This window comes from Sarcophilus harrisii, chromosome 6 (assembly GCF_902635505.1).
Source record: "Sarcophilus harrisii chromosome 6, mSarHar1.11, whole genome shotgun sequence".
In the NCBI taxonomy this organism is placed as follows: domain Eukaryota; kingdom Metazoa; phylum Chordata; class Mammalia; order Dasyuromorphia; family Dasyuridae; genus Sarcophilus; species Sarcophilus harrisii.
Window position 1 is genome coordinate 78,171,439 of NC_045431.1, and position 72,089 is coordinate 78,243,527.

At 37.8% G+C, this 72,089-nt stretch overlaps 1 protein-coding gene across 2 annotated transcripts; it reads left to right on the top strand.

The window, feature by feature from the left end:
• Positions 1–1,574: 1,574 nt before the first annotated feature.
• Positions 1,575–53,812, top strand: FHDC1 (FH2 domain containing 1). Of its 2 annotated transcripts, none has more exons than XM_031943805.1 (12): positions 1,575–1,964; positions 11,250–11,877; positions 22,459–22,520; positions 23,305–23,407; positions 31,844–31,929; positions 32,036–32,136; positions 36,613–36,683; positions 36,780–36,887; positions 38,371–38,441; positions 40,278–40,395; positions 46,983–47,147; positions 49,643–53,812. In XM_031943805.1, the coding sequence occupies exons 2-12, from the start codon at positions 11,401–11,403 to the stop codon at positions 51,731–51,733; spliced, it is 3,453 nt and encodes a 1,150-aa protein (XP_031799665.1). In that variant the 5' UTR covers positions 1,575–1,964; positions 11,250–11,400; the 3' UTR covers positions 51,734–53,812. The 2 variants fall into 2 exon arrangements, with proteins under 2 accessions (XP_031799665.1, XP_012407620.1); XM_012552166.3 differs by lacking the exon at positions 1,575–1,964 and adding an exon at positions 2,905–4,822 and having other exon boundaries at positions 49,643–51,733.
• The last annotated feature ends 18,277 nt before the right edge of the window (positions 53,813–72,089 follow it).

A 72,089-nucleotide genomic window follows, 5' to 3' on the forward strand; every position in this document is an offset into this window, starting at 1 on the left:
CTGGACATGCTGATGAGCTTCTACTCAGATTGGACTTTCTTTTTATGTTATCTTATAGAAAGAACATTGAACTGGAATTTAAGGAACCTTTGTTCAATTCTTGGCCCTTCTACTCACAAGAGTAGACATCCTCAGACAAATGGAGAAACTAAGTCTTAGTGTCTGGTTGGATTTGATCAAATGATAAACATTTATTAAGCCTGTACTCTGTATCAGACAAAGGTAGCTAAATGGTTCAGTGGACAAAAGAATGAGACTTGGAGTTAGTAAAACTCATCTTCATGTTCAAATCCAGCCTCAGACTACTAGCTGGGGGACTCTATGCCTCAGGTTCCTCAATGAATGAATGAATTATAAAATAAACTAGATGGTTTAGTGAATAGAGCACTGAGTGAATAGAGTTAGGAGGATCTCGATTCAAATATAGTCCTTGCTACTTAATGCTTACTTAGCTGTGGGATCACTTAACCCCAACTGCCTCAAGAAAGGAAGAAAGAAAAAAAAAGAAATGAAAGGTTAGTGAAGATAAAGGTGGGATTTTGTGTATGTGTGTGTGCAATTTCATGAACTCAGTTTAAGAAGTCTTGGACAGAATTCCCTCGTCCTCTATGCCCTACTGTGCTTCGTATAAAGCTAGACCTCCTCATGGTTTTGGTGCATTAGCATGAAATAAAGATTAAGGAGATGAGAAAAGGGGGACACATTTTTTCTTTTTTAAGTGGCTTTGATTGACTTTTGTTGATGTCTGGAGGAGGGGGAGGATTGAAGGGCTGCAGTATCTCTAGTTGTATACTTTGTGTGATGTGACAGGGTGGAACTCACCTTTGTTCCTTCCATGGAGACACCTTTCCTTGTCTCTGTTAATAACTAGTCTTTGTTTCTAGGTCTCTCTCACCCAGTGTCTTTTTTAAGCCTGTATGTAACTGGCACATTGTGCACACAAAAAGCCAGATCCAATCCTCTTATTGGAAACGGATTCAGAGGAGTTTAGGGATTTGCCCAAGTCTTCGACCAGCGCTCTTTGCTACTGTACTCTGGTCAACTTTTGCCTGTAATTGCTTCTTTCCAGGTGACTTTTCTGCTGCCCACCTTTGTCTTTGTGCCCATACAGTGTGGCTTTCTGTGCCTGCACACAAAGACACACACACACAGTGGCAATGGCAAGGACTTGGCTGCCTGTCTTCCTCACACATACACACAGGTGGTAGGGGATTGCTACTTGTCCCTAATACACACACACACACAAACACACACACACACACACACACACACACACACACACACGAGTGGCAGTGGCGGGGACTTTGCTGCCTGTGTCCCTAATACACACACACAGGGGCAGAGATTTTGCTTCTTGTGTCCCTAACACACACACACACACACACACGCACACACGCAGAGTGGCAGTGGCGGGGACTTTGCTGCCTGTGTCCCTAACACACACACACACACACAGACACACACACAAGCGTGCGCGCGCAGAGTGGCAGTGGCGGGGACTTTGCTCCAGCCTTTGTGTCCCTGAGCTTCTCTTCCGAGTCTTCCAGATCCCCAAGGCAGACCCTCCCAGGTAAAGATGCGGGCGGCGCACAGCAGGATGGAAGCGAGGAGGTGCGGGAGGAAAAAACCCTTGGGGAAAAAAAGGGCGTGTTGCCCTTCGACTGTTCACTTGGGAAAAGGGGGAGGCGTATTGCTACCTGGAGTAGGGAAGGAGGCAAGCTGGCAGCCCCGCCTCTCGCCTGCGCCCTCCCCCACCCCTTTCTCTCCTCCCCTAGGCTGCCGGGTCCCGTTCTGCTGAGAAGCTGCAGTGACATGGGAAGAGCCGGCCTCGGCGGTGGGAGGTAGCGAGGCGCTAAGCCCTACGATCGGCGCCGGGGAAGGGGAAGGAGGAGGGAGGCCGATCGGCTGGCTGGCTGGCTGGCTGCGGAGGGGGTAGCCGCAGTGGAGAAGGGAGCATCGGCGAGGTAAGGACGGCCGGTGGCGGGTCGGGGACGGTGCTGGCTGGAGGCGGGGAGGGGGCCAATCCGGCCTGGGAATGGAACGACCCTGGGAATTCACACCCCACTGCCTCCCTGGAGGGGCCAAACTCAGGTCAGGTCAGCGCAGTGCAGCGCGGCTCCGGGCGGGGATTGGGGCTGGTTTGCGGCCAAGACAGAAGGGAAACGGCCCTGAAAAGCGGTGGCGGGGTCCCGGCCGTCCTTCCGTCCCCGCCCGAGTGGGCAGTGGGAGGGAGAAGAGTCTTTGGCTCTAACTTGACCTGCCCCCACCCCGCCAGCTCTGCGACTTCGGCGTTTACCACGGCGCTTCCCGCTGTTCCCGAGTCTGAGACCGGGAGTTGGATCTCGGATCTCCCCCGGGGGTTCTTAGTCCCTGTGGCTGCGAGGAAGCATTTAGCTTTTCTTCACACTTTAGTTCTCTCCCAAAGCCGTGATAGTTACGCGGCAGGGGAAAAAGCAACCGTTCATCTGCAGGATTGGGATCTAGTCCCATCTCCTTTCTCCTTCCCTTTTCTGGAAGGAAAGAGCAAACGAGCGCGAATTCTTCCCGAGTCCGAACACCCTTTAATTCTGCTGACAGACCAGGTTTAGATTAGTTGCGTCGCGTTTGGCTTTAGACCCTGGGGTCCCCGTTCTCTTCCGCACCCCGGCTACTCCCCACCCCCGTCCTCTCTTGCTTCCCTGGCCGGTTCAGGAGACTTGGGTTGGAAGGGGCCGAGGGGGAGGTGGGAGCTGTTCCGAGCGCACGGTGCAACTTTCTGCGCGGAAATCGGCACTTCCACTTGACTCTGCCTTCTCCCTGGAGCTGCAAGCCCCACGCTCCCAGCGCCGCAGAGCCCCGACGACTTCCATTCTGTAAATGGGTGCGGGAGGCGGAGGCGGGGCGCGGGAACTCTGTCCTTGGGATATCGATCAGGCAGCGCACGCTTTTCTGGATTGATTGGGCGGCGCGGAGTTAGGATCCGGAGTAGTAGCTTACGTTGGCAGAAGTTTGGGTTTGGAGAAGGGGGGGGGGGGGTAGGGAAGAGGGTGTGTGTGTACGCGCACTAAATCGCCACCCACTCCTACCCACCCAGCAGCGCTGGAGAACAAGCTTTTTATTGATTCCTCCTCCTGATTCATCCGTGGCAAGCTTCCCGCGGGTTTTGGTCCCCTGGCTTCCTTCCTCTCCCCACCCCACCGCGAGCCCCTTAGTGAGGGATGCTAGAAGGGGTGTCTGCTCCTCTCGGAAGGAAGAGCCATTCTCAATGCTCCCGGACTAATCCGAAGGGAGGCGGGGGATGCTGGAAATGGTGTCGGCTCCTCTCTATGGAACGAGCCTTTCTCTGTGCTCCCGGAGTAATCCGAGGGGAGGCGGGGGAGGGGGGCTCAGGAGGGAGGGGCGGGGTAGCCGCGGCGCTTAGCTCTCTGCGGGGTCTGCGCAGCCTAAGAGCTGCAAAGCCCGAGTGTGCATTGTTAGGGAAGGTGGTGAGGGACCCTTCAGCCCTCCCCCCACGCACACACACCAAAGAGAAAAAGAGACAAACACTGAGACTTTTTCCACCGTCACCTTCACGCCCCCACTGCACCTCACGTGGCGCTCGCTGCAGAGGTGTGGGGGGGGGGAGGGGAGGAGCTGTTGCTCTCACCTGGCGCTAAGGTTGCCCCCTTCTCCGTATCTCCTCTCCCCATTCTCCGCTAGCTGGAGAGCTAGATGGTGGGCTCCCTTGGGGATGGGAGAAATTAACCTGCAAACCTGGCTTAGTTGCACTGGGAGGTGAGGTGGAAACGAGGAAGCCTATCCCCTTCCCCACGCCACTCCCCCCTCCCTCCATAGTGCGCAGTTTCCCTGCGGCCTTGGTGGGAGGTTATGATGGGGAGGAGCGAGACCATCCTTCACCTTACCCTGCTCTCCTTCCTGCCCTGCCCCCCTCTCCACGAGCGCGCCGGGACCCAGGAGACACAGGGGAGAGCCTTGGGGAGGCTCTTGCCACTAGTAAGAGAAGAGAGCTGAATGTAAAAAGGCAGGAGACCTGGAGGGAAGAGAGAAAGCGCTTTCGCCGGAGGGGCGCCCGGCTTTTATTCGGACTTCCCGCCTGCTCGTACGCCCACTTGTGCTTCGGGGTTAGAGGCGTGGAGAGAGGTGTCTTTTCTGGTTTTGCTCTCCCATCCTTACTAGGGGTGTTGGGGGAAAAAAAAGCACTTCCCAAGCATAAAAGCGCGACAGAAATCGTGCTTCCCCCTCCCCTCCCCAATTTTTGAAACATCTGCTCACTGGAAGGCGATCCCAGGAAACCGGAGTTGCTGGTGGCTTCTGGCTTGATAGCCGCCCCACATTGGCCCTGCGCCTTCCTCTAAGCGTGAGTGTGTGTGTGTTTCTATCTCTCTGGAACAAGGACTCCCCCACCCTCTGCCACCCCTCCCACGTGAGACCTTAACGCCTCGGAGAAGCGATCCGGCTCTGCCAAGATAACATCCTCGGAGGGAAGTGGAGAAAGTTGACATCATAGGGCAAGCAGCCGCCGTGGCCCGCGTCCTCCCAGCCCCCCAGCTCTTGGAGGCAGGGTCTGTCCAGTTTGGGTCACCGATTCCCTCCTAAGCATCTCGTTCCTCCCTCTTCCCCGGATTCAGAGCGCCCAACTCTTTCCCGTGGTTATGTGGCGCCCCACTAGTTCCGTATGGGTCCGGGCTTGTGCCCACCCACCAGTTGTGTGGGGGTTTTTATCTGAATGAGCCGCCGGTGTTTGTCGCTGCTGCCTCTGGGATTGGCCACGAGACGCTTCATTGATTCCTTTGTGTCGCTTTTATTGAGTTCCAGACTTAGGAAAAGCTGCCGTGCCGGGGTGGTGAGTGAGTTTGGGAGGGCAGGTAGCATGTTAAAAGAACCACTCTTGGGTGCAGGAGTTGATGTGCACTTGAATCGGAGGCGGGGAAGAGACTTTGCTATTTGAGAGAGACCAGATAGCTAGTAAACATGGATTACCTTAGGAAGCTACTGTCTCTACAGAGTGGCCTCCAAGAAATACTCTTGGTTGCCCCTTTGATTTAGATTTCCTCTCTTGCAAAACATCTGTTTTGCTCAGCAAGTACCTCTCTAGTGTCTTTCCTTTGGGGACCATTTTTTATTGTCATATAGTCGGTTTGGGATTCCCTCTCTGGGAAATCCTCGAGAGTTTCACTCGGTGTGCTTTATGACAGCTCTGTAAACTTGAAAGAGAAATTGGAACTGTGATATTCAAAATAAAGGCGTTTCTCTTTTACTTCTGTCTTGCTCTCAAAGCATTAGGCATCTGTAAAATGTTTACGTTGTACACACAGACTTAATGCGATGACCAGGAACAGACATTGACTTTCCTTGCTGAGTGGAGCAGTCCAGGTTGTTGTAAATAAGCCAAGAAGCTTTGGACATTGGCAGCCCTCTTGAAACTGTTGCTATCCTAGTGAATGGCATTCCTTTTCTAAAAAGTTGGAGAGGAGAGGGTGGAGTCTTTTTCTGTATAAATTGGGATGGAATGGAAGCAAAAAGTTTTTTTTGTGTGTTTTTTTTCTTTCACTTTCTCCCTTTTCTATAAAAATCAAAAACTATTTTCATGCACATGAATTTTATTGAATCTTTCCTTTCTTTCCTCTTCTGGCCAGATTTTGTTCTTTTTTTCATTTATCTTGGAAAGGGTGTGTGAGCTGACCCTTTTTGACACCCTCCAAGTCTGTGACTCATTTCTTGAAATGATGGTACAAGGCTTTTTTGAGAGATTTTGCCTTTGCTCTTGATCTGTCATCTTTATTGTCAGAAGATACATGATAGGCTGAGCCTATCAGACACAAACAAAACCGACCCTCTTGGAGAAAAGCCTTTGAACTAAACTGAGCAGCATTATATGATGTCTAACTTCTCTCCTAGCCTATATATTAATAGCAGAACTTCAGAAAGCAATATTGGCCCAAAGGATAGTATTGTGTGATATTGGCTTAATAAGTATGGGAGAACATTTTTTCTTTGGAAAGTAAAGTTTAATATTCCCTAAACTCTTCTGGTTGTCTTTATTCTGAAGCTCTTTGTTTTCCCCCCAATCTAACCAGAATCTATGTAAAAAGTATTTTTAATAGTCCCTAAATAAAATTTGGCACAGCTGAGAGCTATTAACTTGAACTCTGCTTGAAGAGCACCATTGTAGAGGGGAAGTCATGGGCTTGGAGTCATGATTGCTGTTGAATCCCTCCCTGTTCAGACACTTATTAGCTGTGGGCAAGTCAGAGCTTCTCAGGGCCTCAGTTTCTTTATCTATAAAATGGAGATAATGATACTTACATTACCTTTCTCACAGGGTTGTGGTGAGGAAAGTGCTGTGCAAACTTTCCCATTTAGATGTGAATTATTTTTTATCACAGTATGAAGGGCCACTCCTAGAAGCTGCTTCTGTTTGAATGGTATAATATTCAGGGTATTAGTAGAAAAATGACCATCTTGCCTTAGAAGACAACCGGTGATAGGCTGAAACTTCACCCTATTCTGGGAGTTGCTCTGTAAATATAATGGACAACCTTGTTGAAAGTCTTCTATGCTGTAAGTCCCTAAACTATAGAGGTGATGTTATAAACAAGTATCTCAGTGTGTCTTCAAGACATGCCTCATGCTTTCTAAACTATATAATTGTCAGTGTATTCCATTTTCATGGTGAGCATTTCTTAGCATAGAAAAATAGGTGATATACACTGTCTACATAGAATCTATTCTTTAGCTATTGAACTACAGATGTGTGGCTCGTCCATAGAGATATGTGTATGTACCTGAAGTATTCAAAGATATTATAATCTTTGAAAAGTGAGTTTAGTTAGAGGCTTTCCGGGAATTAGAAAAGTGTTTACATGTCTTTACGTATCTTCAGATGTTCTTTTGACTTCAGACTGAGATTTTTGAAGGTTATTTCTCCTAGTGTCAAGAGTGCTTTAGTCTGTTTTGTATAATCAAAATCCAGTTCTCCAGTTAATGACTCTCCGGCAAATTAGTACCACCATAAAGTAGCCTTCATATTTTAGTTAATCATTACTGGGGAACTAGATTCATGAGAAGTTACTGAGATTCATGTGTGTGACTCAGGGAGAAAAAGAATATATGCAAGGTATAATGCTATAAAAATTATTTCTTTTATGCTTTTGGGAGAAAAATCATGCATTGCCAAGTATGGAATCAAGGAATGTTGCCAACCACCTGATACCTTTTATTTATTCTTTTGGGTCTTTGAGGGTAGGAACTGTTTTAATCTTTGTGACAGACTCATAGGATTTGCACTGGATAAATCCTTACTGAACAATTGGTTGGCCATGGGTATTAGAAGTTGTGCATGTGTGTATACTTGTATTTCTTTGTGTATTCCTTCTTGTTCTTTTCCAGACTTCTTTCACGGTATGTGCATGTGTATTTTGATGTCAGAGTTGTGCAAGTAGTCAAAAGTAAAGGAACTTTTGATTTAGGGGTGTTAAATTTCATTATCTATCGTTAAGGGCAATAAACTTTACAAATGAATACACCTGGAATATATCGAATAGATGAGATAACTACAATGAATGGAATAATTTCTTTACCAAACAATTTTAAATACATTACAAAGATGATGCCAAAATTGCCTGTGCTTTCTTGAAAAAAAGAGTTCAAATATAACCATAAACTGTAATTGACAATGAGTCATTTGCTTTAGGGGTGCCAACCATGAAAATAACATAGCTATCATCTTAATGATAATTTAGAACACTTTATTAAAGAGTCAGATACATCTCAAGCGACCTATAAGTAAGCTTGGTAGAAATATTAACAGTTTTGTCCATGTAAAGAAATTAGCTTTGAATATTTGTAAGATGCTTGGGGATAGAGGTAGGGGATGTTGGACTATAGGCTGTCTATATATACACTAAGAAAAATAGTGTATATATATATATATATAATATATGTATGTGTATACACACACACACATAGACATAGACATATTCATAGACACTTAGTAGTACACTATTTGTGATATAAGTGACTGTCCTGATTGACGAGGACTCCTTGAAGATGAGGAAATTGAGAACTTCCTAACTAGACAAGTTAGAGATTAGCTAGTCCTTTGCTAATTGTAGCCATGATTATATCATACCATTAATCTCAAACCTTTTCCCTTTTAATGCTTCTGAGATCCTCCACAATATAGTGTCCTACCAGTTCAGCCTCGCTGTCCCCTTATCTTCAGATGGTCTTGTGAAAAAGAAGGCACTCGGGTTTTGTGCTATAGAAAATCTAATATGAAGAAATAAATCTAAGATCTGACAAGTTTAAATATCAGATGCACACATCTAGTATGCATCTAGAGGCAGGGGGTGGGGGTGGGTGGGTGACAAATCCTGTTTTGTAGTTGTAAACATGAAGGCACTTGGGGTAGAGGATGGGGAGCAGGTCTCAGGATTCGGGAAGAACTGAATTTAGTTTCTTCCTAGATATTCAGTGGCTGTGTGACACCAGCAAGTCACTTAAAAAGTCTTAAAGGCTTGAAGTGACAGAATATCTGATCTGTCTTGGTAGAAGAAAGTACTTTCTCACTTATAGTGACATCAGGGAGGTGATGCTGATTAAAGGGGAAACCGTCCTGCCTCCTCCAAACCATAAAGTACATTTTAAAAGCTAGTGAAATTCTTATAAAAAGTAGAGAAATGCCACATGGAACACAGCTTAAAGACAGTATTTTATAAACATTTCTTGCTGTTTGATTAAGTGATGTGATTTATCATTCTGAAAAATCGAAATTTAGTTTATGCTACTCATGCTTAACTAAATCATATCTGACATCCTAGATTTTGATAATTGATGCTTTAGCAGTACTTTTTCTTATTTATCTATTTTTAACATTCATTTTAAAAAATTCTGAGTTCCAAATTCTCTCCCTGCCACCCACTCCTCCCCAGCCAACCCATTGAGATGATAAACAGTATGGTAACAATTCTACATGTGAAGACATCAAAAACCTTTTCATATTAGCTAGAAGCCTAACTCTTTCATGACAATTCATATGTACAGTGTGCTTTAACTGTTGGAAAGCCCTTTTCTCACTGGGGGACCTGAGACCTGAGATTTAGAGAGGTAAAGGGTCTTGTCTAAGTAAGCTAGGAAGCTGGGTGGAATTTGCACTTACCTCACCAAAATTGTAAATCCAGTACTCTGTCCAACATAACAGATTGCCTTTCTCTGTCACATTATAGGGATGAGATTAAAAAGAAAAATTACATATAGTTCTTGGGCATGATTTACTTTGGTATCTTTCCTTAAATAGTAATATTGACTCCTCCAACTACACTTGACTTGAGAGCTTTCCACTTATACAGTTTTTTCTTGACTAGAATTTCATTTGCTTGTATATTTAGTTGGCCAGGAAAATACTAGTTTTTATTACAGAGTTAATAATAATGAAAATAGAAAGCAACACTTTAAAAAAGATAATGCCAAATGGAAATAAAGGTTAATAAGATAATTTAGGAAAGTGTTTGCTGTGAGTTAATATGTAGTACATTTTTTTTTTAAAATTAAAACTTAAAAGAAAAAACATTTTCTTATGCACAGCAGAACAACAAATTTCCATTTCAAGAAAGTGAATATAATAGAACACATTGTTTTCAGAACTGTCCATCTTTTTTTCCCCTTCTAAGTTTTCTTTTGTTCTCTGCTGTGCACTTTTTATTTTTTTCCTTCTTTCCTCTCCCCCTCCACCTTCTCTAAACAGGCTACAGTTAAGCACAGATATATATGTATATATATATATATATATATATATATATACATATATATGTGTGTGTGTATACACACACACACACAGACATATTCATAGACACCTAGCAGTACACTATTTGTGATATAAGTGACTATGTCCTGGTTGCATGTAAACTCCTTGAAGATGAGGAAATTGAGAACTTCCTAACTAGAAAAGTTAGAGATTACCTAGTCCTTTGCTAGTTATATCCATGATTATAATATCATACCATTAAATGACAACTCTTCTATGAAGCCTTTCCTGATTCCCCCTAATTGAAAGTATTTTGTACCTCATCAAATGGTCCTATGGAACTTTGCCTAGATATGTACTTTCTTGCCCCAACAGTCATTTCCTACCTCCTCCTCTCTCCTTGCAAGTAGAACATAAACTCCTTGAGATCAGAGTCCTGATCACTTAAATATTTTTGGGTCATTGTTCCTTAACAATGATAGTTGCTTAAAAATCTTTTTTAAAATAGATGAGTATCTAATGTATTTCTGAACCTTTAAATATTGACTATTGGAAACATCCTGGTGGATATTAAAAGTTTATAGTGGAAGCATGCCCTTAAATCATAAGAATCTCAAAATGGGAAGGGACCTTAGACCTAGAATGTTCTAAGTTCATTATTTTAAAGATGAGGGGGGAAAAAGAGATAACTTAAGGTTATCGGGGGGCTACTTGGTGAAAAAACTATGACTAGATCTGGGTCTCTTTATTCTTACAGACCTGGATGGGTGAAGGGAAGGCATGGGCTCTTGGAATAAGTAAAATAAAATGGTTTTTGGAAGTTAAGCCAGGTTGTTGTTGTTTTTGTAGCTTTCCAACCCAGTCTTTTTGCATGCCAGTTAAAAGTGCCATGTTTCCCAAGAATTATTCTGGGGAAATTGTGATCTAGATGAGTTGAAAAGCAAATGTTTACTTTAGGTCCAGGCCTACATACTTTGTCTAAGATTCTGGAGCAAATGGTGAGCATAAGTAAATTATAAGTCATATGGTGAATAATAGGGGCCTCCACACAGTAGGCACTCAGTAACTATTTGTTGATTGATTAAGATCAGGAGTAATGGATGAGTAAATGGAATTCATTACAACACCCTTGGCTGCATTCCTAGGGACTTAAGTTCAGTTCACATATAGGGAATTACTGTTCCTCTTTTATATATATTTATATATTTGCACTTTGGGACATGTTATTCATCAGGGGTTTTGATATAAATTAAATGACAAACAAACAGTTTAGGGAGAGCACACATTTTCCTCTAGTGTGTGTGTGTGTGTGTGTGTGTGTGTGTGTGTGTGTGTGTGTGTGTGTGAGAGAGAGAGAGAGAGAGAGAGAGAGAGAGAGAGAGAGAGAGAGAGAGAGAGAGAGAGATGGAGAGATGGAGATGGAGACAGAGGGAGACAGAGACAGAGGGGTGGGGGGTGGAGGCTGTCTTAAAACCTTTTCTTGCACTGACTGTGTTTTTTTTTTTTTTTTTTTTAATTGCTGCAGGTTTGGAAGATGATGGGCAGCACCTGTGCTTTTCTCATGGTTAGTTGATTAGAGTTTGGAAGAGTATGACGGGAGTGGCTATTCCATTGTTGGATGTTTCGAGCTGCTCCTTGAGAGCCAAGAAATTACTTCCCTCAGAGGCTACAGTACAATGCATGTTATGAATTGTGTCTTCTTGGCCAGTGAAAAAGAAAATGGGGATCTCTCTGCTGCAGCTGGATTAATGATTGGGCAAACATCTCCACCCTCACCTCCACCACCCCCACCACCACCCCCTCCACCCTTGCCATGTCCAGACAATGGGTGTCCTCTTGTTCCTCCCCCTCCACCTTTGCCAGGGGGTCCTCCTATACCTCCACCCCCTCCAGGACTACCTCCTTCTTATATGAATGGACATGGCCACCTTAGTAAGACAAAGAAAATGAGGAGTTTTTTTTGGAAAACAATTCCAGAAGAGCAAGTTCGAGGCAAGAACAACATCTGGACAATTGCTGCCAGACAGCCGCAGAAATATCAGATTGATACAAAGACCATTGAAGAGCTTTTTGGGCAGCAAGAAGAGACCAAATCATTGGTTTCTAGGAGAGGTGGACCATTAAATGCTTCCTTCAAAGATACAAAAGAAGAGGTAAGGATTGAGTCTGGAAGAATAGACCCTTTGTGAATGTATAAGAATATCCCCCTTTGTGGATGTACAAGCATGCTCTCTTCCAACAATTGCCATAATTGTAAGATTCTACTCGGGAAAGTCTAACATTTGGCCAGGTGATTGCTCTTCCTTGAGGTCCCACTGGTGATCTGGACCCTAGGTATTTATAGGAAAGTTCATTCTGTAGGGGGTGATGTTTTTGTCTTCCTACTCTGTAGCATCATCATTTAATGGAAAGAGTGTAGATTTAGAAGTTAGGAGTTCTGGTTTATTCGTTTGTGGGATCCGTGAGATCTTGTGGGGTCACAATAAGTAGTAAATTTGTAAAATTGAGAAACTTTGACTAGACGGTTTCCGAGGTCCCTTCCACAAAGAACATTTTATGTTCCAGTGGCTTGTAGCCAACATATGGTTTCCTTTCCTACAGAGTGCTTTTCTTCTTGGCAATGGGTTCCACAGCAAATAAGAGTCTGAATCTAGATCTGAACTCTGGTTCTCCTAACTCCAGAACCATTGCTCTATTCACTGAACCACCTACCTGCCCTGAAATAGTGCTTTTCTATTGAGAATCATAATTTAGAACTTAAATGCACTACTTCTAAGCCTTGTATGAAATCAAAACGACTTCGATTCAGTTTCAGAATTGGTTAACCCAGCTACTCCTACAGTCATGTCCTCTGTGAAGCCTTCTCTGGTTTTGTCAGTAATATCCCAAATCTCAGAGCAGTAAAGCACTTGGTTTACTTCTTTTTATGTATCTGTCATGTATCCCTTTGTAATTCGACTTTCTGTATATGTCATATTCTTCTATATTATGAATTTCACAAGGACAGGGACTATATCTTATTTCAGTTTTTTATCATTCCCAGCCCCTGACTCGGTAATCTCAAGTAGCAGCTTCTTAAATTTTGTGCCAGTCAACATTGGAGCAATTCAAACAATCTTTTCCATTCATTTCAACATACTTTAGGATTTCCTCCCTTACACTTCTGTTGCTGTCTTGAAGGCAGTTTTAGTAAGGAATTGTGAAGCTATTTGAAAATAGCATGTCACAAAGGGTGAATTGCCTAAGAAAGAAACATGATAAAGGATAAGAATTTAAGTAAGAAGTTATTACGGCAGGCTTTAGCTATCTGTTGCAGATGCAGAATTTGGAATTGTAGACATAAATCCACAGCTAATCACAAAAAGGAATGAAGAATTCTTATTAAATGGAATGGTGAGTAAAAATGGATGATGTCAAATCATTTACCTTTTATCTGTTGTAAACAAGGAAAATGGGTCAGAGATGGGGTTAGCAAGATAAGGTTTGGGTAGGGCCCTGAGAATGCAACAGGAGTGATGTAGTGTGCATTATTGGATTTTTGGGCAGTTAACCTTTTTTTCTTTCTGGCTCAGGAACTCATTAATTTACTATAGCCAAGTCCGTACTAGGCCAATAATTCACTTGGGAACTCTTGTGTGATTCTGCTGCTTGAGTAAAGTTTTTAAAAAATGATTTATTACAAACAACTCATTACACTTGCTTCATAGCTATTGACATTTAAATTAATTTCAAAACATCAAATAACTTTTCATGCTCTCTCTTGAGGATTCTCTCAGGATTCTTTGTCTATTCATTCTGATTTATTTTTCTCTTCTACTCTCTTCTGTTTCTGGTTTTCTTTTGCATCATTTCATTAAGGTCTTTTCAGGTTTCATTCGAAATTTCATACTTGTTCTTAATTATAAAATAGTATTCCATTGCATTAATGTACTACAAGTTATTTGAGCTTTCCTTTATTTTTCAACATGTAGTTTACTTTCATGGCAAATAATTCTCCTGTGAAAACCTTTGAATGAATAGTTAGTTCTTTTTAATAACACTTTATTGATATATTCTTAGGGATGGAACCATTGTACCAATGATTATTTTTAAAGGTTTTTCTGTGGTCAAGAATTTTTTCTTAAATTAGAAATTATAAACTCTATCAGAAGTGTGACTGTTTATACTTAAGTAGACCATTATTGTTGTAAGAAGCATCCATATAGTAAAAATCTAGAGACTTTGGTTGAGGTAATACAGATTAACAGACCAAATTAGACATTAGGAAATTTTGGTTTCTTTCCTAAAGTTCTTATCCTTTTTCATTTCTTTTTCTTTTTCACTGAATTGTAAGCTCCTTGAGGGCAGGGACCATTATTTGCCCTTTTTTGGATATCCTCAGCTATGACATAGTGTCTGGCACATAGTAGCACTTAACAAATGTTGATTGACTGCTTTATTATCTTTAGTTTTGCAAGAACTAGTAAGTTATTTCTTCTTAACTCCCTCACCTGTGCTTCGTCAGGGAAACAAAAATACTTTAGCATATAGGACCTCCATACCTCTAGATCCCTTCAGCATTTATCATATCATTCCCTAGCTCCTCTCATCAACCAGAGCAATAGGAAAACTTAGAATATTGAATCTGTGCCATGTTAAAATTAGAGTACGCATACCAGAGAAGCGCATGATTGGCAGAAAACGCTGGAGAAGACACAGGGGCTACTACTATCACAAGAATGTGTTTCATTGTTTCTGAAGGGTGACTGCCAGTTGAGTCAGATTGGGTGGTGGCCATTGTGAATGGGAATCTTGTCAACATTGTTACCACAAGGACCTGATTGATTCTAGCCTATGATGACTCAGGAAAAAAAAGGAAGTCAAGCATTTAAGCAAATAAAATCTAAGTTTTCAATGGATCACCTTAAATTCACTCTCAGTATCAAAGATCTAGGAATCAGGGCTACCATCAAAGATTATATCCACAAATGATCTTCCAAGGGTCTATGGTCTAGTTTCTTTTAAAGTTGATGCTTGTGACACGACAGTGCCTGTGTTTTTTGTTACTGGTGTAAATTAAAATTCATTTGATAGGATGATGATTTTAGAGCTGAATATATAGTATTAGTAGCTACATTGGCATCTTAAGAACAGCAAATTTTTTCTTATTAATTTTGGGTATGAGAATCATTAAAAGCAGCAAACAAGTGAGGAAGCCCATGACCCTTTTGTCTCCTTGTGTTCTGAGAATAGAAAAATTAGAGAACCACAATATTGGAAGAAAGGAAAGGAGATTTATTATAGATGGAAGAGTGGTATGATATCACAGTAATAGTCAGTGTAGAAGCATCCATTTGTAAGATAGGTTGAGGGAGAATCTCCCTTCATTTAATTTCTTCTTGATAATTGTGTCAAAATTTGAGTGAAAGGTGAAATTGAGCAGGGTGGTAGATTAAAAAATAGCTCTTGGAGTCGGGAAGCCATTGCCTGATGTCTTCTGACACATACTAGCAAAAGCAAGTCATTTAACTTCATGTTGCCCATAGCCACGTCAAAGAAATCTCAGGTCAGAATCTCTTTCACCACAAGGTTTTAAGTGAAAGCAGTACTCGAAAAGGGATAATGGTGCTCTGATTGTATAGTCAAAGAACACTATAAGAAGTGACTCATCATTTGGGCTAAACTTAATTATGTTATTTAGTCAGATACAAATATTCCATTTATAGTAACTCTTTGAAGAAGTGACAAGTAGGGGCTGCTGCCAAATTATAGATCCTTTCTAAAACTAGTTTCCCCATAAATATGGCCAGTGACACATACATCATAGTTTTATGCGCTTTTTTTTTTGAATAACAGAATTATAGATTTTGACCTATAAAGGACTTTAGAGATCATCAGAGTCAACACCTTTTTAAAGAAATTTATATGTGCATTCCCACTTCTTTTTTTGTTATTTTAGCCAATCTGAGAGGTGTGAGGTGGTGCCTTGGAGCTGTTTTAATTTGCATTTTTCTAATCAAAAGTGATTTAGAGCATCTTTTTATAGGACTATAAATGGCCTTAATTTCTTCATCTGAAAATTGTCTGTTCATATCTTTTGACCATTTATCAATTGGGGAGTGACTTGTATTTTTATAAATTTGACACAATTCTTCATATATTTTAGAAGTGAAGTCTTTATCATAAACAACTGGTTGTAACTAATATTTCCCAGCTTTGTACTTCCCTTCTAACTTTGGCTGTGTTGGTTTTGTTTGTGCAAAACCTTTTTGGTTTAATGTAAACAAAGTTGTCCATTTTGTATTTCATATTGTTCTCTAGTTCTTCTTTAGCTATAAATCTCTCATTTTTCCAGAGATCTGATAGGAAAGATCCCTTGCTTTCCTAATTAGCATAATTTTCCTTTTACAAATGAAACTAAGACCTAGGGCAAAGTGACTTGCCCAAGTCACACAGCTAGTAAGTGGTAAGATCACTTTTTGTAGCTTCAAATCCAGTGCTTTAATAGCCATGCAGTTAGCAATTTTGGTGAAGCATTTCCTGTGTTACTCTTCATGAGAGATGTTCCATTTTAACAGCTGTGGAAGTTGTAATCTTGCAAGATAGGGAACTAACTGACCAGATAAACAAAAATCACCATCAGCAATAAATCTTCCTTCTCATGTGCTAGGTTATTAAGTAGAGGCCAGGTGAAAAGTAGTAGTTCTTAACCACTGTACCAAGCGACATGCTGAGAAAAATGACATTCTGAAACTGGAAATACCATTTCAGCATATTATAACACGACTCATCTTTACCCAGATTTGGATAGATCATCCTTCCTGAAACATAATTACTATCTACAGAAAATATGTAGCATTAGATGATTAGCTTGCACTTTTAGAAGGTTTTGAATTATAACAAATAGGTTCAACTCCAAAGAGAGAAAGGGAGATTTTTTTTTTCAGTCTATCAAAACTCTGGATTTGAAGAAGCTTGATTGCTTACTGAAAGGACAGTATATCTGAAATTCAAAATTAGAAAATGTTTTGGTAGGAAAAAATGAGTATTGAGATACTGTTTGTTGTGTGTTTGAAAATTCATCAGCAAAGATGATAGATAGCCAGATGTGGTAGTCATATACCGTAATCCTACCTACAAGGGAGGCTGAGGCTGATGGACAACATGTACTCGGGAGCTCTAAGAGAGCTCAGGCTGATCGGGGGTGTGCACTGTCAGGAAGCAGTGTGGACTGTGTGAAGAGTATGGAACCAAATGGCTGTTTGTGGAGAGGTGACCTGGACTAGGTTGGAAATGGAGCAGATCAAAATTTCCATGCAGAATAAGGAGTGGCCAATATATGGCCAGACATGGAAGAAATAGGGAGATGCATTTTCCAAGAATAGGAGGGAGGGAAGAGGAGAGGAAAGGAAGATGAGAGAGAGATTAAAAAAGGAAGTAAAGAGAAAAGATTGTAGTTGTAAATAATGGTAACAGTGAATATAGAGCATAAAAATACCAGAACATCCCTGCTAGAACAATAAGCATTTATGAAAGAATAAAAACCTATTAAGATATTTCAGATTACTTTTTATGAAGAATGAAGTATTTTGAAACTGATCATGTAAGTAATAGCTGCAATTGTACTATTAAAAATAGAGTACTGCACAAGGACTGGTTCTTGATCTGTGTGAGAATGCATTTAATTTTCCCATGTTGAATAGTGGTTAGCAATGTTGCTTGGAATCCTACATGATCAAATTTCATTTTATACCACTCTTGGGTATAGATTCAGTCTAGAATTTTTGAACTAAGGAAAGGGAAAATTGAAACTATACTTGATCTGGATTTTCCAGTTTTTATTTACCTTTTGGAGAAATTGTACAGCTGCACTTATGAAGTACTACATCATTTCAGAATCTAAGAGAATACAGAAGAGGGTAACCACATCCAACCATTACTAGGAAGTTCATTTAGCAAATGGAAATCAGTCCATCAGTAAATATTATTTTGCTCCTACTGCATGCCAGGTATCGTGCTAAGTGCTGGAATGGAGTAAAAATGAAGTCCTCCTTTGGTTATGGTATAGTTAAAAATATTCTTCCATATTTCTTCTAAAGGTTTTTTATCCATTTATAGAAGTAGGGTCTGAACCTGCAATTTTATTTATATGTGAAACTTCCGGGTGAGGAAAATCTCTCTACTAATATAGGTTGTTACCTTCTCTGCAATTTCTAGTCTTAGTTGATAGAAGCACTGAAAGGTGAAGTGATTTGCCTGTTGATAGCTAGTATGAGTCAGAGATGGGACTTGATCCTATCATGGAGCTTCTCTCCAAGCTGAATGAGGTGAAATACATCACTGTCAGTTGAAATGCTTTAAGAAGGCATAATGAGCCCGCCACTTTTCTATCTGTATGTAGTATTTCTGTTAATCCAGAAGAGTTTATCTTTTGCCATTGGTAGAATTCAGGCTAAATGAAGAATTTATACAGATAGTACTAATGTAATTAATTAGTAATTAATAAAATTAATAGTAATAATAGTAAATATTTGGCTTATTCACACTTGGCAATGAATAACTCTCTTAGGTTTTGATATAGCTAAATTAAATTAAATAGGAGACTTCAGGCACCTCCTACTGTGCTACCCATTTTCTGGGTTGATCAGATATCAGCTGCTTAGTCTGGGCTTACTTCTATAGTAACTTTTGCACTGGTTCATGTGTAGGTAAAAGTCCTAGAATCATAAAGTTATTTAGGGGTCAGAGTCTACTTCATAAGACAGGACTGGTTCCCACACTGCCTCTCCAGGCTGTTTGCTTGGAGATTGCCAAGCATTTGGGAAATGAACTTAACGCTACTGACATGGGTAGTAACATTCTCCTTTTCAAGCACTTCAGCCACTTTCATAGCTTAGTTCTAAAACTAGTGATATCCATTGTAATTCAACGAGTATTGATATCTATCGTGTATAAAATTCTGTGCAACAAAGACAAGCAAAGCAGTTCTTAGGAAATATGTTTTCCTGACAAAGCAATATGGAAATATATTAGTGAGTAAAAATATGTTAAAAAATTTTTAATTCAATCATGAAAGGCTTTTTGACCAACCCCCATTGAGAAAAAAATTAAAACCTATTATCAACATGGACAGGTAAATAAAACAGATTCTCAAACTAGCTGTCATATCTCCCCCCACTCTCCCCCATACATATATATGCCTCAATCTGAACATATATACATATAGATGTCAGATATATACACACATATATGTCAGCCTGTATTTTAGGACATATATTATATCTACCATCTGTATCTATATATTTACATGTGTCTTTCTATCTCGATCTGTATCTGAGTCCAGCAACTCTTTCTGAAAGTGGGTAGCTTATTTCATCACCAGTTCTCTGGAACTATAGTTTTCATTTTGTTGATCAGAATTCCTAAGTCTTTGCCTTTACATCATTCATTGTATAAATTGTTCTCCTTATTCTTGCTTCACTTTGCATCGGTTCATACAAGTCTTCTCAGATTTTTCTGAAACCATCCTCTTCATTATTCCTTACAACCTAACGGCATATTATCACATTCATATACTGTGATTTGTTCAGCCATTCCCTAATTGATGAGCACTCTCTCAGTTTCTAGTTCTTTGCCACCACAAAAAGAGTTGCTATAAATATTTTATATATATATGTCTTTTTCCTTCTTTGATTTCTTTGGGATATAGACCTAGTTGTAGTATCTCTGAGTCAAAAGGTATATTGACAGTTTAATACCTTTTGGGGCATGATTCCAAATTGTTTTTCAGAATAACTGGACCAGTTCATATTTCCACCATTAAGATACTTGCTTTCTCATAATTCTTACTGCATTTATCCTTTTTAAAAAAAGTCTTTGCTACTCTGATAACTGTGAAGTAGTACTTCAGAGTTGTTTTAATTTGCATTTCTCACAGTGGATAGAGTGCAAGATCTGAAGGCAGGAAGACCTGGGATCAAAATGGCTTCAGACACTAGCTATGTGACTCTGGGCAAGTCATTGTCTGCCTCCGTTTCTTCATTTGTAAAATGAGTTGGAGAAGGAAATGGCAAACCAGTACAGTATCTTGGCCAAGAAAATCCCAAATGGGATCATGTAGAATGAGATACAACTGAAATAACTGCAGTTACAAATTATTAGTGATTTGGAATTTTTTTTTAATATTGTGAGCTTGTATTTCTTTTTCTGAAAACTGTTTATTCATATCCCTTGATCATTTATGGATTTAAATCCATTTTGAATTGTTTTTCTTGGTGATTTTATTTAATGTATTGATAGATTTATTTTAGGCACTACAGAATCAAACATATTCTCTATAAAATATCTTCCCTAATTTATTGAGTTTTTAAAAAACATTTTAATTGCTTTCCATTTTTTTGTATTATCTATATTTTCCACTGCGTTTCTCCCCATGTCCAAACTTTGAGCTACAAATTTTTTCTCCTTCCCGCCTCCTTCCCCAAGGCAGCAAGCGATCCAATATAGATTATACATGTTTCCATATTACATATATTGTGAGGAAAAGATCAGAATTAAAAGGAAAAACCTTGAAAAAGAAAAAACAAACAAAAGTGAAAATAGTATGCTTCATTTAGTCTCCACAGTTCTCTTTCTGGATGTGGATGTCATTTTCCATCATTAATTTACTGGAATTATCTTAAGAGTTGTTGACACTTTTTTTTTTTTTTTTTTTTGCTGAGGCAATTGAGGTAAAGTGACTTGCCCAAGGTCACACAGCTAGGAAACATTCTGAGACCTGATTTGAACTCGGGTCCTCCTGACCTCAGGACCAGTGCTCTATCCACTGGGCCATCCAGCTGCCCTGAAGTGTTGATACTCTTAAAGCCATCATTTATATTATTTTTTTGGATCATTTTTCTTCATTCTGTCTCATTTCAGATAAATTTTCCTATGTCTTCCTGAATTCTTTATATTTATCATTCCTTATAGCACAGTAATATCCATTTCATCCATAACATAGATTGTTTCACTATCCCCTGAAAACTGAACACATACTTTGTTTCCAGCATTTGGCTACCACCAGTGATGCTCCTTGTGAACATTTTTGTATATGAGGGTTTTTATTTGCTGTCAATAACCAGCTTTGCAGAGGTTCTGGTAGCAGACTCACTGGATAAAGGTTATGAGTAGCTTAATAACATATAATTTCACAATGTTTATATTTGGGGGTGGGGGGACAGGTGACAGAATTCTTAGCTCTGGTAGTGACATGAGGTTAAGCAGTCCTGGACTAGATAATCTAAAATAATCTCTTACCTAGGTCATTTCCTCCCAAAAATTTAATGGTCATATGATCCTCGGTTCCCATTCTTTTCTTCCTCATAGTACACTCTTTCTTTGTGACAGGGTATAGAAATTTCTCTTTCTCATTCTTTTTCTCTCCTTCCTTCTGCCTTCTTTCTTTAACACTGAAATCAAAGTCCTGGGTGGGAAAATGGCTGAGGAGTCTGCCTACCCCTTAGCATCTGGGGTCCAGCTTTTTATAAATTGTGGATGATAGTGATAAAATGAAATATAATCCCTTGGTGTTGGAAATCAAGAGATTGGAGTTTCAGCCTTGCAAAATATTATCATTATAAAAAAAGAGTGACAAGCCATTGGTTAAAGTGGTTTTGCATTTTCTTAAAGAACTACATAAGGTCACTGCCAGAGCCAGGAAACTTTAGTTTGTAATTGAATTCTCTTTTGTTCAGAATGAATAACACTCATTTGGAAAGGAAAAGGGTTAAAGCAACATTCTTATTTGTAGCAATTCTCCACTTTATTAAAAAAAAATGGAAAAAATTGCTTTCCCTTTAAATTTATATCTTTTTTCCCTGCATCCTGAATTTTTACTTCTAGAGAAATTAAAGACTGGTCCAAAAAAGAAAAAGTTTGATTCAGACTGTTTTTCCAATCTGATTAACCTTATCTAATTAATTACTTATGGTGTTGCATCTGAATGCAAACCAGTGACCTTACCTCAAAGGAAAAATGTGTCGAAATGAAGAATTTAAGCACCCTGGAAAGCTGTAGTATTTCAAAATAATTCTGCCTGAGGGAGATATATTAAACAGGCAGCAGCTGAAGTTTGCATTTTGAAAATATACCATGATAACTGCAGAAAGAAATCAGTGCACTTCATGTTACGTAGCTTATATTATTATTTCCAGCCCTTTTAGAACTTCTGCAGTTACAATTGTTTAGCATTTTGAGATACTTCTCTCTTCCCTTTCCAAGTATACTATTAGGCAAGTATTTTTTTTTTTTAATAAAATCAAATTTAATTTAGAGGGAAGGAGGGATAGAACAGAGAATTTCATGATAGTCCTTAAAATATTTAAAGATTTTCATGGCTCTCTCCCAACCAAGTTTGGGAATCACTGTGTATTATAAACCTTCACTATTCAATTTAGCTCTCTTAGTTCAAACCTTACTATAGCTTAGACTCAAGACATCTGTTTCCGAATTGTGGCTGTTAATAGTGGGTGGGCTGTATTGTTTCAAAGAAAAGACCACTTTCCCTTCCCCCACTTTTTTTTTTTTTTTTTTAAAGAAATAGATAATCCTTCATGTTGTAAAAGAAAGCTGTCTAGACTATCAATCCTCAAACTTGTACACTGGTTACAAATGTCTGAAAAACGAATTTTATGTTTGGTAGGTTTTAATTTCTTTTTTTTTTTTTTTCTTTTTTTGAGTTGTTCTAATAATCTTGTGGGTTTTTTCTCCCCCAGATCTCAGTCTTGGATGCAAAACGGTGCATGAACATTGGAATATTTCTCAAGCAGTTCAAAAAGTAAGATCTTGTGTTGGCTTAGACTGGATGTTGACAGCACTGCTATTATTAAGGAAAATTTCAAACCCAGGGTGTGACAGAAGGATTAAATTTTAATGAGTGAAAATCCCTTTCCTCTGCCTTAGCTTCTTCATTCTCTTTTAGATGGGCTAGTTGATAATGTGCATGAGTATGTCACTCGGCTGGTCTAGCCCCTGAAAAAATAGGCTAGTGACTTTAAACACAGTAAGAGTTATCATGGGGCTCCATTTGGATCCTGCTGTGTAGGGGCTTGGCAGGCTTATGGTTATCCTTGTCCTTTAAATGTATGTTGAAACTGAAGATGCAAAGTTTGTTAAATGCAAGAGATCTACCTAAAATGAAAAGAGGTAGCCTTAAGTCTAGTTTCCTTTGCAGCACCCTGCAAAAACAAATAAATAAATGAAGTTTGAGTAAGGAAGGCCAAAGAAGTTTTAACTTAATGTTCTTTCTCACCACAAGGGGGGAAAAATAAAGGCCCACAACAGCTGTTGCTGCTTTGAGGTTCCCTGGGTCGCTTGTGGATTGTTTTCTGTGCAAAGGCAACATTGAGCATTGCATTAGAGAGAGTCATGCTGTTTCCCTGGCAATTGATGGGAGCATTGATAACAAAATGGCTTGTCAAAATGGGGAGTTTGCAGACTTGAAAGGATGTATGTTTGGTTTGGGCAGGGGAGAGGGGTATTTGTCTTTTATTTCCCCTGGATTTTACCTCTTCTTGGTACTAGCAGACATGAAATGGGATTTGGTCCACTGTCTCTTCAAGGTCTCCCCAGTCCATAGTAGAAGATATCCACCAAGGAAATGGTGAACATTACGGATCAGAAACTTTGCGAGAATTTCTTAAGCTTTTGCCGGAGTCAGAAGAGGTAAATTGGTTTTGGATGTGTTCTGGATGTGGGGAATGATTGCATTCACTCTCTCTTAATGTGATGGAAGTAGACTTGGCATTTTAGGACCATCTTTTCTCATTTTGAAAGCTCTCGTCTGCCACAGTGAGAGCTACTGGTGCATGGTACCTGGTACATGGTAGCCACCCAACCGAATGCTGATCGCTGATTAGAGCATATTATTGTTTGTTGTTTGCCCTTTGTCCTCGAAGAGGACCATGACATCAGGGGGGCAATGCCATGAAATGCGAAGGTATTGGATTTAAGTGAGGGATGGCTGGGCAGAGTCACCAGTCTTACCTTCCCCCCTGGAGCCATCTGGCTCCATGGGCAAAATATACATCAGGATGGCTGGAGATGGCCTTGGATGTGGTAGGATACCTTGGCACATGTATGCACCCTAAAAGAAATCCACATTTCTTACCAATAAAAACCCAACATATTTTAAGCTCCAATGTAAATTATAGTATAATATCTTTAAACTTTCTCTTATAATCTCAAGACCTTTTACAAATATTATTATTATTTTAAAAAATTTTTTTTTGCTGAGGCATTTGGCGTGACTTGCCCAGGGTCACACAGCTAGGAAGTATTAAATGTCTGAGGCCTGATTTGAACTCGGGTCCTCCTAACTTCGGGGCTGACAAATATTAATCTTACCCCATGTAAATTACTCTTTAATTTATAATGGGGAATTCTAAATTAGTCCTAAGAACAGTAGATTGTTAAGATGCATTTAAAGTGTCAAGTTATATATTAAAACATAACATAAAAACAGACTAGCCTTGGTTTATCAGATTACGATCTCCTTTGCCCCATTTCCAATTTTTTTTTCTGAAAGGAAAATATATTTGAGAGAATCAGTGGAATGGTAGAAAGAGGGTTGGGTTCAGAGGCAGAGAGATGTGGGTTTGAGTCTCACAACTGACACTGTTATTCTGGGCAAGTCACTCTTACTCTCCTGCATAACTTTCTAAAACTCTTGGTTCCATTGAAGTCTCAGCCTGAATTTGTAGATTGTCCCAAGGAATTCCCTACAAAGTAAAATCACCAGCCTGATTTCTGCTTTCCTCAAAAGAAAACATTTTAGAAACTGAAGAAAAGTTTATATGGAACTATTTGTAAATAACCCACCAATGCAAATACTGAAAAGTGGGGGAAAGTTCAATGTAACAAACTGTTTAGCTTAATTATTTTTTCAGAGTGAATAGGGTAGGGCAAATTAACAAAATTTTTAGGATGGTTAGAATCCCATGAGATAGACTCAAAGCAATAGAGAAAATGCTCCCTAAATTATGACACATCCTCTTACCTGCCTTGTGCAAACGACTCTCCAAGGAATTTATTAACCAGCCCATTTATGATTTCTGCTAAGATCAGTGGGAAATGAGAGTTTAAAATATTTGGGTAACTTGGTATTTTAAATACATCTTCACAATCTATAGTTCTTTTGTACCTTAGAAGTCCTACTTGTAAATTAACGAGCAGTTTATATGGGATAAGACAAATTTACAAATAAGCCAATAAATCAATACTTAATACAAATAATTATTAAAGCTTAATATTTGTGAAGCATCTTGACATTGTGAAAGAACCTCTAAAGATGTCATGCTCTGAGTTATACTGGACCTTAACTATTTTATATTTTTATAGTTCAGGATTGTCTATGGCTTTCTGTTATGATGCATATAATCTTGTGGATTCCCATAATATCAATCATCCCATGCTTGTTGCAGGAACTGCTATTACCAAAACATTCATTTCTTGGTGTTCAGCCTCCGAGTGATGACTTTATGATTTTAAGTCTTCTGGTCCTTGAATGTCAGAATCAGCCTTGGACATAGTCCCATTGCCTTATCTGTGCTGGAAGACTTTCCAGTTGCCTTTATAGGACCCGTTGAGAGATCCAGATCACTACCACGCTCTCAGTGAGGCATCCCAGTAGAACTTCAGTGTTGACACTAGTTTATACATGTTATTTTGGGCAAAAAATAAAACCCATATGATTTGATTATAATTTCAGCTCATATTTAGAGGAAATCCGAGCTTTCCATCAGCTTTTCTTCCACAGTTGTGACCTAGTTAGGACTAAATTTCTGTATATCCATCGTTACCTCAGAGGTTCCAGTAGATGTTAAATGAATGAATCACTTATATTAAGTAAGGGCTTAGTATGTTCCACGCACTCTGATCACTGCTGGGGATACCATTATAAGCAAGCAGACAGCTTCTGCCCTCCTAGAATTTCCAAGACAACGCATGAAAAAGAACTGGAAATGGAGATACCAGACCATTGGCATTGTTTTGGTATTGCTGGAAAGTGATGAGATGCAAAGATAAATAAAAAGAGATTAAGTTACAAAATTCTGTGTTCAAATCCACCTTTGATACCATGTAAGTGTAGTTATCTCTCTTAACTTTTCTGAGCTTTAACTTCCAAATCTGCAAATGAAATAATTTGTATAAACTTTTTTTTCCTTGTCATCTTTTGTTGTAGATTTTTTTCCTTTTTAAAAATTTTTTTTTTTATTATAACTTTTTATTGACAGAACCCATGCCAGGGTAATTTTTTACACCATTATCCCTTGCACTCACTTCTGTTCCGACTTTTCCCCTCCCTCCCTTCACCCCTTCCCCCAGATGGCAAGCAGTCCTATACAAGTTAAATATGTCACAGTGTATCCTAGATACAATATATGTGTGCAGAACGGAACAGTTCTCGTATTGCACAGGAAGAATTGGATTCAGAAGGTAAAAATAACCTGGGAAGAATAACAAAACTGCAACCAGTTTACATTCATTTCTCAGTGTTCTTTCTTTGGGTGTAACTGCTTCTGTCCATCCTTATAAAGTACTTTTAAAACTTTAAAAAAAAAACCCTGAACAACTGTTATTTTGGAGAGCCTGAAGGTTACAGAAATCTTAAGAGGGGAACAAAGAAAAATATTATCAGAAAGTTATTATTTAAAGATGGTTTTTCTTCCCAGAACTCTCAGTGTTGTCTAGAATCAAAAAGTCATTGCCTCTTAGATTGAGCCAAAAGAACCTGTGAGGCGATTGGAGCCCAGCTACATTGCTTTCCAGTGTGGAAAATGAGACTGAGGGCATTACCCCAAGATCCCACAAGGACTAAGCCTCAGAGCCTGGGCATCTGGCTCCAGTTTTTCATCTCAGGTGACTGGTTAGCCCATCTTAGGGCCTGGGAATTCTTAAATTACCTCCCAGTTCTGAAATAAGCCAGCCCTCTACTTTACCTTCCCTGGTGCTTGCTGCAAGATCATCAGCCTTACAATCTGACAAGCCCTGTCACACTCCTCCTTGTTTACAGGACTCCCAGCTCACCACACCCTCTCTTCTCAAACTGTGAGCTGCTTCCTTCATCAGGAACTCCCTGACAGTCCCTGGGCTGACTCCTCTTAGCTCCCCTCCTTTCTTCTCCCCTCCCTAAACAACTCCAGCATATCTGTGCTGTTGCAGGGAGTAGAAGCAGTGAAAGGCTGGTGACTGATGGTCTGAGCAAGAACAAGTTTTTGTGGGTGGTGTTCTTACCATGTGGCTTCTGGCACCACAGAACAAGAAACTCATCGTACCTCTCCTCCTGAGGATTAGGTGCCAGAAAGGCTAGAGCAGAAGGTGGATAAGGGAGATGGGGAGAAGGTAGGGAAGTGTCTAAAGAAGCAGTACCAAATGGAGAAGCTGAGGAATGTATAAGGGACACATTAGTGATGGAACAGTGATATCTATGTTCATTTGTGGAATAAAAACTCATGAACTAATAGTGATATCTGTTCATTTGTGGAATAAATACTAATGAACTGACTGAGGCAGTGTGGTGTATTGGATGAGGGTATAACTGGGTTCATATCTCACCTTCCTAGCCAACTGATTCTGGGTAAATGCTTAATTTCACGGTGACTCGGCTGTTTCATCTATAAAATGAGAAAGTTGAATTTAGTGGTCTCTTACCTATCTTGAATAGAGACCGTAACTTTGCATAGAAATAGTATAGAACTTCTATGCTCAGACCACACTGGAAAAGTGATCTTTCAGCCTCTACATAGGTTAATCTTTTGACCCTCCTTTGACATACAGAGATTTCCTACAAGTCTGGGAGAATGGCGCTGAATTCAGAACAGAGTCCCAGGCTCTGCTACTTATTAGTATATAACTAGTTCAAGTTCAAGAATGAATAATATGGACAAAATATTTTATGTTTTATGTAAAGTACTACAAGTGTCTGCATTTTTAGTTTGGTTTTCATATTTGTGATTTCATCTCTTCAATGAATTTCCAGTGTGGAAACTACAATGCAGATCTGCAACTGTAACTTAAACTTTGACAGAGTTGCCTAAAGGCATTGAGAATTTAGGCTTGCCCAAGGTCATATTCATAGCTAGTATGTATCAGTCAGAGTTTAAAAATTGTATATATTTTTAGGTTTATTTTTATTCTCAGCTTAACAAACATCCAGTAAAAAGGAGCATTTTCATGTACACAGCAGAACAAAAAAAGAGATTGTACATAAAACTACAGATCTCTATCATGATTTTTTAAAAAGTATTTAATAAGATCAACCTGTAATTTTCAACGTTACTCTTCCTGCCTGGCTTTTTTCCTAGCCTCCCTACTATTTTTTTCCCCCAACTCTATTCCTTTCTTCGTCTCTGGTAAATTTTAAAAAATTAATTTTAAATTTATTACAAAATGAGAAAAAAAGTATTTCCATATACACAGCAGAACATAAGAGAAGATTCAATATAAAATAAATTTCAGTTTTGAGAAAACCAGTCCAATTTTTTTCATATTTCAAAAAAGCCTTTTACTCTGCCTTATCCTTTATACCCTTCCTCTGTCTCATCCTACTTTTCCATTTGAAGAGAAAAAGAAAATCACATCTTTGTAATAAATATATATGGTCCAAATGAAGAAATATGAGAAGACACTCATATTTAGAGTGGGAGGTCTACAGGTGTTAAATATTGTTAAATGGTTCCAGAGTTTTTCAATGTGTCAGTCAATGATGACTTCTTCCCCCATATCGTCTTAAAAAAATATTTGTCATATGGAATGGTTCTCTGGGAGGGGGAGGAGAGGGCATACATAGTATGGCAATGTAAGAAACAAAATATCAACAATAACTTATTTTAGAAAAATCAAATTTGTGCAGTCAAGCAAAATAGATTTCCATATTGGCTGTTTCAGTCTCATTCTGCATCTTGTGTCCATTACGGCTCTCTTAGAAGGGGATTAATATACTTTTTGGAATCATGATTGTTTATTGAATTGAGCAGAGTTCTCAAGTCTTTCAAAGTTTTATCATATAAATTGTTCTTCTGGTTCTCACTTTACTCTGCATCAGTTCATTCAGGTCTTTGTAGTTTTCTCTGAAACCATTTTGTGATTTATTTTTCAGTACAATAATATTCCAGTCAGTTGTCTAGCCATTCCCCAATGTATAGTCATCTCTTCCTCCCACTTAATTTCTTTTCTACTTTAGAAAGAAGCACTATAAATATTTTGGGGTATATAAGACCTTTTCCTCATTCTTTGATCTCTTTGGGATATTTGCTTGATTAATATTTGCTTGTATTGCTGGATCAGAGCATATGCACAATCTAATGATTCCTATGACATAGTTCCAAATTGATGTTCATGATGATAGGACCAATTTACTTCTCCACCAGGAATTCATTAGTGTCCAAAATCGATTTTGAGCCCAGATGTTCTGAACTCCAAGGCTGTTCCTCTAGGTACTATTAGGAAACTCAAGCTTAGTGAGTCTCTTTTGACTCCTGTCATAAGGTGGCTTGAGCCATCACTGACCTCCCTCCTTGCTTTTCTACCACTCTGGCTATCAGAACACATTGGTATGAATAACTGTCACTTAGATAATTTAATTTTCCTATTGTGCTGGAAAAATGGAATAGAAAAAGCCTTTTTCTTTCAGTTGTTGAAGAACTAGATTGGATTATTTATTTCTTTTATGTCAGACTAGTTAATCTTTCCTCAAATAAAGACAGAGTGAGAATGTAGATGTTAGGACACCTATAGTAACCTGTATGGTCTTTTTCTCAAAGGACCCTGTGGTTTTGAAGATGTATTTTGTGGAAGATTAAATTTATGGCTTAAAATAAGCTCCTTGTCCTCAGCCAACATAATGCTTAATGTTTAACAAAAATTTCTTGATAAGTAACAACATATAAATATAATGGAATATTATTGTCCTATAAGAAATAGTGAATATAATGAATATGGAGAAGAAGCACAGGGAGATTTATATAAACAGATGCAAAGTGAAGTCAGCAAAACAAGGTGATACATGTAGTGTCTGCAATAACATAAATGAAAAAATAAATTTACAGAATTAATGTTATGAAATTATAATCATCAAGCCTGCCCTCAAAGGAGAGATATATGGTACCTTTCCTCTTTTACAGATGAAGGACTGGACGTAGAACATTGCATATATTTTCAGAATTTCTAACATATTGATTATTTTTGCTGAACTGTCTTTTTCCTCTTTTAGAAAATTCTTTGTTATGAGATAATGTTTGTCTGGGAGGGGATGGGGGAAGAATACATTGGAAAATGTAAAAATATATTGGGAAATGTATAAACGAGTAACAAAGTATATATTTTTAAAAGATCCTTGATAAGTGTGATAAAAAAATTAAGCATAAAAGCATATTTATAGGCTTGTTCCCTTTAAACCTGGTTCACTCTGATTCACATGCGGCTTCTATTGCTGTGGTGCCTTTTCTTTAGCTGTTCTTTGAATTTTCCTAGTATAGAGTACTTCCAGAGATTGAACTCATTCTACCAGCATCTGCTTTGCAGCTTATACCCTTAGAGTATGAGGTTAAGTGATTTGCTTAGTTTTTCTGACCAGAGTCACAAGATGCTATGTTTCATCCAATAAAGATGAAGTACTAATTGTGTCTTGGTTAGAGGAGAGAAGCAGATATGTAGGACACACTGGTGGCTAGATATGGAAGATATGTCCCTATGCTTTAGCAGGACCAGGAATGGGTTACATACCAAAAGGATTTGGAAATAGAGGTACAGCCTCTTTATTCTTGGCAACTCAGTGCTTAGGAGGAAATTTAACTTTTAATCCATTGCAGGAAAAGTTTTTTTTCTTTTCCATTTTCAAAAAGTCAATATGCATCTGGCCCAACTTAGATTGTAAAATTGGCTTATTATTTCAAAGAAATAGTTGACTTGGTTTTTTTTTCCAAAATATACTTCATATTATGTTTTATTTCAAACCTTTAGAAGACAATTATATTGTTTCTCCCCCAAATACAGTGGTAGCCTCCAAAATGCATTGGCAGGAAGTAAGAAAAAGTAAGAATTTGTGAAATAGATGGGAAACTGATTTAAAAAAAAGAAACAATGCTTTGTTGGGGACATAGCACTAGTTTTATTAAAGTATTTTGAACACAAGTAAGGAAATGGTTGGTTTTGTTTTTTTTTAATATTGAATTATATTTCTGTATAGTGTAAATGTTCTTCAACTGGTTTTGCTAACAAACCTCAGTGAGCTGATGCTCTGAGTATGTGTTGGGGAATGACACTTTTGTTGGCCAGGAGCTCTTTTGTGGAACAGCCAAACTGTTGGACTTTGTATGTTTACCATAACTAGTTTTTTTTTTCCTTCTTCAATTTACCCTGGGAGGAAAGTTTTGAAGATCTTTTCAATTATTAAATAGAATATTTCTTTTTTTTTTCTTATCTTATTTGAGAACTTCAGATTATACCAGTTCCTTTCCATAAAAGTGTTTATTACAAGAATTTGGTATAATGTAGATGTTAGATCACGCCCAAGGGTGCTTTGTTCCTAATGTACAAAAAGTAGCAGAGTAAAAATTTTATTGGAAAGCAAGGACCCAGGGAAGTATTAGAATGATGTTCTAATCTACTATTTCTTCCTTAAATGTTGATTTTCACTTTCAGAATATTCCTTCAGACTTAATTCATCCTTTATCACTTCAAATAATTAATTTTTTAATTAAAAAATTTTCAAATCATTTAAATTTCATAATTACCAAATGACTACCATGTGCCAGGCACCATGGGAGGTGTTAGAAATACAAAGACAAAACCAATAATCCTGGTCCTCGAGTAGCTTGTATTTCATTTAGTATATCCTAATAGTGCCAGATCAGGATGTTTTATAATTCATATATTTATTCCAAGTATTTCTATTTCAAATCTATGATCATGTGGGGAAAAAAAAAGAAAATCTGTACACTACAAGCCTGTATGTGATTATAAAAACCTCTTATTGTCTGTACTCATCTCTGCTTTTTGTAATGATTTTATTTAACTCTTTAAGTTAAAAAAAATTCAGGCGGTGCTAAAGTTTTGATCATAAATTGTTATTTCTCTATTCTCCTCTTATTTGTCTTTTAGGTAAAGAAATTAAAAACATTTAGTGGAGATGCAGCCAAGCTGTCTCTGGCAGATTCCTTTATATACTTCCTAATACAGGTGCCAAAGTAAGGATGTACTAGTTATTCTTTTTAGAGTGAGTTCTTTAATTATTGATGTCTTTATGTAAAAGGTGTTTTTTCTTTTTTTCTCTTTTTTCTTTTTGTCTCTTAGCTATTCACTTCGGATTGAAGCCATGGTGCTAAAGAAGGAATTTTTACCTTCATGTTCTTCTCTCTGGGATGACATGACCAGTTTAAGGATGGCTACAAAAGGTAAATAATGCGTTCTGAGATTATTCCTGCCTCTTGTTGTGCGTTTGTTTACTTAATTCAGTTTAACAAGCTCTTTTCAAGGGGACAAAGACAAAAATGAAACAGCCCCTGTTTGCAAAGAACATATACTTCTTTATAGCAACATTTTAATTATTATTATTTTAGAAATGTCTTGAATATTTCAAAAAAGAGCCATGATTTTAGCAGTGTCGGTCCTTCCTCCCATCAGAAAATGCGGACCCTTTGCCCTGATAGATTGTTTCATGAAATGTTAATGCCAGCAAAATTCATAGTATGGTGTTTCATATTCTGGATAAGCTTCTCTATCTTAGCTTAGGTGATTATTGGATGAAAGGGATAGGGCAGTACTTGAAACTCTTCCAGAGTGGATAGAACACTTAGAATTTGAGCATAGCCTTAGGAGCCCAGGGTCACCTTCAGGTGAAGGCGAGGAGTTGAACTTGATTGGAAGTTGGATGAAATCCAATTGTTGATACTACCCTAAATGTAAAATGGAGAGGTCATAGGGTATTGTCATTAGAAAGGACGTTAGAGATCAAATAATCTAGGAGTTCCTGAACGTGGTCTCTGAGCTTGTTTTAATATTTTGAAAACTGTATTTCAGTGATTTTTTTCAATAATATCTGTAATCATGTGCATTTTTTTTTTATGCATTTAAAAACATGATTCTGAGAAGAGGACCTTAGAGGGGTCATTACAATAAAAAAGAAGATCCAGTCTAATTCCCTCATTTTGCAGGAATTTAAAATTAAATTAAATTAAAGTGAAGTAAAGTGTGACTTGTCTAAGGTTCCAGGAAGCAACTTTTTTTTTTAAAGGTTCTGTTTATAGAAGTTTTGATGCTTTAAAAAAAAAATATCAACAAAATAATTCTCTCTGTATCCTCTTCTTCCCTCACTGAATCTGAATCCTTCTTGGTAACAGAAAAACAGCCGTAAAGTGTACCATGTCTTCTACCCCTAGCCCTCTACTTTTCATGATCTGCCCTCCTTGACCAAGGAGAGCTTATATCCATCCCAGTTCAATTTCCCTTCTGTTGCCTTTTTTTTTTTTTTTCAAATTATTGTCATTATATAGAGTCTTCTTCACTTCTTACCAACTTATATATTTCAGTTTCCATGTTTCTTTGGATGACTCATGTTCGGACTTATAGAGTGCAGTTAATTTCCATTACAAAATGGGACTTCCTTTAAGATATGGGTTGGACCAGAGAAGCACTGAGATCCTTTTCAGGTGGATCCCACAAAACTCTATAATTCTATAATTCATTAGCTCATATAAATCTAGGACTAGGTTTAGTCTACCCCTTCATTTTACACATGAGGAAACTTAAAGTTCACACAGGCTCCATGATTTGCTCAAGATAAGACAGGTTAGCATCTGTCAGGGGTGGAATTTGAACCCATATCCCAGTAATTCTAGAGTTAGTGTTCTTATCACACTGTCCCCCAAAAGTCCTGCTTGCTGGGAGTATTTAATCTTGCTTCTTGGAACCAATAGACTGGTGGAAGCTCTCTTTGTCTTTGTATTGTCTTGTGACGCATTGAGTCATGACTTGGAAACGACACGGTGTTAAGAATTGACTACTGAATTTAGAGTCAGAAATCCTGAGTTCAGATCCTGCCTTGGACACTTATTAGCTGTGTGGCCCTTAGCATTCTCTTAACTTCAGTTTCCTCATCTGTAAAATGAAGAAAATAATGGCTCCTGGAAAGGATCAAACAAGATAATATACTGTATGGAAAACATTTTTCAAACCTTAAAATGCTATATGAATATCAGCTATTTTGTTGTCCATGAACTTTTCTACGATTCATCAATGCCAGTTAGATTTCCTCTCTGTCATCCTTGAGGGTTCTGGTTATTGTTGTATTTGAATTTGGATTTCCTGTTTGTTCACTATTCCCTGGTGCTGAGTAAATGTTTGTCCTTTTAGACCATTTATTTTACCTCTTATTAGAAAATTTAAAACTTGATTTTCTCTCCTCATAGACTATCCTTTTCTTCTCCCCTTGACACATATTACAGTTTTTGAAGGATTTATGATTTTTATTTTGCTTTAGTTAGAAAAGGTACTTTTCCCCTTTCATATCTAATAGGAATGTAGTTGAATATTATTTGCAAATTAATGGGCATGGTAGAAATAGCACTTATCTGTTTTCTCTTAGAGAACTGGCCTACTTAGATAACATAGGCCAGAATCCAAGTGTAATTTAATTGAAAGTAATTCCAGCAATACCAGGCATAGAAGGATGAATGTCAAAATATTATAGGTGATTTACAATGCCTAAAATCAGAGTTTTTCTGGCTTCCTACATATATTCAAATAAGTTTAAGAGAGCAGCTAATTTATGACTTTTATGGTAATATTCACCTAATATTTACAGTCATTTTATAGAGATAAACACCAAATGGGTTGTATAGAAAAAAAATGGTCACTTTGTTGTGGACCTGAAAGATAGTTTTTTAATTGTTGTTTTGAAAGAAACCATCGATTTGAAATGAAGGCAACGTGACCATATTGTAAGCACAGTAGTTTGCAAATTATTTGCATGCTCTGTTGGCATGGTTAGGAAAGAAAAAAAGCTTTTTTGGATCTCATTGGAAAAACAAAATACCACCTGCTCTTTTTAATCTTTCCTGTCCTTTTAACCCCGTCTTAAAGTAAGTTTGAGAAAAGAAATTGAAGGAAAGTTTATTTCTAGGACATATAGCCTCCATTTTCAGAGCTATAATCTTAAATTTAGAACAAAAAGGGAGCTTCCCAATTGCTTTACAATTGAGGAAACCAATTTCTTTAGAAATGGCTTAATTTTTAAAATTCTGAACTTAAATTTGCACTGAGCCAATAGTAATACAGAAAAAAAGAATTGTATATGAAACTATGAATCTCGTATAGCTTTCTTTTAAAGTACAAAATATTTTTGGCATTTATTTTTCATACTGTCTTGTTTGTGCTTCTGACCTTCCTCTGTTCTCTATACATTAAAAATTTTATTTCACTGATTCTCTTTTTCTTTCTTTTTGGGATTGGAGGTTGGGAATGCTATGTTTGGCTGTTCTCTGTCTTTGGGAAAAAAAAAAGAAAAAAAAATAACATACATAACAAAGCAAAATAAAATTCTACATGGAAGGTATATATGTATTATTTATGCATCCAGAATTCATCAAATCTCTCAACATGTGGATAGTATTCTTTGTCAGTAGTCCTCTGAAATTGACTGGTTTTGACATTGTACTGAATTTGTTGTTATTGTATAATTCTCCTGATTTTGCTCATTTCACACTACATTCATTATGCAAGTTATTTCCAAGTTTTCTGATAAATTGTGTCTTCATCATTTCATTATTTGCCAATAAGGCAACTTTACATTCATATATCATCATTTGTTCATCTGTTTCATAGGCAGACATTTCCTTAGTTTCCAGTTTTTGGCTATACCTAAGACATATTACATATGGCTCCTTTTTCTTTTTATTTGTTTCTTTGAGGTATAGACATTGTATCATTGATATATGCTGTTTAGTGATTGGGCTGGAGAGAACAGAGTTCCAAATAGATTTCTGACTCTACTAACAGTGGAGTGCCCATTTCCCCATAACTCCTCTAACTCTTGTCATTTTCCTTCTATGGGGTCATTTTTGCTGATTTTATGAGTGTGTTATCAATGTTCTTTCAATTTGCATTTCCTTAACAAGTAGGAATATTTTTTAAAACATGGTTGATAATTTTTTTAAAAATATGAAGTGATTATAGTTATCCCTACTTTGAAAACTGCTGAGTCTCCAAGGACTTGCCTAAATCTCCTAGATATATTCATGTGGCAGGACTGTATTAGAACCTATAGTTTATTTTTGTTGGATACTCCTTCAGCCAACATGGATCAAAATCTCTGTGCTGTTTATATAAGAGCTGTTTTACCCAGTATTTCCCCATTTGGTGGCCAGCATCCTGGTAATGACCCCATCTATATTTACCTGAATGGGCCCTAGAGATGAAAAACGTATAAACTGGCATGTACTTGAATCTTGGCAGGACCTGTCAGAGCTTGTGCAGCACTGGCACAGCTTTTGAGAACCCAGTGTTACTTTGAAACCATGGCGAGGAATATAAGTAGGACTCTGGTTGAGAAAAACATTTGTCTTCAGTTTGATTTGTACGTTGTTTTCTCATATTTGCAAACTTTGTTCTTTGACTATTTTGTAAGTTGCTAATAATAATCTCAAATAATTCCTGGTATATTTGTAATCTAAACCAAAGAGCCTGATGGATTACTAGTAGTGATTGAGGAGATGAATTTGTAAAACAGAAAATTACATTGTTTTGTATATTTTATGTGTTTTAATCCCCTCCTGGAGTATACAAGTTTAGATACTGGTTTGATAAAGATGGAAAAGGGATTAAGATTTAAGCAGAAAATATCTTCAAGACCTTCCTTATTTTCCTTTTTCCAGAGCTCATGTCCTGTGAAGAGTTACATTCTGTATTGCACTTGGTCCTCCAGGCTGGAAATATTATGAATGCGGTAAGTCCAATTCTAAATGGAAATGGAGCTTTTCCATTTTGATGTGGCAATCTCCAGAAGGTACATACCATTTCTTTTGAATTTTTCTCTCTTTAGGGACGTTATGCTGGCAATGCAGTGGGTTTCAAGTTGTCATCATTGCTCAAATTAGCAGACACGAAAGCAAACAAACCAGGGATGAATCTGCTCCATTTTGTAGCTCTGGTAAGTAAAAATGATTGCTGGTGGCTCTCTAGGGCCAGAATGAGATGGACCAGCTAGATGATTGATTGGTCAGAGAAGCTATTTGTTTTTATGCGAGGAGGAGTATTTCCCTGCAAAGATTTTTATTAAGGAGCAATGCTTTGTAAACTTCCGTACTAATTGGTTGCAAATACACATTAGGATTTCCATGCTCCTCCTACTCCAGAACATCTGGGTCATCCCTACTCTTCACCCAAGATAAGAGTCTAAGAGAGGGACATTTTCTGGTTTTAGTTACAAACATTGCTCAGTTGTCTCTGATTTCATTTGGGGTTTTCTTGGTAAAGGTATTGGAGTGGTTTGCCATTTCCTTCTCCAGCTCATTTTGAAGATGAGTAACTGAGGGTAGACAATGTAAGTGACTTATCCAGAGTCACACAAGCTAATAAGTGTCCAAATCTGGATTGGAACTCAGCAGATGAGTCTTCCTGATTTCAGGCTTGGCACTCTATCCCTGGGGCCCACCTAGTCACCTAGTAAATAGTCATCATTTCTCTGCTCAGATCCAATTAAAATAGAACACAATACTTTTTTTTTTTTTTAAATAAAGTTTTATTCTTGCTTTTTATTTTTAAAACAGCTTCATTTCTTCCCTTGCTTCTCATAAGGAATAGGTTCTTATTATCAGAGAAAAACATTCACTAAAAACAATCTCTCTGAGTGATTGCCTGGGGTAGGATGTAGCCAGGGTTTTTTTTTTGTTGTTGTTGTTTGTTTCTCTGATGCCAGATGAGCCCCTTAACTCTTTGTCCCACTGAATTGAACTAGTTTTGATGTCACGAACACAACTTTCATTTTAAATTTATTTTAGCAGCATATTTGGTTGAAAAGCTCATTTTCAAACCCTTTGAGATATGTTCTTCTTTTAACCACAAATGGGTTGCACATGGAGATTTCTGTCAGCCTTGCCTTGTTTCTCTTTTCCACTGACATAACCAAGACGGGTCTCTGCCCATGTAGGGTGAAGTTTCATTAATCAGGAATTGTTCCCCTCCCACCTCCCATCCTCTAAATCGGCATAGAATCCAAACACCTCCATGCTGTGTACCTTCTGATTAAACTCAGCCTGCAAACTGGTTTAACGGCTGCCAAATATCTTGATCATTTCAAGGCAAACACTCAGGTATGGGTGGCATTCAGGCAGGAAATATTAGATTCTCTTAGAAACAATGGACTCTGCTCAACTGTTACCGCCTCCTCCCATTCAGCTGTAGGGCCCAGGGACTGTATTCCATGGCAGAATAAAATGCTCATTGCTCTGGGAAGTGACAATTTATTTTGAAACTTGAGGTGTTCTGGTTAGTCCTCCTAAGAACGTCATAGTTCACTTTCTTAGCAGAGTAACAGGGTACTAGTAAATTTTAAGGTCCTTTCAGATGTTGAGGGAAAATTCCACTAAATGGTCTCTCCACTATGCTATGGCTATTGTGTTTTTTTGTTCTAGGAAGCCCAAAAGAAAGATGTTATTCTTCTGAATTTTTCTGAAAAATTACGCCATGTTCAGCATGCTGCCAGGTAAGCAAGGGAAGATTCTTAGAAAATTTTGAGAATTTCACTGTTTTTTTGTGAGATAACTGAAGCATTTCTCAGTTTTTAGCATGAAGTTTAAAATCTTCCAAAACATTTACTTGTTTAGCTTTTTAGACCTTTGTTTGATTGGCCTTTGGATGTATATTTCCATGGCCATTTTTAAAGTGAATTAATGTTAAAATGTTTGGAGGTTTTTTGTTGTTGGGTTGGTTTTTTTTTTTTTTTTTGAAAGTAAACTATATCTTAAAAACTGGTCAGTTTTCAAATCGGATTAAGGGGGAAAAAAGTGGATTAAGAATTTCAAATCCCTCCACAACCAAAAGAGATTTCAGACTACATCATTCTATTCATGTTTGTACCCTGAGGGTAGCAGCTTGATGTAGCACAGAGTTTGCAGTCAATAAAATGTAGGGTAAAATCCCTTTCCACTATGCTGCAGCTATTTAAAACATTATGCAAAAAATGTGAATTTCTAAAAGAAACTTAGGAGGAATTTTTTCCCTCTAATTAATAAGGAAATGTTACAAAGAACATTTGTAACGGGAACAATGGGTCAGTAGCAATTCATGAATTAGTTTTAAGGTATAGCTCTAGGGTGAAGATTCCTAACAAATTAGTTTATTAAAGATCCGCCAAATCGATTGTGGGAAGAAATATATGGAAATATTTACTTAAAGTTGGTCTGTTAGAAAAGCAAAGCTTCTAATGAATGAAGCAGTATTATTAACAAAATTGTAAAACTTTAAAAGGTTAGTGTTGACTAATAGCACAAATGATTAAAAGGAAGGCAAAATGCTTGAGTTCAAATACAATTAGAGTTGACAGTAGTAAAGAAAATAGCCCTTTTAATGAATCGGCTACTTTAGTCTCCTTGTTATCATGTTAGCCTTCCTCAACAAACTTGCAGATAGCTAAGTCACCTCATCCATTTATGTGAAAACCTATGAATGATTTTGAATACTTATGAATTAGTGATTAATTTGTCACAAACTGGAACTCTGAAATGAGTTCAAATCTAGACATTTCCATTTAACAGCTGTGTGATCCTTGGGAGAAATTATACTTTTTTAATCCTTAGTTTTCTTATCTGGAAAATGAGCATATATATCAACTACTTCACAAAGCTATTATGAGCAGGAAAATGCTTTCTAGTCCTTAAAGTGCTATGAAAATATGAATTGTCAACACTATTACCTCTTATTAGAATCAGCATGTGACTTCTTTCTATTTAGAGAACCATTATTGGTACAGGAAGTACTAGACTACCTTGTCTCTTATTCTTAGGATTAAGTTTTTTCTATTGTTTGCTTTTAATGAATAGAAAACATCAATATTTATCTCCCTCCATTTCTCCTCTCATTTCTCTATCTCTGTCACAGTCTCTTTCTTGCCCCAGCCCACCACAGTCTTGGAAAGTTGCCTTATAAAAGGGTTTTCAGATCTCATTGTGAGAAATCATACCAAAAAATCACTGCATTAAGCTCCCGAGTTCCATGTTTCTGATTGTCAGTATGGGACAAAGCAATGATAGGATCTTTTTGAAATGGCTATCGCTGTTTTGCATTTGGGAAGGAGTCATCATTTTTTCTTTCTCCCAGAAACAAAACACAAAAAAACCCACAATAAAGCATGAAAGGAAACCCTCAAAGCTCTAACCATGGGGAAGACTATTGTAATAACTCACCTTCTGTTTTAATAATGTTGACCAAGAGGGAAAGGTCTTGTTTGATGTCCTTCTGGGACACATGATAATTCCCAAAACATGATATTCTAGAGTCATTTCCTCATCCTGAGTGCTCACTTCTGCCTTTCTTCTTTCAGATTATCTCTTGATAACACAGAGTCAGAGCTTCATTCACTGTCTGCGAGGACAAGATCTCTAAAGGAAAATATCCAGCGGGATCCTGAGCTTTGTCAACAGATGAAAGCCTTTATTAAGGTTTGTTGTTAGTGGCTCAAAATTATACTTCCAACAGTTCAAAAGGCTTGTGATTTCACTGACATGGCTACTCTTTGAGCTAGTACCGATCACAGTCCTTTAAGCCTTTCCTGACTTTCTGGTGTCTGACAGCTGGTGTCTGATTCTTTGGGTGAAAAGCTGAATCAGGTGAGCCTGGTATTCAAGCAGTAATAATTTCTTCCCAGGCCCATGTCCAAAGGAGCACCAGATCTGGAAGGCAAGAAAGATCTGGGTTCAAATTTCATCTCTAGCACATAATAGCTGGGTGACCTTTGGGTAGATTATTTGACAGCTCTGGACCCCAGTTCCCTTATCTTTTAAATTGAGGGAGATTGTCTTTTGAGCTCCCCCCATTTCTAAATCTCTTTGCAGGATTTTCCAGAACCCATACACTGCTAGCATATATTTTGAGAATCCGTACTTGGATGAAGCATTGGAGTAGGCTTTGGTGGAGGATTCACAATTAGATCTCTGAATTTCAGAGTGCTTTGAGACTGCTCCAAATTGGATGGGTGTGTTGTTAGAAGCAGGGAGGTTTCCTTCAACATTTCTTTTCAAGGATGGATAAGAGAATGTTTATTCCAGTGCCTAGTGACTGTCATATACTTTAGAAAACATAGGGATTTTGCTCTTCTCTCAGTAAAAAGTATTGGATACAGTCATAATAGCTCTTTAAAGTTTCCAAAATGCTTTGTCCACATCATCTCATTTGATCCTGAAAAAGCCTCAGAGAGGTCAAGTAATTTTAAGAAAGATTTATCAGAGATTGGATTTGGATATCATTATTTACATGATTCCACTGCTTTGAACAATGGTCATATTTCAGTACTCCTGCATTTGGATCTTTTCTTCCTGGTTTGGTTTGTCAGCTTTTAGATTAAATCACAGATCATAGAATTGATTTTTTTCCTCATTTCTTTTTTAAAATTCAGAACTTTATGAAGAGCAAATAAAATTAGCATTTCTATATGTATTGTAAAACACAGAGAGAAGCTTAAAAGTGCAAAGCTATGGGGTGAGAGATAGGATTTGGAGTTGGAAAAGGTACATCCGAGAGTATCCTCACTGTAGGGAGAAAGAAACTTTAGCCTGGAGAGATAAGTTATAAGTGCAACTTAAGCCTAAAAGTGAAGTCATTCAGATCTTGAATAGAGAAACCAAGAGGAACCATATCCAATGTTTGTTGTTCCTAATATTGGCTGGAGGCTAAGGCTTTGGACCACAGATGAAGAACTAATGAGATCTTAGAGTTCAACTACTCCTGATTTAACAGATGAACAAACTAAGGCTTAAGAAAGTTGGTTAAATATATATTGTATTTAAAATATACTTTTACATGTGTGAGACTGCTTGCCATCTAGGGAAGGGGGTGGATGGAGAGAGGTAAGGGAAAAGTCAGAACAGAAGTGAGTGCAAGGGATAATGTTGAAAAATTACCCAGGCATGGGCTCTGTCAATAAAAAGTTATAATTATAAAAAACTTAAAAAAAAAGAAAGTTGGTTAAATTGTTTAGTTGTCAAGCATCAGGTATGGGATTTGAGGCTAGTCTGCAGAGAAATGAGTCATCCTAATGGATAGAGAATGATAAAATTGGAGGGAACGTTTGAGATAATCTAGTTCAGTCCAGATGAGGAAATCCGCCTCAGAGAAGAAAAGTCATTTGTGTGTTTTTCTCTTTGGTTGTTTGTAAGATAAAAAAAAGTGAGAGATGGATGGTTTGATGATACAGAATGTAGTGGGATAGCTGTGCTTGTTCACACCCTCAGTACAATAGTCTAATTGGGTGTGTCCGAGGAGCTGATCAGAATAACATAAACAAAAAAATAGCCGAGTGGACGGGTTTGTGACAGCTCACGGTGACTCATTAATTATATAGTCTGACATATACCTTTTATCTCCCATAGTGAAAAACAAAAGTGGCAACTTTTCACACTTGTGGGCTAGGATAAGACTAATGCTACTTACTCATGGGCTGTTAGCTCTGTGAGATGTAGGGAGATTGTGAGAGGACCCACAGGAATTTTTGAAGCCCTGCTCTGCTTCATATGGGTGAGCTGATGCCTCTGTTCCTAGCTCAGGTTGATTGTGACACCCAATGCAAATCAGAATCTCACTTTTTATGTGATTCCCATCGACATCCTAAATGTGCCTAGTGTGCTAAAAGCTGGCCCCTTATTTATTTATTTTTTTTAATATCCTAAAATAATAGTGACCATAATTGACATTTACATATTGCTTCAGGATTTGCAAGGCTTTTAAAAAAATTTTTTTAATGCATTTTAAATACATTTTTAAACATTTAAATACATTAAATACATTTTAAAACATATTTAAATACATTTTTTGATTCTTAGGACAATCTTGGAGATTGATATTCTCCTAAGTTATAGAGGAGATGCTACTTTGCATTGGTAGAAGGAATTTCCTCAGAGAGTTTCCTATTCCAGTGAAATTACAAGTCAATTCTTTATCTCATAGAGATAATAATTATCTTAAATGCTATTTTTGAGCCCAGGTACACTTGGTTTCAAGTTCAGCCCTTGATTGTTCATTAATGCTATACATACATGAGCTATTTCTCTCACTCTTCTCACATGACCATTTGTTACTTTTTTTTTTTCATAGACATCTTTAATGAAGGTTTTTTTTTTGTTTGTTTTGTTTTTTCAAATGTAAGTAATGGGTAATAGTAACCAATTAAAAATTTTTTTAAAATTAATTTTGGCTTTCATTTTTTAGGTAGAATTGTCATTTTTATTGATTCAGCTTACCAATGAACAATTGATTTTTTTATTTTTTTTTTTGCTTAGATCTGACTTCATTTGTATGAAAAGTGCTTTGTAATTGTGTTTATATAGTTCCTAGATTTGTCTTGGTAGGTAAACTCCTAAGTATTTTTATATATCTAAAGTTAATCTAAAGTGTTATTTCTATTTCTGTCTCTTGCTTCTGGGCTTAATAATATGTATGTAGGAATGCTGATGATTTATGTGGTCTTATATATTCTGCAACTTTGCTTAAGTAGTCCTTTAATGGATTCTCTATTTAGATTGTGATACCATCTGCCAAGTGATACTTTTGTTTCCTCATTGACTACTCTAATTCCTTTAATTTTTTTTTTCCTACTGTTTGTGGTAACTACAATAGTACAATATTAAGTAATAGTGGTAACAGTGGGCATCTTTGCTTCACACCTGATCCTATTGGGAAGGCTTCTAATTTATCACCATTACAGCTAATGTTTGCTGATACTTTTATATAGCATTTTAAAGAAAGCTTCATTATTTTTATTTAGCATTCATTTAAGAAATTTATTTTTTTTGAGTTTTAAATTTTCTCCTATCCCTCCACTGCCATTGAGAAGGCAAGAAATGTGATATCAGTTATACATGTGAAATCATGTAAAATGTTTCCATATTAGTCATTTTGCAAGAAAAATAGAGAAAGTGAAAGAATTATGCTTTAGTTTACACTGAGATTTTATCAGTTCTCGGGAAGGTGGACAGCATTTTTCATAATGAGTTCTTTGGAATTGTATCATTGTATTAATCGGAATAGTTAACTCTTTCACAGTTGATCATTATTAGAATATTGCATTTACTGGGTATGATCATCTGGTTCTGCTCACATTTCTTTGCATCAGTTCACATAATTTTTCCAAGGTTTTTTTTTTTTTGCAACCACTTCCCTTATCATTTCTTATAGCACAGTAATATTCCATCACAACTCTATACCACAATTTGCTCAATCATTTCCCCACGAATGGACACCTCTTCAGTTTCTAGATCTTTGCCATTACTTGTATCTTTCCCTTGTTAGATCTAGTTTTGATTATTTGACTTAAATATTAAATTCCTAATTTGACTGCTTATATGATGAAAATCTTTACTGCTTTCCAAACCAATGTCATTTGGACATTTCCAAACCAGTGTCAGTCCTTGCAAGTATCATGATTATTTGGTAGTGAAGTCTGTTTGGTGTCCCTGAAAATTAAAGAGCTTAGTTTTATTTGGCCATTCAGATTCTAATTTGTTAGCATTTGTGTCAATAAACATATCTCTTCTGGGTTTTTTTGACATTAAATATAGCCTAGAAAATAAACTTTGGTAAGATAAAGGATTACTTTATCCTTGGATTACATTTTTCTTTTATCAGTATTTTCTACAGAATTTCTTCCCCTAACACAGGGAATAACCTTGGCTGGTACTGTCTTCCTCCTTATAGCCCCAAGAACTACAGAGCAGACCAACAAGGCAGAGTTAACCCACCATGCACAGTCTTGTCAAGAAGCCTATTTTTCTTCGATTGAGTTATTTTTTTTGGCACTGGTTCATTTTTATCCCCAGTTGAGAAAATGACACAGAAAGATTTATTCCCTCATATTCATACTTTCTCTCCCTAAAGATACCCTGTAAGCAAGCACACACCCTCAAACTCCATTGCCTTAGGCAGAGTTCAGATGCATACTTTTCCCAGTATTTTGGTTTACCAAATAGTTTTCATTTTTTCTGTTTCTTTTCTGAAATCTTTTCACAACAGCAGCAAAAAAAGAAAGTCATCATTCATGGTCAGGCACAAAAGATATAATCAAAAACATGAATTAGGATATGGTGAATGTTAATTTAGTGTGGGGTTTTGCTGTTCAACTCCTTGTCTTGTGTTTGTGTTTGTTTTTTGTTTATTTAGTTTTGTTTTAAGGGCAAAGGTGATAACTTCTAGGACATTTAAACAATAGTTCATCTTAGGATCATCACTTATAACTTGTTTGTTTTCTACTTTCCAAATCTTAGCAAAAGGAAACAATTTGAAATGTAATTTTTTTTTTCTGGAAAGGTGCCATGGTGTGTGTGGGGAAAAAAATCAGCCTTGGAGTCAGAAGGATTTGGCTTCAAGTCCTTCCCCCAAGTTCTCTTTTTAAAAAGCTCTCAATCTGCATCAGAGAAGGCATTTCCATACCGTGAGGGTGGTGTATTGATGAAGTCATAGGGCCAGAGATCCCCCACCCAATTTTGTTGTTGTTGTTTTCTGTATCAAGTTGAAGGAGAGATACCATGTAGTGGGCAGAGGGAGTAAAAGAAGGCAGCAAAAACAATGGCTAAAATACTGGATTTCATATCAAGAAGATCAGGCTTAGCCATTGAATACCTTTGTGACCTGGGCAAGTAAGTCACTTTTCTAGGTCTCAGGTTTCTCATTTGTAAAATAAGAAGACTGGACAAGCTGACATTTAAGTCCATCCCAGTTGGAAGTCAGTTCCATTGTTCCTCCCTATAGTTGGCCACTGGTCATACTTGAGAGCTACAGGGAGCAGAACATGCTGGCAACTTCTTACTCAATTGCTCTCCCTTTGGCTAGAATAAAGCTCATTCTTTCCAACTTCCTACCTCCCTGCTTGCTCCAAGGAATGTTGCTACTTGCAGGGAGTGAAAAGCAAAACCTTCCTCAGAAAAACACGGGGACTCCAAGGAGAAACTGAGTGAATCCATGTTCTTTATCAGTAGGCAGTATCAGGACTTACTAAGGGTTTCTTATCCTGAGAAAAACATTTCAGAGAGATTAGCAGAGACTTCAATCAATCATTTGGAAGTGAGTTTGCTGTCCTTCACTAGGTAGTTTACTAGCTCAACCCTCTTGACTGAAAGACTCTCCAAGGCATTTGGAGCTGAGATTAAAATTCTCCTAACCGGATTCTTTCATTACTTTTAAAAATTTGGTTAGTAATGTATGGCAAAATAATAATAATAACATATAACATAATATATACATAACATAATAATAATAATATAATAACATAATAATAGCAACAATAATAATAATAATAATAACATCTCACTGGGGTTTGTCTTACTGCGAATTGTCTCTACTATCCCAGTCTAGAGCAATTTCGACATTTGTGATAAATGCTTATGAGAAGCAAGACAGAACTGGTGATAATATAGGTCTTGAGGTGACATGATAGATACATCCTAGGAGAAGGCAATCCAGTAATTTGGAGTAATTTAGAGTGACTAAAATGTAGAAAGAGTCATTAGCTATGAGCCTGGTTCTTCCAAGACACGAAAACAGAATAATTGTATTATATCAAGTTTTAAAAGTTCTGTTAAATTTGTTTAGATCTTTCTTATTCTTGCTCCCTTCTTCCTCTTTTCTCTAAGATTCAACTTAAACCATAGGAGTCCCATTTGAGATATTTTTCCCCTTTCTTCCTTAAAATTTTCCAAACCAGCAATAAACATGACATTTTCCATGACACCTTGAACTTCATTTGGGGGCACAAGTATCATAAAGAATCAAGGAATATAAAATTAGAAGGGACCTTGGGGTCATTTCTTCCAGGATTCTCCTTTTACAGACAAGGAAACTGAAGTCCCCAGAAGTGAAAGGGACTTGGCTGTAGACCCATGGCCGCTAATTGACAAAGTTAAGGCTCAAACCTAGGTATTGTGTTCTTTGATGAGTTTACTGTCTGCTTCAGTGGGATGCCAAGCTAATGTGAATCTCAGCTGTGAGCCTCTGACCAGCTTGTGCTATTTGCTTAAGCCTTTGCCATTTCCTTTTCCTTTAGTTTGCTCTACAAAAATTGGAAGAATTAGAGAATTGGAGAAAAGACCTTCAGAAAGAGGCCCACGCCCTCATAGATTTTTTCTGTGAAGACAAAGAAACGATGAAGTTGGACGAATGTCTTCAGATCTTTAGAGACTTTTGTATCAAATTCGACAAAGCTGTTAAGGTAAGTAAAAGTGAAGTCATCCTGACATTGAACGTCACGTTTTCTCCCTTAATTTGATTTTTTTTCTTTTATTTTCCTAACTTGATCTCTTGCTGGAGGCAGGAAGGCCCCTCAGCATTTCCACTTTCAGGAATTTAGTTGACAGTATATGGCAAAGGATTCACTAGGATTCACAGTTCACTAGGATTTGGCTTATTCAGAACTGGCTGTCATCCCCATATATCCAGAGGCCATTTGCATCATTGGGAGGCCAGTGTTCTGTCGCTTTGGTTTTTTGTTATTTTTCTTTAAATAAATACCTCAAGTCCATTTTTGGCTGTCAATAGAACTCATTTATGCCAACAGAGATCATTGGCAAAAGTCACCTCCAGGATGGGCCGTTAAGGTCCATCCCATGAGAACACAACAAAGAGGGGCTTATTGCAGTGACTGTCCTCTCAGCCTTCTTTCTTGTCTCATTCAAATTCTACTCCATAATGGGGATCTGGAGTCCTCAAGTTGGACCCATTTTTCCTTTGGTTCTGCACTGGTCTTGTATTTTTGTATTTTTAAGCATGCAGAGAAGCACATTGATCACCTAAAAAAAAAAGTCACATTTCCAGTCCAATGAAAGCATGTGTTATCATGGTTAGAAGCCAGATCCTGGAGCAAATTCAAGAGTGGTTCAAAACAAAACAAAACCAGCCAGTCATCCTGTTTAAAAAACAAAATCACCCATTTTTTCTACTTTATTATATACTTTTTTCTACTATTCCCTTTAGAGAAGATCAGAAATTATCTGCATTTTTTTTCCTTCCATTTAACTTGGAAAGCCTAAGAATTCCCAGTTTCTAGGACTGATCCAGGTCTCTGGGGCCAAAAAGAGCCTGTTTGAATGAGATCTCGGGCTCAGACTTCCCCTTATTACACCTTCTCTGCCTCCAGCTTGGAGAGCCCGCCCCGCTCGGGGGCCACGTAGACTCTCTCTTGTCCAAGCCGTGAGCTCAGCCGTAGCATAGCAGAGGAAGCCCAGCTTCGGCCTTTTCAAAGGCCCACGATTCCCAGCTGGGTTCCAATGGCTTTTTTTCCCCCTTAAATGAGGCCACCTGCTTAATGGTCTTAGTACAGCTGTCCTGGGAGCAGGGAGCTTTTCTCCACCCTGTCACAGCTGGTCCAGGAGGAGGAAGATGGAGCCCGAGCTGTGGCCTCTGCAGGAAACACCCGGACACCTAAGGGGAGGGCCCAGGCGGACTGGGGAAGTTCAGCCAGAGGGCCCGGCGCTGGAGGGGAAGGGAGATTCCAACCACTGTCAGAGTTGATTTTAAAGGGCTGATGATTGGTTTTTCTTGGTTAGCCAGAGCCATTTAGAATTTACATGACAGAAATTCACTAAAAGCTCATCACCCTTTAGCCTAAAATAGAGATGCAAAGGCTGGTGAGTGATTCACCCTCTTAGAGAGATGGTTCCAGATGGGGAAGGGCAAGTGTTAGGGGGCAGAAGCAGAAGAGCTGGCCCAAGGAGTATTTTGTTGTTTTTTCTTGTAGTGGTATTTATTGAATTCCAGGAAGACGATTCATTTATTTATTTTTAGTAAAGCTTTTTTATTTTCAAAACATATGCATGAATAATTTTTCATCATTGACCCTTGCAAAACTTTGTGTTCCAAATTTCCCCCCTTTTCCCCACCCTCTCCCCTAGATGGCAAATAAACATCTTAAAAATATATGTTAAATCCAATATACGCGTACATATTTACACAGTTATCCTACTACACAAGAAAAATCAGATCCAAAAGGAAAAAAAAAGGATAAAGAAAAGAATGCAAGCAAACAGTAACAAAAAGTGTGAAAATGCTATGTGTGTTACACAAGAAGTATTATTTTTAAAAGGAACTTTAAAAAAAAATGAAAACAAGTGCACATTTTGAAAAAACTAATTTTTATAAGCATTTATCTCTCCCTCCTTCTGCATTGAACTTTTTTTTTTTTTAAGAGGCACAACAAATATGCATAATCCAACAAAACAGATTCAGAAGTGGCTGTCTTATTTTGCATTTTAAGGCTTATCACCTCTCTGGCAGGAGGTGGGAAACATACTGCATTTTTAGTCCTCTTGAGTCATGATACAGGGAGTGCTGTATAAACCTTAAAGCTTTATATGAACATTGGCTCTGTAGAAGGAACACAGGCTGAGAATATATAGGAGTCCAAATGGTTAGCATTTAACTCTTTTAGGGATAAATGAATTTCATTTTAAGATCTTAATTCCTGGAAATTATAAATGTGTCAACAATAACAGGTAGAGCTCTGGATTTGGAATGGTGAAGACCTGAATTCAGATCCTGTTTTAGACATTTGTGGGGAAGTCATTTGCCTTTCTTAATTTCAATTACCTTGTCTGTAATTGGGAATAATTATGCCACCTATTTAATAGGATTATTGGGAGGATAAAATGATATTATTGATATTCTTGTTGTTCTATTATGCTATCATGTGTTTTTCTCTCCATTCTATAGGATAACAGGGACCGGGAAATGCAAGAACTCCGTCAACAACAGAAATTGAAGGGGCTGGAAGAGAAAAGACGTTCCTGGGCTGCTGGTGAGATCGGGAGCTTTGGAAGGAGCAGCAGTGAGAATGATGTGGAGCTGTTGACAAAGAAGAGCCCAGAAGAGGTGTTCCCCTTCCTTCATCAGAGGCCCTTTAGTCATTCCCACCGACCCCCCAACTCCCGCCGCTCCCGGCTCTCCCTGGGCACCTCGGCAGATCGAGAGCTGCTCAGCTTCCTGGAGACCGCCACAGGGGAGGACCTAAATAAATTCAACAGCCTTCCTAGGACCAGCACAAGGCAGTCCAAGCCTTTGGTGGCCTGGATGGAACCCACGGGGTCTAAGGATGTGAACTCCAACGATCTAAGTTTCCATCCGGCCCCGGCATCTGAAGATGGCCATAAAACCCCTCTGATTCAGCCTGGGCAGCTTCCTCCCGATCCATGCCTAGAGAACTCCAACGCCGTCCTGTGTCGTACTCGGAACCGTGGCAATAATAACAACTTACAGAGAGACCCGGGGCCCGTTGGGCCCCCCTTGCCCACCTTGACCATGGGCGTTGAGGAACGAGAACTGGTTCATGACTTGATCCAGTTTGACGCCCAGGAGTCAAGAAACCAAGAGGCACGTCCCAGATTTATCTTGGAGGACTCTAGCCCAATGGAGTCGGAATCCCTGGAAGATGCGAGTTTGCCGTCCCTTACTGCTGCTGCTGACATCCCGGTACCCGCTGGCCAAGACTCTAGGGAAGGGACCAAAAGGAAAAATGGCAATTCGGCCCCGAAGGACGTGGCGGCTGACGTGCTATCCCCAACCAGTGCAGTCTCTGTGTCCACAGACACAAGCGAGTCTGAAAATAAAGCGCCTGAGATTATTTTCTACATCTCAGACACCACCGACTGTTCCTTGACTTTGGATTGCTCAGAAGGAAATGACCCCAAAACTGGAAGCAGTGGATCCAAAGAGGGGAAAACGGTGAACGGCTCCATGTCTTCTGGTACTGGGGACACGGAGGGAGACCCCAGCAGGAGCAGAGCTCCCTCCACCTCAAGTTTCAGTCCCATCGGGGAAGACTGTGCTTCTGCCGCTGGGAAGAATGAACCTAGCTACAAATGTGGCCTCCCCAAGGATAAAGGAGTCAAGGGGAAAGAGTTAGCCCCCAAGAGAAATTCCCTGAAAGACACACCTTCCAGTGCCTCCAAACCTTCCAGTGTCCGGCGGAGCCTGGGGCCTTCTTCCAAGACTGTGCGGACCCTGAATGCCTCTGAGAATGAGAGTATGCGCAAGGTGGTTCCCATCAACAAAACCTCCCGAGGTTCGGGAAGCTGGAAGCGGCCTGAATTGGGAGTGGCCCGGGCAACCCCCCGGGAGGCCGCCAGCGGCCCCGAAGTTCGAATGTCCCGCCGGAGCTCCGTCCGAGGCACCGCGGACACGTCCCCCCGAAGGCCTTCCGGCGTGGCCGTGGCCGCTGCCGTCGCAGCCGAGGAGCAGAGGCTGCGGAGAGGAAGTGTGTTCTCCAGCAGCACCCGTTCGGGAAAGGACTCTCCCTTGCAATCCAAGCCCTCCCTCAAGAAACCCAGCGCCAAACCGATCAGAAATCTCCCCAAGTCAAAGGTGGACGAAACCAAGGTCTGCCGGACTAATCCTCAGGAGTCGGAGGAGGCCGAGGAAGTGCCCAAGCCCCCCCCGCCCATCCCCGCCCCCCGGGTGCCGCCCTCCATCCCAAGCTTTGCCAGGAACACCGTGGCCTCCTCGTCCAGGAGCTTGAAAAGGGACTCGTCGCCTCCTACTTCCAAGGTACCCGGCATGACCCGAGCAGCTTCCCAGAAGCAGCTGAAGATGAAGACAACTTGGGAAGATACCCAGGCCAGGAATGGGGGTACTTTGAGGAGAACCAGCAGTGTAAGAAATGCCCCCAAGTGCCCATCACCTGGTGAGAACTCCAGCAGCAAAGAGGAAGGCTCTTTGAAAGGGAAAGGCCCGGGGGAGAAATCTCTTAAGCGAAAGGATTCCACTAGGACCACCTTGGGGAAAATTCTCAATCCGTTATGGAAATGAAGAGGGTCTTTTCTCCTTGAGAGCCCCCCTCTGGGCTTATAGGCTGTTTGAACAGATTTTGGCAGTGGGATGTCAACCGTGGACATCTTCCTTCCACATGACCCAGGATCTAGGCTGGCATGGAAGTCTGTTTTACAGTTTCTAAAGGGTCAGCCTCCTCCAAGGACCAAGCACCGTGTTGGTTCTCCGCTCTCCGTCCCGTGGTAAAAGAACAATATGAATGTATGGATTTGATGCTGCTGTGATGGAGCTGAGGGCCTGGTACCCAACTGGACCGTTGGTGCGGGTGCAAGTAATCAAATGCTCCACCTCTCCAAAAGAGAGAGAGAACTTTGAAATATAAGAAGAACTTCTTATATAAAAAGTTTAAAAAAAAAAAAAAAACTTTTGGCCAGTTTTTATATGACAAAGACTTATTTTATAAGGTGAAAAAAGTTAACTTCTCAGTTTCCTTTTCTGAGTAATTTTACTCCTAAGGAACCATACAGGGGGAAAAAATGACCTTAATATGAAAATCTTTACTGTCTTCCTTTAACTTTGTGCCTCTTAGAGTCCTTTTGCTGGCAATAGGACCTTTTGGCCTGCAAACCCCAAAGCTGACGCTTCATGTTGGCTTCTTGACAAATCCACAGCATGGCTACAGTTCCATGGGCATGGGTCCAGGCGTGGTTCTGGTGCATGTATGTTTATGTATGTATGTGTGAGAGAGAAGAATCATATGGATAGGGAAAAGGGAGAAACGCCTCTGCTGGACAGAAAGCCATTCCTTCCTGGGGCTGCTGTTTCCCCTATTTAAACATTGAGGTTGGTGGGAAAACAGACACGCGAGTGTTGGGCAGGCCCGGCCTCTCTGGGGTAAAGTCCGTGGCTCGTGTTTGGATGAGTGGCCGTCATGTGCACAATCGCCACCTGCTTTTCCAAAAGTGCCCTGGGTTTAAGACATTCAGAGATCCAGACCTGGCAGGGGTTAGTAGTTAACTCAGTGCTAATTAAAGACTGACTGACTCTCCTGTCCCCTCCCCAGTTTGTTCATCTGCTGTCATTATGTGAATGCTGCTACAGTTTGTGTAAACTTCGATTAGAGAAATGGGAAAATCCTTTCTTGTCTGTCCAGTCTTCCTTTTTCTGTGTTCACATGGAAAGAGATGGCTTTATGAGTTAAGCATCTTGTTTTTGGTATGGTTTTTGAAAGAGGCTGAACTTGGATTTAAAAGAGAAAACAAAAACCAACTTTTTGATAGGTGAACAGCGCTTTTAATAGAATTTTTATCGGCAGGGACAAAAAAGGAGGGGAATAAAATCAGGCTTCATATATCATGAAAGATTTAGGCCTTCACCAGCTTTACCAAATGCTCCTTTCCCATTTCCCTTTGAGAGTAATTTATCTCAATAGAGACCTACAGGTAATTCTTATTTTTAATTTTATTTTTTTTAATATTGTCTTTTTATTTACTTACTAGTGAAATCTTATTTTCTATCCAACAGTGGCAAGTGGTGAACAGCTATTGACTAAACAACATTGTTACTCATTCCCCCCTCCAGGAATGTGTTACCGGCCAAAATGAATTTTATTACCTTTTATACTTCCATAAACCAGCCAAGTGGGACAGAATGAACTTTGTGAATTAAGTTAGGTGACTGACCACCAGACTTAAAGAAAAAAAAGACAGTCCCATTGAAATCCCTTTATTCTCTGGGGCTTGCTTTTAAGATTCAACCCAGAACATCTGAAAGTATGCGCCTTAAAGAAAAAAGCTAAATAGAAAGAATACACTTCTAAAAACAGATTTTGCTTGAAAATCTTAAAAACTTTTTGGAACTTCCCATGCTTGGACTTCCTGTGTAATGGGGTCTTATTTAGTCTTGTTTATCTTCTATGTGTTCATCTGCAGGAGCAGGTGGTTGATTTTTATTACCTTTTATTGGTAGTAAGCTTGGAAAAAAAATAATTTAAGTGAGTTTCAGAACATGTAAATAAGTTTCTATATAAATTTGTGTAAGATGAATTGAATGTATTTAATGGACCCATTTATATGTTCTTCAGCATCATGTAGTTTAATAAAGTCCCTGTTTATGGGAGTTGTATCTCTCTCTCTCTTTTTTTTAATATACTCAGTTAGTTTTGACGAGTCAGTTGGAGCTGGTCGTCATGGTTTCCCAAAAGGTGATAACGGAGTATTTTTCTGTAGCGCTAACCCAGGTTTCCCCAAGTACTTGTACAGTAGCACAGGGGTGGGAGCTGGGCCAGATTTGGGAACACAGGCATTCATCTGAAACGAGAGACAGCGGAATGCTCAGCATCCCTTCCATGTTCACGCTATTCCGTGTTTGGGGGCCAAGCTCTGTAATCTCCGTGGGGCCAGCAAGTCTGGATCTGCTACTGGGCGTCCTCATGTGTTTTGGCTTAGCTCCATGGCTGAGACACTCAGCTCACCTCTCAGTCTGGCTCAAGAAGGAAATGCAGCTCAGTTTTCACGTATCTTCTCTCTTAGGCGGGGAGTTGTCTTGAGGTCAGAGCTTAGTTCCAACTTAACACCTTTACTTTTGAAAAATTAACAAAGGTGCTTAAATAGGGAATCAAAAGGAAAGAGCTTCTCCTACAAGATCACAGAAGTTTGAGGTCATCTGGGGCAACTTTTTACAAATGGAAAGGTTCAGATCCAGACTGGCTAAAAAGCCAACATGAAAACTTGGGGCCCGGGGCCTTCATTTATGTGTCCTCCTCAGCCTCTGGTTCCAACGCTCAAGGAAATGGGATCTGCTGCTGCAATATTGTTCTGAAAATTCAAGACCCAGACTTTTCCCATCACATATTTACACTTCCTCTCTGACAGCCGACCCTCAGATACTGAGATTCCTGCTATGCTTATAGGATTATAGAAGCAAACTAGACTTTTTTTTTTTTTTTTTCAGTGCAGTTCTCAAATTATTTACCCCTGGAATCATTTTCACAAGGAGGCTGCTTTCTCCTCTTCTGTTTAGAGGCAGTGGGTTCCTGACAATGCCATTTAAGGGATTAAGAGTTCAAAGTTTTCTTCTCCCTTTGAAAATGGTGCTCCTGATAGTTTGCCATCTACCAAGAAAAAAAAAATGGATGCGATTTAGGATTTCATTTGGAAGATCTTGGAGATCATCTGCCTTAACCTAATTTTTGCAAATGATGAAATGAATCTGGGCAAGGGAAATAATTTGCTTATTCTGCTAATAAGCAGAAGAGGCCAAAATTTGAATCCAGGATTTCTATAATCATAATAATAACTAATATTTATATAGCACGTGCTATATCTACCAAGCACAGTGCTAAAGTGCTTTACATGCATTATCTCATTTAATTCCTACAACAATCCTGAGAGGTAAATGCTATCATTATCTCCATTCAATGATGAGAAAATGGGCAAATAGAGACTATATTTATTACTTAATATGTGAGGCCACATTTGAATCTAGGTTTTCTTGACTTCAAATGCAGGACTCTAGCCACTGCACTACGTAGCTGCTCAAATCTAGGGTTCTTTTCAGTGTACGTTTCGTCCTCCTATCTACTCCAGGATGCTGATCTCTGAAGGGAAGCTCCAGAATATCCCAGGCTTTTGTCTCTGCTTTGCCCAAGGTCTGTTAATTTAGACACTGCTTTGAGGTTTAGGAAGGGCTTGGGTTAATCTTTGTTTATATACAATATAGAGAGATTGGGGCTATAGGACCCAGGCTTGGTTTTTCACAAAATACCTACATCTATGGAAAAAAAGGAATTTTCTGGAATTTAAGTTGTATACACTTACTAAAACGTTTAAAGTTTATTATCACATTCTAGGCTTACCCACTCTATCTAAATCTAATCCCGAGTCCTGGACGCCCTATCTTATGCACAATCTATAGTCTCTTATAATGTGATCATATTTTTTCTGAGTTTTTGGGTTGTGGAGATAAAGATAAATCAATGGAACTTTATAGTCCAAAACCACAATTTCAGTAGAGTAGGGCATTGGAAACTTGCATCATCAATGCAGATCAGGAACATCTGTGTAACTTCAAGGCACTGAGAGTTTAAGGATTTTCCTAGGTCACGCTAGGAATCTGGGCCAGATTTAGAATTTGATCTCAGGCCTTCCTGACTCCAAGCCCAGCTCTCTATCTGCTATGTTTTGCTGCCTCCCCCTTTCGCCTTTTTTTAGAATTGCTGAGAAGAAATGTGAATTAGGTATCCTTGGTAATATTTCATAATTTTCAAAATCTTCCCTCCAATTAAAAAAAAATTGTTTTCTCTTCTACCTCCTACACCATTGGAAAGAAGAACAAAATTCTTGTTAACATCTTTATAGTCCAGCAAAAGAAATTCTCAAAATGGCCATGTCCAATGGCCATGTATGTCTCTCTGTACCTTGAATCATTGTCAGGAAATGGGCACCTGTTTGATAAAGTATTGAACAAGTAGATCCATTAGATTTGGAACAACTCATGTGGCACAGAATACATTTCTTTTCATCTTCTTTCTCCCCTAGTCATTTAGTGTTTCTATGGAGCTCTTTATTTTAGCTCCCTTTTTCATCATATTTCTGTGTGATAGGAAAAGAGAATAAGCATTTATTAACCACCTATTATATGCTAAATACTTTGTTAATAAGCACTTTACAAATGTTGATCCTTGGGACAACTTGGGAAAGTAGGTACTATTATCACCATTTTATCAATGAAGAAACCAAGGCAGATTTAAACACAAAAATGGTGCTTTCCAGTGGATAGTAATTCATTTCTATAAAGTTTGTAAAGCACTTCCTCAACAGAATTCAATAGTGTACCATTTTACAAATGGTGAAAATATCTGAGAAATCAGCTAACTTTTCTTTGATCATACAGCCAGTGTCAGAGAAGATTTAAACCTAGATCTCCTGTCTCTGCTCTAAGGAGTCTATGTCAGCCACCAGTATATGAGCCATTAGTAAACACCACTGACCAAAGTTAGATACCATCAGTATACCAGATTCACCCAATTATACTTGCTCCTCCTTAGGGAAGGTGCAATGGTGGGCAGGTCTTAGGTTACTGAGTGGTAGAGTTGTAGATAAAACAAAGACTATTCTTTCCTTTGAAGTTGAGACCATTACATTTGAAATTTTTTCCTAGTGGTGGAAGCCTTTGATATGCCTGACATTGTGCTAATATATGTGTTTTTTCAATCATTACATTTGATCCTCACAATAGCTATGAAGTAAGCGCTATTATTTTCATTTTACAGCTGGGGAAACTGAGGCAGATACTAAGTGACTTGTCCAGAGTCACACAATTAGTAAGTATCTGAAGCCAAATTTAAATTCAGATCTTCCCAACTCTAGGGTCAGGACTCTATTCCACTGTGTTATCAGCTGCTTCACTTTTTCAGACTTTTGAAAATATTTTTTAAAGTTTTATTGATGCCTTTTGTTTTTAGCCTCACCACTTCCCCATAAATCATAGCCCCTCTTATTCAAAGCTCCTTTGTGACAAAGAGATTTATGCAAAATAAATATCCCAGTGACCATGGCCATGTTGTGTCTGACATGTGTTAACATGTTTTCTACCTCCCTACTGAAAGGAGAGCACTTTAGTTCATTTTTTTTTCCTGACTGAGATTGATCATTACAACCAATCTGAGTTTATTTTTCTTTTAATCTTTTCATTTTACATTTTTGTGGTCAATGTGTATATTGCTCTTCTACATCAATTTACACAAGTCTTCCTAATTTTTTTTCTGAATTCTTCACATTTGTTTTTTTTTTTTTCTTCAGGCCACAATAACATTCCATTATCTTCATATATCACAATTAGATTAGCCATTACAGTATTGACAAGAACCTACTTGCTTCTAGTTCTTTGCTGGTTCAGAAAATGCTCAATAGTTCAATATATTGGATCTTTCTGCTTTTGATCTCTTTTGACTATGTGGCCAATAATTTTTCTCACTTAATTCCATTCTCTTGTCCAGAATAGTCAAACTAATTTTCAAATCCAGCAACAGTATATTAGTCTGCTAGTCTTTCCATTTTTTATTGTTTTCCCTCCCGTCCCATATCGAGGTCAATTTAAATGATGTGAAAACTAGATCATATGAAATCATTCCTAGAGTTGAACAACTTTTTTCCTCTCAAGATCATTTGGTTTTGTCTTCAGAAGCTATGAAATTCATGAAAACTGTAGTTTTGAGATAGGATGCAAAAAAACATCTAAATATAGGTTTCATTGGGTTCCTTTTTTATAGACTGGAAAAGGAGCCATGTCCCAGAAAAGTATTCACAATTTTCCAGTCACTAGCCATTCACTGAGTACTCACCAGTTGGTTGGCACTGTGAAATGACTCTAGTGATGCTGATGGTGTACAAGTCTTTCCATTCAGGGCATTCATCTGAAATTCTCATTATTGTGATACATCCCTTGGATATAGTTGTTGTGGTTTTGCTCCCATCTTCATCTCCACAGAAACTGCCAATATTCTGAACTAGAATAGACAGGTGTTCATAAGGAAAGGAAGCATAAGTTAACAGAAACCTAGTTAAAAAGCAAACAATAATTCAGGGAGTCTACACTTCTTGAGTCAGGTATGTTTCAAGAGTTTTTTTTAACACCTTGGGTAAGATGAGTTTTAGAACTAAAATTCATTTCCCCATAGAAATACTCATAGAATCAAAGTCAAAAAATCAAATCAAGCATTTATTAAGTACTGACTGTGTACCAGGTACTGTGCAAAGTCCTGGGATTACAAAGAAAGGTAAAAATCAGTTCCTGCCCTCAGAGGGTGCTCCATTTAAAAGAGATATTCATAAATAATCATATCTAGAGTTGAAAGAGATCTCAGAGCTCATCTAATACAATTTCTGGTCAATACAGGTTCTTTATCCATTTCCTGACCCTCTAACTATGGGTATCGCTGTCCCCAATAGTTTTCTATGGATTCTCTTCTTTTCTCTCTACCTTTCCTCTTTTGGTGACCTCATACCTATCATGATTACAATTATCTTCTTTATACAATTGACTCTGACTCTATGTCCACTGGGAACCCTAATTAACACAATGATATATATTTTATAGGACATTCCAGATGCAACATGCTGCTCATCCCTATGGAGAGGTATTCAACTCAGAGTGTAGAGTGAAAGATATTGGACATGACTAATGAAAGAATTTATTTTGTTTGACTATGCATGTGTATAACAGGGCTTTAATTTTTACTTATTTTCTCATGGATGGGTAAGAAAAGAAGATAGGAAGGAAAGATGGCACAATAGTAATACCATCTGTTTCCCAAAATGAATAGGGAAAAAGCCTATATAGTCTAAAACTCTTATAGCAGCCCTCTTTGTAGGAGCAAAGAACTGGAAAATGAGGGGATGCTCATCAATTGGGGAATGTCTGGAGAAGTTTTGGTATAATGTTGTGATGGAAAATTACTTGCTGTGCTATAAGAAATGATGAACTTGTTGATCCTAGAAAAACATTGAAAGACTGACATGAAATAATGGAGAATGAAATGAGCAGAACCAAGAGAACATTAGTAACAGTGAAGACTATTGTGAATGTCTAAGTTATTTTGAGTATCACAAATAGTCAAAACAACTACAAAGGACTTAAGAAGGAAGATGCTATGATAATTGTGGGATAATTGTGGGAATATGCATAGAAGAAATGCACAAGGTTAACATATATTGAATTACTTTGCTGTCTAGGGGAGGGGAGGGAGGGAGGGAAGGGAGAAAAAAATTGGAGCACAAGGTTTTTCAGGGGTGAATGTTAAAAGATATCTATGCATATGTTTTGAAAATAAAAAGCTTTAAAAACAAAAAAAAAGTTTTTGAAAAAAAAGGAAGATGCTATCCATCTCTAGAGAAAGAACTGATAAATAGAAGTATGCATAGTATGTTTTTAAATGTATATGTGTGTTTGGCCTTCTATATTGCAAGATGGAGAGGGAGGGAATTAGTTTATAACTTAAAATATAACAAGAAATAAATTTAATTTAAAGAAAAGAGAATTATAAGAGAGGGATGGTGGTAGACTGAATAAAGAACATTCTGAGTTGGAAAGGCTAGTTCAAATTCTGCCTCTGAGACATTATCTAACCTATCAATACTTCCAAGAAACTGACTTAAAACTATAAATTATAGAAGAAAAGTGCTAATTTACATTAACAGAAGGAATTTCTTCATTGAGAGTTTCATACTCCAATGAAATCACAGAATTGACATGAAAAAAAAATTAAACATCTGAAGAAAAATAAGCTGGGGAAGGGAAAGATCTTTGTGAAATAGTGAATAGTAAGAGCAAAGGCACCCAAGTAAAAAAGTTGCAGATTGCATTAGAGGAAGCCTTTGTTTAAGTGTTTACTATTTGCCAAGCACTGTACGGAGAATAGTCCAACCTGGTTAGATAGAGCATTGACTATGGAGAGCGATTAGCATGAAATAAACCTAAAGGGGGTAGACTGACTACATTGTGGACACTTTTAAGTGGCAGGTGGAAGCAGTGATTAAATACCTCTTTTGGTTGCTGGGTATTATAAAATCATTATAAGTACCACCCAATTAGAAAGGGCTGCTAGTTAAAGACCCTAAGGAGGTGGACCCAGTCTTAGACCAGGTCACATAATCAAACCTCTGCTCAGTCAACTCATGCTCTATTTCTCCCCTGAAGTCGGAGCTGACAAACATTTTGAAGGCAACTGCTAGTTCCATGCTGAGGCAGCTGCTATTTAGGTCACATCCTTATTAGAGAGTGAATTGCTTAGTCCCTCATCCGGACTGAGGAATTGGTCTAATTTGTACCTTTTCAGAAAGAATGGCATTGCCAATCATACAGGTGACTGATCAAAGAATCTGACATGTTTCATAACACTGCCATATCATCAAAGATTCCGGAACTAGAGCCTGGGGAACGGAGGAAGCAACACTTACCTAAAGCCCTGTCATAAGAGGTGCTCATTTGAGAAGCTATAATTTAGGGATCATGGTGCTCTTGGAACTAACTCTAACTGATTTGGCTGCACTTAGATCTGAAGACCATCTATTTCTCATGGCCTTTTCGGGGTCTTAATCTGGGGTCTGTGAATTTTTTTTAAATTGTCATAACTCTATTTCAGTATAATTAATTTTCTTTGTAAGCCTATAGATTTAATTTTCTGCACTTAAAAACATTATTCTGATGTAGGTCTGTAGGCTTCATCAAAGGGATTCATGACTCCAAAAAGAATTCCTGGATGAAACTTCAGGCCTTTGTCCTTGACATTTCCTATAGGTCCCTCCTTCTCACTATATGCTAGAGCCAAGAAGGCCAGATGTTGGGGCTAACCTCATCACTTAGGAAGTGGATAGGATGAAGTCCTTAGGATGCTGCTTTTTCATTTGCAGGATAGGGACATGCACCCAGTGAATTAGACTAATGATGAAGAACAAATGGAGTAATATAATAATTTTTCAATTTCTTGATCTACAAAATGGAGACATATAACTCATGAATTGTTATAAGAACCAAATGAGATAATGTACATAAAATGTTTTGCAAACCTTAAGATGCTATATAAATATGAATTAGCATGTCATATTGATGTATAGTATTGTAATAATTGGAAGCTAGAAATCATTTATTAGACTTTTCCTCACTATGGAAGATGATGAATTGCTTCACTTCATTCTGCATGAGGTCAGGGTATTTGAAAATTCTGGGAGAGAAATCCTTCCTTCCTTCCTTCCTTCTTTCCTCCTCCTCTCTTTCTCTTCTCTTCCTCTCTCTCTCTTCTTCCTTCTCTTTCTTTTTTTCTTTCTCTCTCTCTCCTCTTTCTTTCTCTCTCTCTCTCTCTTTCTTTCTTTCTTTCTCTCTCTCTCTCCTTTCTTTCTTTCTCTCTCTCTCCTTTCTTTCTTTCTCTCTCTCCTCTTTCTTTCTTCCTTTCTTTCTCTTTCTTTCTTCTTTCTTTCTTTCTTTCTTTCTTTCTTTCTTTCTTTCTTTCTTTCTTTCTTTCTTTCTTTCTTTCTTTCTTTCTTTCTTTCTTTCTTTCTTTCTTTCTTTCTTTCTTTCTTTCTTTCTTTCTTTCTTTCTTTCTTCCTGATAGAATGCCTTTAATTACAGAGTTATTCTATGGAGAAACCTACGGAAAGATTGAAAAGGCAGACATACTGTAGCCAGTTCCTTAACATGTCCTTAATTTGCAGCTTATTTCTGTAGAAGTTTTGGATTATTTCCCCTTAGGTAAGATTGAGCCCCCTCTCTCAGTTAAACTGAGATACTGCATTTCCAGTGGACAGTTCATTCTGTGTGTAGTCTACTGTATATAAATTTCTCTGACATCTCTTTACTAACTGCTTGGATAGATGGGTTTATTCATTATTCACTACTTGTGATCATCTTTTGTGTAACTAGCATTTGGCTAGAAAGAATCAAGACTTCAGATACAAACTTGGAGTAGCCTTTCCTCTCTAAGGGATAGAGACCAAGAAAACAGGTTGAACCTAAGATAAATGTCATTTCTTTAGACCAGCACTATTTAAGTGTGTGTTTTGGAAATTAGACATAGCTAATCTGTTACCCCTTTCTCAGAGAAAAGCAGCACAGCCATTTCCCTAGCCTTTCCATGCAAAAATCAGTCTCACTTGGCAGAGCTATGGGCAAGATTCCATGCTCTACAAGAGCCACATTTAGACAATCCATGTAGGTATATATATATGTATATATATATATATATATATATATATATAATATGCACACACATTTTATATATATATATATATATATATTTTACACACCCACACATTTTATATATATATATATATATATATATATATATATATATATATATAAACTCATGGCCAACCAACACTCCTTCCCTATTAAAAAGGAATCTAGAAGACTATCTCTGTTTGTTCCTTACCTCCAAAATAGTCTTATCAAGTATAAAGAGCCCAATGGATTGGAATCAGAAGATGTGGATCTGCTCCCTAATCTTTATATGATTCTGGTCACTTAATTCAACCCAACAGGCAATTGCTTCTCCTATCAAAATCTCTATTTCCTTTTCTATAAAATGAAGGGATTGTACAAGATGATCTCTAAAGTTCCTTCCAGATCTAGAACCGCAATAGAATTCCTTCTAGACCACTCTATTTCTTTTGAGGACACCTCCATTCTGCTAGCCTTACAAAGTACAACTTTGGAATCATTCTCAACTCCATCCTCTCCTTTACCATATATAGTCAGTTGCTAAGTGGTATCACTTCTCCCTCCACAACATCTTTTGCATTACTCTCTTTCTATTCACATAATCACCACCTTGTTCATGCGTCATCTCTTACTTGAATTTTTGCTTTATCCTATTAGTCTCAATACCCTATTAGTATTGCTATATCCTAACTAGTCTCTATCTACAAATTTTCCCCTTCTCCAATTCATATTCTATACAATTTTCAAAGTAATATTCCTAAAGTACAATTTTACTGTGTCACTCCTCATATCAAGAAGTTCCAATAGCTCCCTATGGGCTCTAGGATAAAATGCAATCTTTTCTCTTGTCAGGGAAGAGAGTTAGCATTTATATAGACCTTATTATGTGCCAGACCTGTGCTTTACAAATATTATTTAATTTGATCCTGACAATAACTCTAGGATATACATGTTCTTATATCACCATTCTACAAAACTGAGGCAAATAAAAATTATGTAACTGAAAATACACAATATTGTAGATATTATACAGATAATTAGGTTATACAAATAATAAGTTTCTGAGTCCAGATTTGAACTCACATATTCCTGACTCCAAGTTCTAGGACTTAGTCTACTGTGCTACTTTGCTGCCTCAAAGCAAACAATTAAAAAAAAATCAACTCTTTAGCATTTAAAGAACTTTACTATCTGTCTTTCAGGTACTTTTTTAGATATACTGTATGATCTAAACAAAGCTTTCTTCTTCTCTTTCATCCAGAAGTTTCCATCACCATGCTATTGTATTGGATATCCCCCCCCCCCATATCTGGATTATTCTCCATTCTCACCTTTTAGAATCCTGAACTTCTACCAAATTTCATCTTACACATCAACTCTTAAGTGAGGTCTTTCTTTATCCTCTTAGCTGCGAATGTTCCCTCTTTCTCCAGAAACTGCCTTCCTTTGGATTCAGCCCTTGCAAATATGGTGTATCTATTTCTATGAGTGCATAGAAAACAAGCTCAGGTCATGGATTACTTTACATCTTTGTATCTCAGTGCCTAGTGCCTTGTGCAATACCTAGCACATAGTAGGTCCTTAATAAATGCAAAATTGATTGGATGGTTAGGTCCCCTATTGCATCTATAAGATAATTATGACATTACTGATTCAGTGCTTATCTAGATTTGAGATATTAGTGGTCTAAGAAAGTTACTTGTAGGAAATCCAAATGTGGAGAGAATCTGTTTCAAATCCTTTCTCTATTCAAAAATATTCATTTTTTCCTGGGTAGGACTAGTGGATCAAAAAGGTATTAATCCTATTTAACTTTGAAAGCTTTAAAAATAAATTGTGAATGAAGATGTGTAAATGGAGGGATAGAATGACAAAATCTATTCTATTTATTGTTATTCTTAAAACACATAGGTTATTTTTTTCTGAAATCATGTTGACAGCATAAAAATTGATGATGTCAAGAAAGATAAATTGTAACACTATATTATGCTTAAAAGCATCATAAATAATAGAAAAATTCTGTGTGTGCCTCTGTGTGTTCTAGATGCCCTAATAAGACAAGAGGATAAAATTAAAGTAATAAACACTGTCAGAGAAAATAGTAAAAAAAATTTTTTAGATTTTAATAGATACATGACATAATTAGAAAACCACAAAGAATTAGTCAAAAAATGAATTGAAATGATTAATAGTTTCAGAAACAGGATACAAAACAAATCTGCAAAAATTGCCACTATTTCTATTTAATACTAACAAAAATCAGAAAGAAATGCTAATAAGAGAAGTTCCATTTAAAATAACTACAAAATATATAGAACACTTAAAAGTTACCTATTAAGACACATAAAATTTATGTTGATTCAACTCAAAATACTCCTCATGGTAATAAAAGAAAACAAATAATTGGAGAGACATTTACTACTCATTGTAGCATCAAGCCAATATAACACCCCCCCCCCCCAAATTGATGATAGTGCCCAATTTGACTACAGATTAATATAAAATTGCACAGGGGATAGATCTTGAAAAAAATTAATTGGGAGCAGCAAAAGGTTTAGAATGACAAAAAGTATTAATAAAGGGCACATAGAATAAAGGACACATTTTAGATAATGTTACACTTCAAGAATTATCAAAGGTATTTAATACTGGGTTGTGAGGAATGGGGTAGTGATCTAAGGTCCACAACTTTTTAAAGAAAATTCCCTCTATGAATACCATTTATAAATTATTCAATAACTTATGAGTTTGAGCCTTAGAGAATTAGACACTAAAAAGATAAGTGATGTGTCCAGGGTCCAAAGCCAGTATATATCAAAGGCAAGACTTATACCCAGATCTTTCTGAATCTCTGGTTAGCTTTTTATTATTGGACCGTGACACATCTCCTTAGTGATAGTTTTTTGTTTTAATTGTTTTCTTTATTTTTCTAGTTATACATATACATTGTTTTTTAAACATATATTTCTTTATGAATCATATTGGTAGAGAAAAATCAGAACAAAAGGGAAAAATCAAAAAAGAAAAAAATAGAAGAAAAAGAAAAAAAAAAGTGATGATAACCTGTATTGAGTTCTCAGATAGCGTTTTCTATCCAAAGTTTATTGGGATTGCCCTGGATCACTGAACTGCTGAGAAGAACCAAGTCTTTCATAATTGATCATGGCACATTGTTGCTGTTACTGTGTACAATGTATTCCTGCTTCTGCTTGTTTCACTCAGCATCAGTTTGTGTAAATCTTTCCAGACCTATCTAAACTTTGTAACAATTTTTTAAAAATAGAAAGAAACATCAGCAGAACAGACTAGATAGAAAACAAAGAGAGGCAATCAGAAATAGTCTAGTATACTGGGCTTATATCCCAAAGAGATCTTAAAGAATGGAAAGGGACCTGTATGTGCACGAATGTTTGTGGCAGCCCTCTTTGTAGTGGCCAGAAACTGGAAAATGAATGTATGCCCATCAATTGGAGAATGGCTGAATAAATTGTGGTATATGAATGTTATGGAATATTATTGTTCTGTAAGAAATGACCAGCAGGATAATTTCAGAAAGGCCTGGAGAGACTTACACCAACTGATGCTGAGTGAAATGAGCAGGGCCAGGAGATCATTATATACTTCAACAAAAATACTATATATTGACCAGTTCTGATGGACCTGGCCCTCTTCAACAATGAGATGAAGCAAATCAGTTCCAATGGAGCAGTAATGAACTGAACCAGCTACACCCAACAACAGAATTCTGGGAGATGACTATGAACCACTACATAGAATTCCCAATCCCTATATTTTTGTCCGCCTGCATTTTTGATTTCCTTCACAGGCTAATTGTACAATATTTCAGAGTCTGATTCTTTTTGTACAGCAAAATAACTGTTTGGACATGTATACTTATATTGTATTTAATTTATATTTTAACATATCTAACATGTATTGGTCAACCTGCCATCTGGGGGAGGGGATGGGGGGAAGGAGGGGAAAAATTGGAAAAAAAGGTTTGGCAATTGTCAATGCTGTAAAATTACCCTTGCATATAACTTGTAAATAAAAAGTTACTTAAAAAATAATAAAAAAAAGAAAAGAAATAGTCTAGTATTTTCTAAACCCCAACACATACAATACTTGGAGAAGTCCTACATTTTTTGACAAGAATTACTGAGAAAAGTATAAAGCAATTTGGTAGAAATTAGGTTTAACTCAGTATCTTAAATAACATATCACAATAAGCTAAAAATTGATAAATCAACAATATAAAAGTAGTAGACATAAAGTAGTAGAGGTGGTGTAGAAGGTACTTTTTAACAACTGTGGCAAGAGGTAGTATTCTTGACCAATAAGTGATAGAGCTCATAAAAATCAAAATAGACCATTTAACTTGCGCAAAATTTAAAAGATTTTGCACAAATAAAACCAATGAATATATGTGTATATATCACCAAAATTCATTCCCCAACAGTTAAATGAAATAGGGATGTGAAATCACATTTTTAAAAAAGAAGAATTGCAAACTACCAATGCTACGTGAAAATATTTTCCAAATCACTAATACTAAGAGAAATGCAAGTTGAAACAAGTCTGAGGTTTCACTTCATACCTTACAAAGTTCTACAATTTCTGTTTTTTTGTTTTGCTTAGAAAAATAGATTTACTCACCATTCAATATTTGCAATACACTTTTGTGTAACTAGGTTGTTGGTAGGAAAAAGTTAAGCTGGTGGGAGTGAGGTAATGGCTAGAAATCAGCAAAGTAGCTTTATTTTGAACCATTCATACTTTAAATGGCATTGGGGGGGCACATAAAATTCTATTTAGTCAACTAGTATTTAAATTTTTTTTCTAATAGTGAAGATGAAAATTTTTCTTTTTTTCATTTAATGGTATTTTATTTTTCTAGTTATATGTAAACTAATTTTCAACATTAATTTAAGATTTTTTGGAAATGTATGTATAGTTTTCAACATTCACCCTTGCAAAATCTCGTATTCCAGTTTTTTTCATCCTCCCTTTCCTTCACCCTTTCCCTTAAATGGCAACATGTACAATTCTTCTATATATATTTCCACAATTATCATGCTGTACAAGAAAAATCAGATCAACAAGGGAAAAAAGAGAAAGAAAACAAAATGTAAGCAAGCAAACAACATCAAAAAAGTGAAAATATTATGTTGTGATCCACACTCAGTGCCCACAGTCTTTCTCTGGGTGCAGATGGCTCACTCAATCACAAGACCATTGGAACTCATCTGAATCACCTCCCTTTAATTAGCCTTTAAAAAATTTCTAATAGTGATGATAGACATTTTTTTTTCTTTTTTCACTTAATGGTATTTTATTTTTATAATTATGTATATAATTTTATTTATATACAAAATAGTTTTCAACATTAAGTTCTGTAAGATTTTTGAGTTCCAAATTTTTCTTCCTTCCTCTCTTCCTTCTCCCCTCCCCAAGAAAGTAATAGGCTATATATATAATCATTCTAAATATATTTCCATATTAGTCATAGTCAACTACCATTTAGTAAGGATCTACTATGTACCAGGCACTAGAACTCCTCTTGGAAATTGGAGGAAAGGGTGCCCAGTATCAAAGTGGACTTAGGAAATGCCTTTCTCTCCACCCCAAATATTATGCTGATGGTAGTATAGCTACCATTCTAGAGCCTCTTCTCAGAGCCTAGCTAAACCTCAAATGATATCTTTTTCTTTCCAAATTCTCTCCCTCCTTCCATTCATTATCTCAGATTATCCAATTATACTCCCTTGTGATATGTGCTCTTCAATTGTATCTGTACAACTGGACAATCCATGTGGATGCGCATCTTACCCAGCTATTCCTGATTTACAGTTACAAAGGAAAGTACAAATCTAGGTGATCAGGGAGGGTTCCCCCACCAAAAATGGGGAGAAAAGGACAAAAGACATTAAATAAACCTAACAAAAACAAAAATAACAAGAAATAGCAGGAAAGAATATTGGTTTCTGTCTTCAAAATGAATGGTCCACCAAAAGCCAGTGGGTAGTGACCATATTTATCCTTTTTAGACCCCAAATGTGTCAATAGTGTTTCCACTGGCTACTCTATTCATCTCAAATAAGGAATGGGAAGTTGGCTGGGTGCCAACTGAGCAAGGAGTCTGCACGTGTTGAGAAGTCTCACCGAGTACCCTGTTAAGCTCTCTGGGGCCTTCCACTGAAATACAAAGGATTCAGGCATAAAACAAATCACAGCCTCCTTGGTTAAAAACTAAATGAGATAGGCTTAATTGTTTAGCTCTTTCCTTCAGTCTTGTTTTCTAGGCTGCTAAGAATTCTACTTTGAACCTCAGTGGATGCTTGCCCCCCATCACTTTGCAGGCCCTTTACTCATCTATATTCACACCCTCTCTGGGAGTACAATGAATTGTGGGCTTTGTCATTTCCATCTGATTGACAGAGGAAATAAAGGTGAGTGTTTAAAAGGGTGACCCAGGACATCCCAACCTCCTTGATCTATTGAGTAGCTGCTTAAGTAGGCTCTTATCCTTTGAGGCAGGCCAAGTTTGGGGGCTTCTTCGCTGCATTCCCATGGTATAAAGAGGTTTCTACCTGCCTTAGGAAAATTTGGACCATCCAATGTTGGTAATGAACATCTATCAATCATTGGCTCTTTATGCTCAGAACAAATACTTAATACATTTGAATAAAAATTAACAAATTTCTAATAAGTAAAATAAAAAGACTTAATAAAGTAAATAAAAATCAGATTGTCTGTTTAGTCAATATCAGAGTATATTTCCTGTAAGAGTCCTTTGTGAAGATGGAAGGGCCCAAGTGCTAGGATACAAGGGGTCTTTTAGAGCAATTTTGGTTTGGAGAGAGTTGTTGAGCGTGCTTCTGCAAAGTCTCAGCCTTGAGGGAATTAATAGATCAAGTTCTGCTGCCTGAGATGGAATATAATATTCTTTTTTTTAAAAAAAATTTTAATTGTACTTTATTTTTCCAAATATATGCAAAGATAGTTTTCAATATTCACCTTCCCAAAATCTTGTGCTCCACCCCCTTCTTCCCCTTCCCCAAGACAGCAAGCAATCTGGTATAATTAAACATGTGCAATTCTTCTAAACATATTGGAATAAAATATTCTTGAAGACAAGGACTACTTTTGTCTTTGTATCTCCAATCTCTAGCACAGTTCCTGGCACACAGAAGTACTTAAATGCATATTGTTTGATTGATGGAAGAGGCAAATTGTGGCTCACTTCAGTGCCCAGAGAATGAACTCTCCCTTGAAGTTAGTTATATGATTCCCCTTATCTCCTTACTCAATTAACTCCAATGACTCTATATACTTCAAGATTAAATAGGAAATCCTTTCTCTGGTTTTTAAAGCCCTTTCCAATCTGAAACTTTTCTTACTTTTTCAGGCTTCTTACTGTTCACTACCTTCTGAGTATTTTATAGGACCATGATCCTGGCCCCTTTGCTCTTCCTCAGATGACTATGATTTTTCACTAGTAGTCTGTTCCTTACCATCTTCTAGAACCTCCTTAGAGATTGGGTTTAAATTCCTGACTTCTGCAAGAGGTCCTTCAGATTCTCCCCACGGACTGTATCTTGCTTTGATATATGCACTGTATATGTCTTTTTATTTTAATTAATGGTATTTTATTTTCCCAAATACATGCAAAGATAGTTTTCAAAATTCACCTTTGCAAATTTTTGTATTTCAAATTTTTCTCCCTCCCTCCCCAACACAGCAAGCAATCTGATATGGGTTAAACATGTGCAATTCTTCTTTTTATTTTATTTTATTTTTTTATTTAATAGCCTTTTATTTACATGATATATACATGGGTAATTTTACAGCATTAACAATTGCCAAACCTCTTGTTCCAATTTTTCACCTCTTACCCCCCCACTCCCTCCCCTAGATGGCAGGATGACCAGTAGATGTTAAATATATTAAAATATAAATTAGATACACAATAAGTATACCCGACCAAAACGTTATTTTGCTGTAGAAAAAGAATCAGACTCTGAAATATTGTACAATTAGCTTGTGAAGGAAATCAAAAATGCAGGTGTGCATAAATATAGGGATTGGGAATTCAATGTAATGGTTTTTAGTCATCTCCCGGAGTTCCTTCTCTGGGCATAGCTGGTTCAGTTCATTACTGTTCCATTAGAAATGATTTGGTTGATCTCGTTGCTGAGGATGGCCTGGTCCATCAGAACTGGTCATCATATAGTATTGTTGTTGAAGTATATAATGATCTCCTGGTCCTGCTCATTTCACTCAGCATCAGTTCATGTAAGTCTCTCCAGGCCTTTCTGAAATTATCCTGTTGGTCATTTCTTACAGAACAGTAATATTCCATAATTTTCATATACCACAATTTATTCAACCATTCTCCAACTGATGGACATCCATTCAGTTTCCAGTTTTTAGCCACTACAAAAAGGGCTGCCACAAACATTCGTCATGTGCAATTCTTCTAAAGATATTTCCATGTTTGTCATGCTGAGCAAAAAAAAAAAAATCAGATCCAAAGGACATTAAAAACACAAGCAAACAAACAACAACCAAAAAAAAAAAAAAAGTGAAAATACTATGCTTTGATCCTCATTCAGTTTCCATAGTTCTCTCTCTGGATGTGATTGACATTTTCCATCACAAATTTATTGGAATTGTCTTGAGTCATCTCATTGTTGAAAAGAGCCTAGTCCATCACACACTGTGTATGTCTTGTATAAACACAGACATTTGTATAGGGTCTCCTCTTACCTCCTTGAAGGCAGGAGCCATTGCCTTGTGGAATGGATACACTGAACTTGCTCTTGTTCACCTGCTAGAAACTATCATGCTTTGATGGAATGGGTGCTGGATCTAGGGTCAAAGGTCTTGAGTTTAAATCCTGCTCTTGTGTGACTTTGGCCAAATCATTGTACACAAAGAGGAAAGTATATTATAAATACCTATGATCAACATTGCCAATTATACCTGCCTTATTTATATTGAATTGCTTGCTTTTGCAAGGAGGAGAGAGGTGATAGAAGGAGAGAATTTGGAAATGTTAAATGAATGTTAAAAGTTGTTTTTATATGTAATTTGAAAAACAATTTTCTGATTAAAAAAAAAAGAAAACATTGCTATTTGTAAATCAGTGTTGCCTGTTTGGTGACATCATGTAGCCAGGGGGTTCAGAGTTGGAATTAGAAACTAGATTTTCCCATGCCTCTCTCCCATGAAGAAAGAGTTAGATGGCAGCTGTGTGGTCAGATCTCCTTTCCACTCAGGAAAATAACATATACAGGGCTTAAAATATGATTTGCACCCAGTTGGTTCAGAGCTAAATAGCCATGTTGTCTGGGTGACATGTGCTGGACTCTGTAAAAAGCCTTAAATTTTGACTCAGCTGAAATCCCAGTTTTATCCTTGTTACCATTATAACTTGGCACAGATTACTTTCCTTTTCTGCCTCAGTTTCCTCCCCTGTGAAATGAGAAGGACAGAAGGTTACTGGACTATCTTCTGGTTCCAGGGCTAGGCATATGATCCTATAATCTACCTTTCCTTCCAATTCTAGGTCTCTGCTCCCAATCTGGAGCTGTATCTGCTTATCTAGACATTATCCCTATTTAGCAAGGTGACCTTGGCTATGGGTTATGCAAGGCTGGTTAAGGACTCTACCATTCAG

Coding starts and splice junctions, on each gene's coding strand:
- FHDC1 (XM_031943805.1), top strand. CDS start 11,401: ATGCATGTTATGAATTGTGTCTTCTTGGCCAGTGAAAAAGAAAATGGG. Junction 22,521..23,304: donor TTTCTCAAGCAGTTCAAAAA/GTAAGATCTTGT, acceptor TGTCTCTTCAAG/GTCTCCCCAGTCCATAGTAG. Junction 36,684..36,779: donor CTGGAAATATTATGAATGCG/GTAAGTCCAATT, acceptor TTCTCTCTTTAG/GGACGTTATGCTGGCAATGC.